We start from the raw sequence: 72089 nt of genomic DNA, 5'->3' as shown, positions 1-72089 counted from the left end.
TAACCCATAAAAAATCAGACATCTCGTTCCCCTTAATGATTGATTGATTGATTGATTGATTGCCTTGCATTATATTGCTTTCCCACCTTTTTCTCCAGGGAGTTCAAATTGGCTTACATTTCAACCTCAAACCTTTATTGGCACACAGACAAAATTCCAAAAGGTTCTGTACAATAAAATCACTCAGCAAAATCTGCATCTAACAATTAAAATACTGTTGTATAACATTCACAGATCCTCACTGCATGTTGCACAAACCTGGCTACTATCTCCATCTTATCCCCATCCCGGGGAAATGTCAGGAAGGCTTGCGCAGTGGCGTAGCGTGGGGGGTGCCAGGGGTGCCGGCCGCACCGGGCGCAACATCTGGGGGGGCGCGAGTCCAGAGGGAAGGGACAAGTTCCTTCCTCCGCCGGGCTCCCCGCCGCCACCGCCAGCCTTGTGCCCTAGCGCGCGCGTCCCCCGCCGTCGCTGTGGCTGCGCTCCGCTCACTGCTCGCAGGAGGAGCAGCCGTTGCAGCAGCGCCGACGCCGCCACCGACGCCTGGCCGGGCACGGGCAGCCTCTGCACCCTGCTGCCGCCGCCATCCCCTCGGCCCAGCCACAGGCGGCGGCTGCTTCTGCCTCCATCCTCCTCCGGGCAAGCAGCGTTGTTTGCGCGGCAGCGCCAGCGGCAACTCGCAGGTTAGGGGTTGGGGGGGCGCAAATTACTTGCCTTGCCCCAGGTTAGGGGGCGCAAATTACTTGCGTTGCCCCGGGTGCTGACAACTCACGCTACGCCGCTGGGCTTGCGTTTAAATTCCCACAACATCCCTGCGAAGTGGGTTAGGCTGAGAGTGAGTGACTGGCCCAAGGTTACCCAGTGAGCTTCATGGGTGAGTGATTCGAACCCTGGTCTCCCACATCTCTGTCCTGCACTGTCACTGGCTCAATGCTGGAGTGGTTTGCAACAATTATAAAAAAAACAAAGAAACACATACGATAAAAAAACATATTAAAAAAGTTAAATTCAGGAATCAACCAACTATGGGGAAATGTATTCTTAATTGCCTGCATAAGCCTGACAGCAGGCATTTAAAGGTTCGAACAGAAGATGTTTAATTTGTTCAGCTGGGGAGGCTTGTGGCCACAAGTGAGGAAGGGGGAAGTGGCAGAAGAAGAAGAAGAAGAAGAAGAAGAAGAAGAAGAAGAAGAAGAAGAAGAAGAAGAAGAAGAGTAGTAGTAGTAGTAGTAGTAGTAGTTTGGATTTGATATCCCGCTTTATCACTACCTGAAGGAGTCTCAAAGCGGCAAACAATCTCCTTTCCCTTCCTCCCCCACAACAAACACTCTGTGAGGTGAGTGGGGCTGAGAGACTTCAGAGAAGTGTGACTGGCCCAAGGTCACCCAGCAGCTGCATGTAGAGGAGCAGGGAAGTGAACCCGGTCTACCAGATTACGAGTCTACCGCTCTTAACCACTACACCACACTGGCAGAGGCGTATGGGTGGCAAAATGAGCTTGAATTTGTTTTAGCTGTAGGTCAGTGGTTTCTGGGACGTGTGAAGTGCCTTCCTCTGCATCCCACAGCAATATGGCTGCCACCTTCTCACCTGATGCCCTGGTCCCTGGCTCAGTGCAGCCCGTGCACTTCGGTTAGCGTCACCTGCTCTGCCCCAGCCATGTTTGTGAACACTGGCGGAGCAGAAATGCTCCCCACATATTCAAATAGTGCAGGAAAGTCCCCTCCATGCCTCCTCTTCCCACAAAGGGACCCTTATTTGGCCAGAGTAGTTCTACACACAGCTAAATGTGGGCAGCCCCTGTCAATCGCAGTCTGAACGCACAGATCGTGGTGGAGATGTGGTGCTGGCAGTGGGAGGCACTACTGGACATGTGTCAGTAGGTAGACACATTCAGCTAGTTCAGGTGGCCCCATGACTGACCCCCCCTCCAGTTACCAAAGCAGAGGGCCTTCTTGGTGGTGGCACCCACCCTGTGGAATGCCCTCCCATCAGATGTCAAGGAAATAAACAACTACCTGACTTTTAGAAGACATCTGAAGGCAGCTCTGTTTAGGGAAGTTTTTAATGTTTGATGTTTCGTTGTTTTTAATATTTTGTTGGGAGCCGCCCAGAGTGGCTGGGGAAACCTAGACAGATGGGCGGGGTATAAATAAGTTGTTGTTGTTGTTGTTGTTGTTGTTGTTGTTGTTGTTGTTGTACCAGAATGCCAGACTGGATGGGCCTTCTACATGATCCAGCAGGACTCTTCTTAAGCTCCCCATTAATCTTTTCAGTCTGTGGTTATATGTAGGGATGGGGCTGAAATGTGATACCACACAAACACACACACACACACACACACACACACACACACACATTTTCACAATAACTTTCAAATTAAATACATTGTTATGAAACACTAGGAAGGGTTCCCACCCTCACCTCCATAATGTTTTTGCTCAAACCTTTTCTACTGCATTATATCTTTACCTATTACAAAAAGTTTCCCTATTACAATTATTTTGTCATTTTTCTTCCACTGCTTTTGTCTCAAATCCTGCCCGCGGTTTCATTAGACTATAATGATTTTTAATAGTCAAGAAGAGGCCTCTCCATTCTTCTCTATAAATTTTCATCATTTTGATCTCTTAATTTCGCTGTCAGCTTTGGAACATCCTATTAAACCTATAAGAAAAGCTCGTGGGCTTTTGGAAACAGCCCATTTAAACATTTTCCTCATTTCATTATATATCAGAAATGTGGTAACAGTTCTCATTTCAGGGTGAACCCACTTAATCTGCATTTTCCAATAAACAATATGAGCCCTGAAACACAGCTACTCTCAAAAATTCGCGCGCCTCCAAATTTTCCAGCGCAGTTCTCCAGTCGAATAATGGGGTTCAGATATACACGTACCAGGGTAAAGTGTGCGTTAAAAACACACATATAAGTGTGTGTGGGTGGGGGGAATACAGAGATTTCTTTGGGGAAATTGCACACAAACATGGATGCATTAGGAAAAATTAGAATGAAGGACTCCATTTTTATTTAAAAACAAAAACTGCAAACGGATGCAGAAATGTGGAGAACTGAGTTTAAGATTGGGGGGAAAATGGGGAACTGAGATGAACATAAACCAAGAGATTTGACCCTCCCTCTGTACCTGCAGTGGATATTATTTTTGTCTGCTGCAGACTAGTTCTTTCTGATTTATGCATAGGTGTAGATAGATAGATAGATAGATAGATAGATAGATAGATAGATAGATAGATGATAGATAGATAGATAGATAGATGATAGATAGATAGATAGATAGATAGATAGATAGATAGATAGATAGATAGATAGATGATAGATGATAGATGATAGATAGATAGATAGATGATAGATAGATAGATAGAGATAGATAGATATAGATAGATAGATAGATGATAGATGATAGATAGATAGATAGATAGATAGATAAACTTTATTCGCATTAGCCAATGGCCATAGCAACACAAGACAAGCAATATATACAATTGAAAAGACAACAATGGGTAAAAACGGCAATCAAATGACCAAAATTATCGTTCAGATAGTGGCCCTTAATCTCATTGCACCCTCGATAAACCTAGCAATCATTTTGATCTGACAAAAGAAAGGACAATGTGGCCGCAGATGGGCGGCCTGGGATGGTAACTAAGAGTGGGGTAATGGTCTCATTCCTCAGATCTTTATAAAGGGGGCAGGATAGGAGAACATGAGCCACTGGCGCATATATATGGAAATTGCCCCTGCATGATAACTCACCTCCTGTATGAGGGAACTCCTTCACCTAATGAGTTGTCTTACCAAACCAGAGTTGGTGAAGTCAATTTGCAGGTGCCTGCGGAGAATCATGGGCCACCTCCTCTGCTGGATTGTTCGAGGAAACAATAGCCTCAGTGTTTCCACTGGGTAATGGACATGTCGGAACAGACCAGAGGGGTTAGCTCACCTTGTTTGTCTGGCAGCAACCTAGGAGCACACCTTTCCCTCTTGGCAGCACCGATGTGCTTCAGCAGCCAAGGCAGGTCTGAGTTCAAGCTGAGTGCCAGAGCGGAGACACAAAATTGTTTCTGTCATTCAGATCAGCGTTCGAGCGGCTTGCTTTCTATGCAAGCTAATTCGATCAAATTCAGCTACTCAACTCTTGCAAGCTAATTCGATCAAATTCAGCTACTCAACCCTAGCAACCGGTTTCACCTTTTAAAATCGGTCACGGCCCATATTACACTTGTACAAAACTGGAAAACATTGAAAAATATTAGTAACTCCACTTGGTGGCATAATATACGGAACATTGTCTTGCAAGAAAAAAATCATACCTGGTGCATTAGATTTTTGACTGGAAAAGCGAAGCTGGATTCCTTTTTGGCTGCTTGGTGGGACTTTGTCTCATATACTAATGATGAACGTCCCCCTTAATCTCTCTCACTGGCCTCCACAGACATTTGGAAGATATAATTCCTTTCTTGGACTCCTTCCATACAGTTCTTATGCTTGCTTTTAGTTGCACAATGGCTAAAATGCATTCTTTTATGTTATGCAGTGCAAGGTACACATGAGATAATGTCCTGCTTAATTACTTGGTCTTGCGCCTTGGTCTTGTTTATTTGCTCTTTTGTTTGCTGGGTTGTTGTTTTCTGTTATAGCTTTGTATAATTGCAGTGAAAATACTTTTTAAAACCCCCTCTAGATATCATATTCAATCTAATCAGTTTTGGCCGCTGTGAAAACCAGGTGCTGGACCATATGGGCTTTTGCTCTGAACTCCTTCTTATGCATTTGTGCTTTTGAATTTGGATTTAATGAAAACTTTTGTAAACCGTTTCCAAGCAGAAATGATGGATTTCTCTTCCCAGTTCTACATTTTTTCACCTACCACAAAAGTCTACAAACCTGAAATGATAGTGAGAATTTGGGTCTAGGATGATCAGATCGGTTTACAGAAGAATCTACAGTACATAGAGTGACCAAGTTACCTGAGATGGATAATAGCCACCCCCAACCCCACCCCAAGAGCTAAAAAAAAAAAAAAGTGTGAGAAAGGCATTGTTGCTGTGCACACTCAACTAGGGATGGATGAGAAATCTGATTTTGTTTGTATTTTAATGAGGAACTACCTAATTTGTACTTCTCAAACTAGTAAGTGAACTGAAACGCAGCTACCGTATTTTTTGCTCTATAAGACACACTTTTTCCCTCCTAAAAAGTAAGGGGAAATGTGTGTGTGTCTTTTGGAGCGAATGCAGGCTGCGCGGCTATCCCAGAAGCCAGAACAGCGAGAGGGAGCGCTGCGCAGCGATCCCTCTTGGTGTTCTGGCTTCTGGGATTCATAGTATTTTTTTTCCTTGTTTTCCTCCTCCAAAAACTAGGTGCGTCTTATGGTCTGGTGGGTCTTATAGTGCGAAAAATACGGTATATGGAAATACATTGACTTTGGCTGGATCTAGACACATCAAAAACGTGATTCAGTTAAGCGCATTGCAAACTTCATACAGGGAAATCCCATTGAGCTCCTTGGAGGATGAGGTGGTAGATATCTGGCAGGCTATTGTGAGAACAAGATGCTAGACACGAAGGCTCTTTGACCCAGCCCAGCAAAGCTCTTCTTGAGTTATTATGGGTTGTAACACCCTCGGCTGCATGTTGTAATATTCCTCTATGCATAAGATGTCCCTATACACAGACACACAGACATTTCTTCTTCTTTGGCAATCCTTGTAGCCAAGTAAGATTGTCTTCCATAAACATGGTTTTAACAGTGGGTCTGTAAGTGACTATAGAGACCAATTCTGGATCCACATATCCTTTCACAGTAGGGACATAGGTTTCCGCGCAGGAGTTGATCACGGTGAGGGTTTGCCAAGCGTGCCTTCCTCTTAGCACATTTCTTCCTTTCATCCTGAGTTCAAGCGTCTTCAAAGCCCATGACACCTTTGGTAAAGCCTGTTCTCCAACTGGAGTGCTCACAGGCTAATGTTTCCTAGTTATCGGTGTTTATGCTACATTTTTTTTAGATTTGCCCTGAGAGAGTCTTTAAACCTCTTTTGTTGACCACCAGCATTACGCTTTCCATTTTTAAGTTTGGAATAGAGTAGTTGCTTTGGGAGACAATAATCAGGCATCTGCACAACAGGACCAGTCCAGTTGGTTGCTTTGACACTGGTGATCTTTGCTTCCTCCAGTACACTGACATTAGTTCACCTGTCTGCATGTTGTAATATTCCTCTATGCATAAGATGTCCCTATACACAAACACACAGACACACACCACTCCAGTATGGGCATAGCTGGAAGGGCAGGGTTGGGAGCAGCTGCCACCCCCAAATCAAGTAAATAAATAAAAATACTTAGCTAAAAGTAGAAATAATCAACATATTTGAAATTGAAATGCTTGCTGAGGTCAGTTGGAGCATGCTGTGTGCATTCTAGCGATGCAACGGGTAACCCAACTGAGCGATAGGCATGGCTTCTGCAAACTGACCAATCATGGTGCAGGTAGCTTGGACAGAGCCAGACAGGGGATGATGACAGGTGGGTGTCCTGCCCTCCCCTAACATAAATCCTGGCTATGCCCATGCACCCTAGTATTTCAGTGGGAAGCCTTGAGCCCCTTCTTCTTCTTCTTCTTCTTCTTCTTCTTCTTCTTCTTCTTCTTCTTCTTCTTCTCATGATAATTTTGTACATTAAAGAGAGAAGCTCTTTTGGGTTGCTGGTTTTTGTTTTAGCTTCCAGACATGCAACCCCTTCCCCTCCCTGAAACTGGAAACAGGACAGATTTACGATGTGATTCTGCTGGATTGTATGTATAAGCTGCTGCCCCAAAGTGAACAGCCATCATTGGGGGGGGATTGAACATGAGCTTATGTCTTCCATGGAACTGTTCTGCTAATAGGTGTTTTCCACCCCCACCGCCCAGCTCATCCCTGTACAGACTTGTTCCCACCTGATAACAGAGCTGCTGGCTTTCTCCAAGGGCTAAATGATATTTTGAGGCCAAAGACTGCACCTGCAGATCTGTCTAAGTCTCAAGAAGTTTCGGTGCAAGGGGGGGCGGAGAGAGAGTTGGGCCCAGGCCAATTGTTAATCTCGGAGGCAAATGAGGAGAAACTTGAGGACCCGAGACAGCTTCAGCATGCAACGGCTGGTAGACGAGGGTTCTCTTTAGGAGAGTTTGGTCATGTTTCCACAAAGAACATTGGCAGGAAAGATGGCCATCCTTGGGTTGTGTCTAACTAGCTTCTGTGATCAGTAGATCCATTAAAATTAATTAATTCTCCCTCTCTCATAATACTCAAACTCATGGGTGGGTGTTGGGATGTTGAAAGAAGAAGAAGAAGAAGAGGAGGAGGAGGAGGAGGAGGAGGAGGAGGAGGAGGAGGAGGAGGAGGATGATTTGATATCCTGCTTTATCACTACCCGAAGGAATCTCAAAGTGGCTAACATTCTCCTTTCCCTTCCTCCCCCACAACAAACACTCTGTGAGGTGAGTGGGGCTGAGAGACTTCAGAGAAATGTGACTAGCCCAAGGTCACCCAGCAGCTGCATGTGGAGGAGCGGGGAAGCGAACCCGGTTCCTCAGATTACAAGTCCATCACTCTGAACCACTGCACCACACTGGCTCTGTACTGGAAGACTCAGGACGAAGAAAAAGAAAGTGCTTACTCATGCAACACATAGTTAAACTGTGGAACTCACTCCCATAGGAGGGAGTGATGGCCACCAGCCTAGATGGCTTTGAAAGAGGATGAAATAAATTCATGGAGGAGAGGGCTATCGATGGCTGCGAGCCACAGTGGCTATGTTCTGCAGACATGATTGTTAGGTAATTTGTTGTTGTTTAGTCATTTAGTCATGTCCGACTCTTCGTGACCCCGTGGACCAGAGCACGCCAGGCACTCCTGTCTTTCACTGCCTCCCGCAATTTGGTCAAATTCATGCTGGTAGCTTCGAGAACACTGTCCAACCATCTTGTCCTCTGTTGTCCCCTTCGTCTTGTGCCCTCAATCTTTCCCACCATCAGGGTCTTTTCCAGGGAGTCTTCTCTTCTCATGAGGTGGCCAAAGCCTCAGCTTCAGGATCTGTCCTTCCAGTGAGCACTCAGGGCTGATTTCCTTAAGAATGGATAGGTTGGATCTTCTTGCAGTCCATGGGACTCTCAAGAGTCTCCTCCAGCACCATAATTCAAAAGCATCAATTCTTCGGCGATCAGCCTTCTTGATGGTCCAGCTCTCACTTCCATACATCACTACTGAGAAAACCATAGCTTTAACTATATGGACCTTTGTCGGCAAGGTGATGCCTCTGCTTTTTAGGATGCTGTCTAGGTTTGTCATTGCTTTTCTCCCAAGAAGCAGGTGTCTTTTAATTTCGTGACTGCTGTCACCATCTCGTCCTCTGTCGTCCCCTTCTCCTTGTGCCCTCAAGGAGAGCCATAGTTAAAAGGAGAAGTCGGCAAATGTGTTAGGTAAGAATGCTTCTGAATACCAGTTGTTGGAAACTGCAGGAGGGGAGAGTTGTTCCTGTGCTTGAATCCTGCTTGTGGGTTTCCCATTCAGACATATAGTTGGCAACTACAAAAACAGGATGCTGGACTAGATGGGGCATCGGCCTGATCCAGCCGCGGGCTCTTCTTATGTTTGTATATTCTTAATGGACCAATGACTAGCAGGGAATGCACACCAGGGGCTGCAGCTGAGAAGGTGGGAAGCCAAGAAGCGCAACTGGAAGAAGGGAAGACTTGCGGAAGCCATTGGGTTGAGGCCAATAAATTCCTTCTTTTATTAACAATGTTTATACCCTACCTTTCTGCCTGGCAACAGGTCGCCATGGCAGCTGACAGTCAATGACAACTGAGATGCACAAAAATAAGATTATTTGAAAGGGGGTAATTTAAGGATGTGTGCTTGTGAAATATCACAATTCAGCAACCCAATTCAGACTATAATTACCAGCGGCATAAGAACTGTATCCTGAATCAGTCATTCCAAATCTCATGCAATGATGGGGCAATGGCGGTGGTAGGACTAGAATATCATTGGGGTCTCTTCCTGTTCTACGATTCTGTGATTCTATGAGAATGAGAGTGCCCACCATTGCAGGACCACCATGCTCCTTGAGTTGGAGGGCTAATCTCTGAAATGGGGAGTCTGTTCTACTTGTGTGAATGAGTGACTAAGCAAGATGCTAGCCTTTTACAGTGGGGGCACCCACTAGGAGATCTCTCTGGGTTCCCTCCTTCATGGAGTCCAGATGGCAACAAGACAGGATCACCCCAGAGGGTGTGTGGGGCTATCCTGTGGCATTCTTGCATTTCTGTCTGCTTCAGACTTTGTGGCATTTTGGTTTTCTGGGCTGTGTTTGGACACAAAACCATGGCTTAGTTCAGGGGTGGATAACATTTTTCAGGGTTCAAGGGCCACATTCCCTTCTGGGGGCCACATGACAGAGGTAAGCAGGACCAGAGTCATTACATGGAGGACACCACATTCATTTTCTGAGGGTTGCCGTATTTTGAAGAGCAAAAAAGAGGACACATTTGCCGACTTCTCCTTTTAACTCAATAAGACAACTTTCATTTTAAATACCCCAACTCTATGTAGGATATAGAAGCTGTGCTTTATTGCTTGTAGCAATGTTCTTAATTTTCAACAACAAAATATTAATAATTGTTGTGGAAAGTTAATAATGTTGCTCCCTCGCTTGCCACATGGAAGTATTTGGGCTCCTGTTCACATCTTTGTGAAATTAAGTGTGCACAGAACAATTTATTAAACTGTTTAACATGCACATATGGACACTCCTTAAGGGCAGGTGGATGTTAACTCTTGTGCTCCCAGACTTCTTCTCCAAGTTCTTATGGCTGAGCCAGCATCCTTTTAGTTCAGCCACAAGAGAAGGGATTTCTACAGTATGTAACTAGTTTCAGATGCTGTTCTGCTGGGATCCTCTGCTGCAGACTAGCTTAGCTGGGTGCCTTAGATCTGAGTTTAATGCTCCAGAAAACAATTATTGGGTTACTGTAAACAAAAACAAACAATAAATGAAATAAATGAAAGATGCTCAGTGGGCATAGAATGCTGACTGTTGCGGGGTGGAGAAAGAGAGAAATGCAAATCAGGGTGGGGGTGGAATGGTGTCCCCCCAAAAAGGGCATGACTGTGCGAGCTGGAGCCCTGAGCAGGAACACTCTGTGCTGTAACATTTTGTTGCAGATCCAACATATAGAGACGCTTAATTGGAGTCTTGGGCTTCCAGGAGTTGATAAGGCAGTTGTCTACCTGCCTTTCTGCTGCCAGATCTCCAGTGCCTTTAACAACCGCACCACAGATAAGCAAACCATCTTATGAAGCCTTTCATGGCAGGCAACATTTCCAACCTTTTTGTTAGCAGAGCTGATAAGGGCAACAGGCCCACTGCCAGGAATAAAAGTTGGCAGCCCCAGAGGGTAAAGAATGATAAAGGGATGCATTGCTTTCCCACACTTCCACATTCATGCTTTCAAGTCAATGGGGGTGGGGGTTTATCGACCCATAGAACTGTAGAGTCAGAGGGCACCCAAAGGGTGATCCGGTTCAAGCCTCTGCAATGCAGGGATTTCAATCCACATTTGGGTTCAAGAGTGCAGGATAAGGGCATGGCCACATCCACCTTCCTTGCCCACATGGCAGCACTCAGGCAGAGGACTCATGTTGCCACATCTCAAGCAGAGCTGCACTTACACACACATTCAGTGTTTAGGATAATATTTTAGTTTGCTGTTCATTATGTCCGATTGAATGTTAATTGTATTTAAATGTATACTTTATATTTGACTTTCTTCAATAAGGTTTTATTCTGGATTGTTTTATATGCTGTTTTAATGTAGATTGCAAACTGCTTTGAGATCCCCCCCAAAAAAATATAAAGCAGTATAGAAATGGAAATAATAATAATAATAATAATAATAATAATAATAATAATAATAATAATTCATGGCACTGTGAAAAGTCACACATACAGGTCGCTTGTGGGCATCTGGCTAGGAAACCTCAAGATGGCCAGTAGCTTGCAGGAAAATATCTAGGCTCCTGTAGTTTACATGGATTAAGGAACTCTGCCACCTTCGTGAAACAAACCAGCTTTTTTAAAAAAAAGAAAAGAAACCAACTTCTTGAGGTTAGGAAAGTGAAGGGCAAAAGCACTGAAAGGTGTGTATTGAAGGAATGATTACTGGGAAGCAAATCATTTCACACACAAAAAAGCAGAAGGATTCAATATACAGTGGTACCTCGGGTTAAGAACTTAATTCATTCTGGAGGTCTGTTCTTAACCTGAAACTGTTCTTAACCTGAAGCACCACTTTAGCTAATGGGGCCTCCCGCTGCTGCTGCACAATTTCTGTTCTCATCCTGAAGCAAAGTTCTTAACCCGATGTACTATTTCTGGGTTAGCGGAGTCTGTAACCTGAAGCGTATGTAACCTGAAGCGTATGTAACTTGAGGTACTACTGTAATCTAACCTCTGTGCAGGTTTTGCCCAAGGAAATCAGAATGCTCAGTAAATAAGTTGTCCAGAGTAACCCCTGGCCACTGTGAGAACTGGATCGTAGATTCATAGAACGGTAAAGTTAGAATGGTCCCCCAAAGGTCATCGTCCAACCCCCTGCGATGCAGGAATCACAGCTAAAGAATTCCTGATGGAGGATGGGCATCTAGCTTCTCTTTAAAAGCTCAATGAAAGAGAGTCCACCACCTTGTGAGGATCTTTCATTCTCATCCCACAAGGCTCTTCTCATGTTCCCATGACTGAGCCAGGTCCTAAACCAGCCTAAATGCAAATTTTCTGGTTGAGGGACACATCTAAGAGCTGGTGTGCTCTCTCAGGGCTTTGTTGTCCCTGGGAAGTACAGGGTCTTCGATTCCCCCACCCCCAGGCTTTTTGGCCCCGTGACAGCAAAATGCAGAGGAAGAAACCCAGTTCTCAGAACCTTGGACGAGAGAGAGAGAGGAGGGAGAGAGAGATTCCACTCAATTCCTTTATTTATATATTTTATTTTTAATTAAAAAATAAAGGTTATCTTGATACATCTCTTTGCAGCCTTTGGGCAAAAATGCACCCTCAAACAAGACTATAGGAAACACGATGCTTATCTAATCTTGGCACACGGGGCTGGAAAATAAATGCAACGCTCCTCCTGCAAAGTTTTCTTCTGAATTCCGTGCCTCACTCTCCTCCCTGCCACCCCCAGATATTTCAGTGCTCCTAGAATAAGTGCCATATAAATCTGGAGACCAATGTATCCAAATCTGCAAAAGCTCTAAAAACACTGGTGTTGCTGTAGACATCGAAAATCTCCTTGGGTTGATATAGGCTTCACAAAGGGCTCGAGTTAAGAATCAGTTCACACCTTATTTCTAGGAACTTCAGTTGGGGGAAAAAGACTGGTCTTTAAATACTGATGCTGCAACATTTAGGTCCACAAGGAGGGATGAAGGATAAATTTGGTTCAGTCTACATTTAAAGGCAGCCCTTATCAAATGCACACTTCTCAAAATGATACACGGATAAAAAGGCACTCATCCTCTGAATTCGACACTTCTCCGAATTTTGCAATCCAGTTCTCTAAATGTACATGTGTACACTAAGGTAAAGGTAAAGGGGACCCCTGACCATTAGGTCCAGTCGTGACCGACTCTAGGGTTGTGGCGCTCATCTCGCTTTATTGGCCAAGGGAGCCGGCGTACAGCTTCTGGGTCATGTGGCCAGCATGACTAAGCCATTTCTGGTGAACCACAGCAGCACATGGAAACGCCATTTACCTTCCCGCCGGAGCGGTTCCTATTTATCTACTTGCACTTTGACGTGCTTTCAAACTGCTAGGTTGGCAGGAGCAGGGACTGAGCAATGGGAGCTCACCCCATCGCCCGGATTCAAACTGCTGACCTTCTGTTCAGCAAGTCCTAGGCTCTGTGGTTTAACCCACAGCGCCACCCGCGTCCACACTAAGGTAAAGTGTGCATAAAAATGCATACGTTGGTGAAAACAGCATGCAAAGGTGCTTTCTAATAGCGGAAACTGCTGGTGTGTATTAGGCAAAACTGCATGCAGAAGCATGCATATGTTAGAAAAATCTATGCTAAGGTGCTGATGAATTTTCATAAGGACTTTTAAAAAAATAAAATAAAATTGCAAACAGATGTGAAAATGTTGAGAACTGAACGTCAGATTGGACAAGTGGGGAAGTGACGTTGATTGATTTGCCTGTCTCAAGTTGCAACCCTTTCTCATCAGCAAGTGAATCCCATTGAACTCAATGTAGTTTACTGCTGACTCAACATGTTTAGATTTTTGTGGGTGAGTCAATCAACTGACTAAATTAGTTAAATTTGGGTTGTATTCCTATACCCACCTACTGAAGAGTAAGTACCATTTACCTCAGTGGGGTTCTACTTCTAATGCAAAAACTATAGGATTGCACTTTTAAATCCTTTCCAAGCATGTCTGACCTGCCTCATTCTGCCACAGAAATAGACTGCAGATAACTGAGGAAATTAGTCTTTGCAAATTTCAATGCAAACAGATTTTATCTGCATCTCCTGGACCAAAGTGTGGATCGGAACCCAGGCCCCACCTAAACTACATGGCTTCCTCCCAAAAAAATCTTGGGGACGGTAGTTTCTTAAAGGTGCTGAGAGTTGTTAGGAGATTCCCCCTATCCCCCTTACAATTCCCAGAGTTCCCTGAGGAGAAAGGAGCAAATTGTTAAAACCACTCTGGGGAAGGGGCTGGTCTCACCCACCTCCCACATGTAAAATCTTAACAGCCATGGGTTCCCCCCAAAGAATCCTGGGATCTGTAGTTTCTTAAGGGTGCTGGGAATTATAGCTCCGTGGGTGGTGAACTACAGTTCCCAGGATTCTTTGGGCAGGGGGAAAGTATTTTAATAGTATGGTGTGCACATAGCTTGATTCTCCATTCCTGATGTAGACCAGGCTCAATGATCAAGCGTGAAATAGTGTGAATCAACCCTTAGTTATGGCAACTTAAACTCAACTTATTGCCCCACTGTCTTTAGGGAGATGCAACAGCTGCACCTACACTGAGCCCAAGACCTGCTCCAGATTCTTCCCCCAAACTTCCTGTCATCATCCTTCCAGCATTCTATCAAAGAACAGGTGGCCAGCAGACAGCCCTCCTGTAGTTCCCTGGTCACTTTCCCCTCTTTTCACTGCAGTCATATGAATCTCAATGCACAAACTCCCAGCTCCATGGCTCAGCGGTAAAGCAGCTGCCTTGCATTCAGAAGGTGCTGGGTTTGATCCTTGGTAGGTCTAGGAGAGGTCCAGGTACATCTAGAAGAGTCCTCTACCTGAAACCTTGGAGAGCCACAGCTGGCCAGCGTAAACAATACTGAGATCGACTTGCTAGTATTCTCTCTTCTGGCCCAAACCAAGCCACTGCCAAGTAGAGGAAACAGACCCTTCTTCCCTCCCTCACTGCTTTTACACTCAGAAGGCAGATGATCAGGCAGCTGAGAGCAGAAGCAACAGGCTAGGGTTTGGTTGTGGGCCTCCAGAATAGGTCCAGGCCTTGGCAGGTACCCCGAATTGCTGGTCTTTGGTAGTGGCCCTGATCTTGGTGCATGCATGCTTCCGGGGCACAGAAAACACCTCTTCATGCAGCACATAGTTAAACCACTCGCTCTGCTAGGTCTGGCGGCTGCAGGCCCAAGACGGAGAAGAACGTTCCTCAAAGACAATACAGTGGACTGGATCAGCAATGTACAGTAGTACTTCGGGTTAAGTACTTAATTTGTTCCGGAGGTCTGTTCTTAACCTGAAACTGTTCTTAACCTGAAGCACCACTTTAGCTAATGGGGCCTCCTGCTGCCGCCGCGCCGCCGGAGGACGATTTCTGTTCTCATCCTGAAGCAAAGTTCTTAACCCGAGGTCCTATTTCTGGGTTAGCAGTGTCTGTAACCTGAAGCGTATGTAACCTGAGGTACCACTGTAATACAGAAACGTATCTGTGTAGGTCTCCATTTCAAGGTATATTTGTATAAACTGGTGATCCCTGTATTTTAATGGTGTATCTCTGCATATTCTGTATAGTAGGCACAGAATACTTTTATTTCCTTTTGGGGGATAAAATGACCAAGATGGTCACAACAACAATTAAACTTTGACTTGACTACTCACTCCCACAGGAGGCAGTGATGGCCACCAACTTGGATGGCTTTAGAAGAGGGTTAACAAATTCATGGAGGAGGAGAGGGCTATTGATGGCTACTAGCCGTAATGGCTCTGCTGTTGAGAGAGTGTTATTATGGTCTGCCCCAGGTTGGCCACTGTGAGTACAGGGTGCTGGGCTAGATGGCCCACGGGCCTGATCCAGCAAGGACTCTTCTGAAGTCCTTAGATTAGGGTTGCCATACTTCTGGAATTTCCCGGACATAGCCGGGATCCGTCTGTCACAAATGGCATGCAGGCGGAATTTTCGAAAAAACGTCCAGGGAAAATCTGGGACAGCCCATATCAAGAGTGTTGGTTTTTTGGCGACGTTCCTAAAAAGTAGCTCAACAACTTGGGGCAAAAAGGAAAAAAAGAAAAGAAAAGTACAACAACTTTTCTGTCTGGATTTTCACTTTTGGAAACATGGCAAGCCGACCTTAGATATGCCTTCTCTTCTGACATCAACAAGGAACTCTTCTACTGAGAGTTCGCATATTGCTTCATTGAGATCAGGATTTCCTACGCTAACTGGCTGTGGCACTCCAGAGCTTCATGCATGGAACTTCCCAGCTCCACCTGGAGATCCTGTCAGGAACCGAACCCGGGGCCTTTTGTCTTTAAAGCAGATGCTCTACCACTGAGCTACCACTTTCCCTTCCATGTGCGCCAGAAGTTTGTATTGCCACCACTGAGCTCTGGGTGGCTACAGGCAGGCCTATCCGCTTGCCCCTGCTGCAGCCAATGGAACTTCCCCATCCACCATGAACCAAACCAATACATCCAACAACTCTTGCCTCTGCCCCAGCCTCTTGCCCACCTCCTGCCACCACTTCAGTCTTGCCCCTATGGGCCACTGGTGCTGCCAAGCCCTCCAAGTCAGAGAGTGACTTGAGGAAGTCGGGCATCTGCTCCTGCGTTTCCCTCAAAGCCCCCCCCCCCCACTTTGTGGTGCGGGAACTTAAATATCTCAAACACCCCTGTTAAAAACACCTTTGCTGTGGCCCGTTCCCAATTAAGCACTGGTTGCAGAAGAATGCTATGTTGGAACGACGACAAAGGACCTCTTGTTTTGTTTGGCAGTCACTGCTCAGAACCCATTTCACAGATGAGGATAATAAGGGGGAAGGTGAAAAGGGACAGTTTTTTTTCTGGCAGCTGTTCGCTAAGGAGCCTCTTCCTCCCAGCTCCCTGTGCATTTCCAAAGTCTCAGATTTGCAAGCATGCAGTCTCTTTGGGAGGAGAGCTCAGGCCCCACTATCTGTGGGGAGGGTGTACACACTGCATTGGAAAGAAGGAAACTGTCGCTGCTGCCTACATGGGGTCTCTTTGCTCCACAGCGACCCACCCATACTGTTCAATTTCATAAGGCACCAAGTGTGCACGCCTCCAGTTTGTACATTGTCCTTTTGGGAAGTGTGGGGAGTTTTTTTCCTCTCTCTCTCCCTCTCTCTTAACTTGATGCAGTTTCTCCCAGAGGGGTTTCAGCTGTGTTTTTAGGAGATTCCTCTGTCTCTGAAGGGGCATCCAATGGCTCTCCGGTCAACCCACACTCTTCCGTGGCCTGGCTTTCCTCCAAAGCCGGCTTGTGAGCTTGGCTGTTCATCTTCTCCTCTGCTTCGATCTCTTCGGAGCTGGGAATGGAGTTTTTCTTGGGGCGGCCTTTGGGTTTTGTGGGGGCCTCCTGCCCACCTTTCAGGACCTGGAGCAAAAAAACAACAACACGCTGAGTGTCTAATAGCTGCTTTCATGGGGTTTTTAAAGTGTTAAGTTGGACCAGCAACAAAACCTTACAGCATGGAGAGTTCCTGTGCCCTGTCCAGCCTGCCATGCCCTCTCCCAGGATATTCCATCCCATCCCCTAGTTTTCCATTCCTCCTCCCAAAAGTCAGTCAGCATTCCAAGGCCACTGAGCATGCTCAGTCCTCAATAGGGTGTTTTTAGAGTTTCCCACCATGCTGATTTCTTTCCTGTTGTTTTTAGGGGTTTCCTCCAGGCCTGAAGATACCTCACTTTTGTTTCCCCATTTTGTCTAGGATTCTATCAGCACTCTGCAACTGAATTCACTGTTAGAGGAACTGATTCATCTTTTGCTCTGCAGCACTCAACTAGAACAAAAAGCATCAAGAGATTTTTTTTCTTGCCACTTAGAACTTTTTATTTATTAAAGTTAATTTTTGAAAAGGGGGCTAGAAATGTTCTTAAGTAAATAAATCTTAAGGCACTGATAGTGGAGGCAATCCACTCTGATGCTGAAAGGCATTAATAAAAGATTATTTTATTATCCCAAGTGTCAGAGAAGCAGGAGGATTCTTGGATGAAAATCACATTTAGGGATGTCACCCAACTAAGGAAGTCTACACTTCAATCCTATGCGGGTTTACTTTGAACTGAGTCTCACTGCCTAAAGAAACTGCAACTTAACTAATTTTTTTTTTAAAAAGTAACAACTAAGTTTTACGTTAAAAATGTGATTTTAAAAAAATGAGACACAAACCTTTTGCCCCTTTTCATTTCATTTCATTTTTGCCTTGGGCATATCCTGTACTCATGCCTCTGTTTACCACAGTACCTACCATTTTCTTCCACTTCATCCTGCGATTCTGGTACCAAGTCTTCACCTGAAGTTGAGTTAAGCCCAGGGACTGAGCCAGATCCAGCCTGGAAAACAAGAGATCCAAATCAACAACAGAAAGGAAGATGCACCATCCACGGCCAAGATCTGATTAGCTCACATCCTGCGGAAAGTGAACAAGTTGTACAGACACTGGAGGGGAAAACCAAGGAACACTAACAGCCAGGGGAAGATAGTCATCATCGACTGACAACGTGCCCTGTCCAAATAAATCAACTAAAGGAAGCTAAAGAGAAGTTGTAATTCCCCCTTTGGTGTAATTAACTGCGGGGAGGTTTCTCCCCCCACCCCCACAAATAAATAATTTGTTGCAAATGACAATGCAAACATTTGAGAGGTGCAGAAACGAGCAATGACTTGTTTGTCTGATATCATACAGTCCACGACTTAAGAAAGAAAATGATGCAGAGGGGAAAAGCAGAGAGATATGTTATGAACAGGGGCGTAGAAAGGGGGTGCAGGAGTGCAGGTCACCCTGGGTGTCATCCCTGAGGGGGTGACAAAATGGCACACCGTGGGGGGCGGCACTTACCGTGGGGCCTGGCCTGCAGTGCACCCGAGGCACGCGTCTCTTCTGGGAGGGACACGGTAGCTCGGGGCCCCACGCTGCCCGAAACGGCAGTGTGGGGCTTGCATCCGCCAGGCAGACTCTGTAGGCAGCTCGCCACAGCGCCCCCCCTAGGCGGATCGCCGTAGCGCCCCCCAGTGGGTGACTCACCCCGCCCCCACCACTCTGGGTACTGGAGCAGCTATTATTCATAAACAACCCCTGTTTATGAATAATAAGATCATGATGCCACAGAAGCACAACAGAGCCATCAGTAATAAGTCCTGGAATGCAAACTTAACTGATTGTTTCAGGTTGAACAGCATCACCTGCACAGTAATTTCCTGTGGGGCTTATATAGGAGAGAGACGGAGGCAGTAATGATTGGTGCACTAAGAGCTCATCCACACTTCTGCTTGCCTTGTGCAGTTTTCTGCTTGTCTTGTGCCTTTCTAGGCTCTGGTCCAAGCAGTTTTGCCTTTGCCCCACTGCTTTCCTCAGGAAAACCCGCTCTTTAGTGCTAAATCGGAACAAATGGCAATCTGTGGGAAACCCCATCGCTGCTTGTTCCGCTAAACCACAGCTTTTGTCAGGGGGGAGTGGCTGGGCAAACAAACAGAGGTGCAAATAAGTCCTAACTTGGAAAGAAGCCCCATTGAACGCAGTGGGATTTCTCCCTGAGTCAGCATGCCTTGGACTGGGCAGTTAAATTGCTTTCATTGCTCCTTAAAGCGACGGTCCCAAGAAGAGACTTACGTAAACACCCGCAAGTTCAGGCTGGCCAATTCTGCAGACCTGTGGTCTGTCTCATGCATGTTCAAAAACAACGTTAAGGGTTTGGTGGTGCTAAAACAGAGGCCACCAACCTTTCTGACCTGGGTGTGTGTCTGAGCGTACCATGTTGCCCATGAACACTGCAGCAGAGGACCTCTTATTAGTGGTTAGCGTGTCAGACTAGGACCTGGGAGACAAGGCTTCAAATCCCCACCTTGGGCCAGTCACTGCCCCTCAGCCTAACCTACCACACAGGGCTGTTGTGGGAATTAAATGGGGGGGAACCATGCACCCCCCAGAGCTTCTTGGAGAGAGAAAACTTCTTGTGCAAAGGTGGATTTGCTACTCTGGTTTTCCACAAAGGCTGGACAGCCAGACGGAACTTGGCTTCCTAAGGATTCAGAACTCAATGGCACTCAGATCAAACTGGGTTTCACCTGAGATTTCCTTGATAAGATATGGGAAGGTCCCCTCTGCGGGCACACACAAACACACAGCCAAGCACCACTGTGTTTACGTAAGGCCCGTTGGTTAAGGACCAAGTGAAAGACTAATCTCCTCGGATGAAACTTGCTGAACAAAGAAATCTGAAAGAGACCTGCTGGCATGACATCTTCGCTGTGCCTCTGCCATGATTAGCATCAGTGAACCAGAAACACAAAAGGTGCGAGGGCAGCCTAAGCCAAGCTTGGTGCACTCGGTCACGTCTCATACACACCACCAGCTGCACGGTAGATGACTCTGAATCACCCTGAAATTTGCCAGGTCGTTTTCTCTGCGGTGGGGTTCCAATAGCTGTGTTCACATGGCAATCGTTTTACCAGTTGGTTGCAGCCCCTAAAGGCCCAGAGGACTTGGCTTAAAGAGGGACAACAGGTGACCTACTTCTTCCACTCGTTACCCGTTTCTCAATGGGCTGGAAACATAGGAGAAACCTTATAGCAAGTTGGAACATGGGGCCATCTGGTTTGGTTGTTTGGGAACCTCGTACCCTTCAACATTTCAATAATAATAATAATAATAATAATAATAATAATAATAATAATAATACATTATTTATACCCCACCCATCTGGCTGGGTTTACCCAGCCACTCTGGGTGGCTTCCAACAAAATATTAAAAATACATTAAAACATCAGTCATTAAAAACTCCCTAAACAGGGCTGCCTTCAGAAGTCTTCCAAAAGTCAGATAGTTGTTTATTTCCTTGAGATCTGATGGGAGGGCAATTCCACAGGGCAGGCACTACTACCAAGAAGGCCCTCTGCTTGGTTCCCTGTAACCTCACTTCTTGCAAGGAGGGAACCGCCAGAAGGCCCTCGGCGCTGGACCTCAGTGTCCAGGCAGAATGATGGGAGTGGAGACGCTCCTTCAGGTATACTGGGCTGAGGCCGTTTAGAGCTTTAAAGGTCAGCACCAGCACTTTGAATTGTGCTTGGAAATGTACTGGGGGCCAATGTAGGTTTTTCAAGACTGGTGTTACATGATCTTGGCGGCTGCTCCCAGTCTATCTGCCGCATTCTGGATTAGTTGTAGTTTCTGGGTCACCTTTAAAGGTAGCCTCACGTAGAGCGCATTGCAGTAGTCCAAGTGGGAGATAACCAGAGCATGCACCATTCTTGTGAGACAGTCCTCAGGTAGGTAGGGTCTCAGCCTGCGTACCAGATGAAGCTGGTGGACAGCTGCCCTGGACACAGAAAAACCACTCGCTTTGATGCTCCCTCTACAATCAGCAGCACCGACTCATTCTAATGCTTACCTGCATTACAGGGCTGTTGTAATCATCGCTGAGATCAACTCTTTACGGAGTGTTTTGAACACTCGGCTTTGCTATAGCAACACCGAGTGTTATTATCGGCAGGGCAGAGCCCATCAAGGCTGCTGCTTATCAGGCCCATCTGCCCTCTGCTGTCATTAGCGAGCCTCGTCATTCAACGGTTCTCTTTGGGCTTTCTTTAAGACCCACATCAAAGGCAGCAAGGGCAAGGGCAAAGCCGTTGGCAAGACTCCTGAACAGTGTGCTGCTGGGCACACTGGTGTGAGGAATAGGGTGACCACATGCTCCACTTCATAGTGGGCGGCCCTATGTTTGAAGGGCTTTCTGGCCAAAGTCCAATTTAAAAATAAAGAGCCCTAAGGAGGGAGTGCAAGGAGTCATGAAGTTGAATGGCCACCCGAGCAAGAACACTGCTCTCCTTGCCATATGGTCTTTCCGACAGTGGTGAGGTACATTGCATCTCCATTTCCATGAGAGCAGTGACCTCTGAACCGGTATTAAGATATATAAATTAACTTTTTTTGCAAGTTTCATGCTAATCTGTGTCTGCTTTTGTCCCCTTTTCTGATGCTGAATGATGACTTCTCTTTTTTGGCAACACATAAGCAAAGTGCAAGTAGATAACTAGGTACCACTCTGGCGGGAAGGTAAACGGTGTTTCCGTGCGCTGCTCTAGTTCGCTAGAAGCGGCTTAGTCATGCTGGCCACATGACCTGGAAGCTGTATGCCGGCTCCCTCGGCCAATAAAGAGAGATAAGCGCCGCAACCCTAGAGTCGGCCACAACTGGACCTAATGGTCAGGGGTCCCTTTACCTTTAAGTAACCACTAGTAATAATTCCAGCATTGCACAGGGTTGGACTAAAGAACTGTTGGCGTTCCTCTTCCAGATCTACCGTTCTATGATTCTAGTTTCACAAGTAGGCCATGAAAACATCTAGCATCAAACGGGATGCATTGGGGTTGCCCCAAGACCTGTTGCTACCCCAGGTGATGTTCACGATGGCATCCTTCCTTATTCCTCATCCAGAAGGAGCGACCGGCCAGGCCATCCACCAGTTTTCAAGGAGGAGGAGAGACTCTTGAGAAAAAACATGCATGCATGGCCATTTTTTGAAGCGTCAAGGGAAGGGCGTCTTGAATTTTCAACCAGGAAAGGAAAATATAGCAACGTCTGCTGCATCTTTGGGAGGTGATGCTGGGAGCCTGGCGGAGGTTTTGCCATTACTGAATCTCAATCTTCACACGGGAAAGGCGCCTGGTTGGCAGCAGGGGCCACATCGCGGCGAGATTACCTGTAACCCTTTGCAAACTGGTTGCTGCGCCTGTTTAGAAACAACAGGCACTGCCTAGGAAACCAAAGCAACAAACAAGAGGGAGGGAAGGGGCAGGAGAGCTGCGCTGGCTTATCGTGCTCAGTCACGTAGGATGCCAAGGCTTATTAGTGCCAAGAGAGTCGTGTGTGTGATTGATGGTGTTGCCCAACCAGTCATGTGAGGTTCTGAGCTGGCACCACACTAGCCACCCAAACCCTTGAATGGAATCAGGACCCCTTACAAGAATGACAAAGAAGCCCTTGGTGCTGAGCACTGTGGGCAAGAGCCCTTGGCCTACGCAGGATGGCAGTGGATCTACAGGCAGCGGTGGCTGATGCCCATGGAAGCGTCCAAAACCTCCCATTGTTCTAGGTGCATTTTGCGACAGGGAATTTCATTTGCACAAGCAGTTTCTGAGTTCTGGGCGCAGTACTGCACCTAAGATTTCAGATTAAAACTGCAGAGTGGAAGGAAAGGAGGCCCTTTTTCTGTCTCCCCACTTCCAGCTACTCTCTGAAGATTGGAGAAGAGACCCTCTTAAGAATATTAGTGGGGTAGGCAAGGGAAGGACTAGAATCATGTGGGAAATGAACATAATATTTTAGCTGCAGTTCATTCATTTCAGCTTTGCACAGTGGTACCTCGGGTTAAGAACTTAACTCGTTCTGGAGGTCTGTTCTTAACATGAAACTGTTCTTAATCTGAGGTACCACTTTAGCTAATGGGGCCTCCCGCTGCTGCCATGCCGCCGGAGCACGATTTCTGTTCTCAATCTGAAGCAAAGTTCTTAACCCGAGGTACTATTTCTGGGTTAGCAGGGTCTGTAACCTGAAGCGTCTGCCACCTGAAGTGTCTGTAACCCAAGGTACCACTGTATTCTTGTTATAAAAAAGTGCACCTATACATTCCGTTGTTGTGCCTATAACATAGCTGTCAACTTTTCCCTTTTCTTGTGAGGAATCCTATTCAGAATAAGGGAATTTCTCTTTTAAAAAGGGAAGCGTTGACAGCTATGGCCTATAACTTAGGTTTAAGGTGCCATTTAGCTCCTAGGTTTTACATTTCAGATTCTAACACTGGCCCGTGGGGGACTGGTAGGGCAGAAGCCAGGGAACCTGACAGCAGGGGGTGCCGTAACTAAGTAATTCACAGGAGTGTCCTAGAGTGGACGCACTGGGCGGGCCTTGTCCTCCAACCGAGCTGGAGAGCTTAAAAGCACTTTCGACATGGGGAAACCCCAAGTGGAGGAGGGAGCTATCAATGGCTACTACCCATGATGGCTACCTCTACAGCTAGAGGCAGGCATGCTTCTGAAAACACAGGAGGCTAGAGTGCTCTTGGGCTCATGTTCTTCTTGGTGGTTTCCCAGAGGCATCCGGTTGGCCAGTGTGAGAACAGGATGCTGGACTAGATGGCCCATTCCCTTGGTCCAGCCGGCTCCTCTAATGTTCTTAAATGGACCTGGCGTTTGAAGAGCTTTTAAGCTCCCCACATCACTCGGATTTAACGTGCGCAATTGCAACCAGAATTTTTGCCTAGCATTTCTGATCAGCAATGCAATCACTGAATACTTTTGCCGTATTTTTCTGTGTATAAGACGCCCCCGTGTATAGGACGCCCCCCTATTTTTGGGGACTCCAAAATAAGAAAATAGGGGGAAATTGCCCCATGTATAAGATGACCCCCCTTTTCTAAACATAATTTTAAAAGAAAAAAACCTTGTCTTATACACAGAAAAGTACGGCGATTAAAGTCTTCTTTACCCCAAATCTTGAATAATGTGATGAATTGGTGCAGAGGCTCCCATCTTAGACTTTTCCCTACTGGCCCACAAAAACCAGCAACTTTTCCTTTCCCTACTGATTGAACCAGCATCCCTACTCTTTCAGTGGAAACATAGGAATCAGCCTTTCAAAGGGGTACCAGGAAGGAAGGAAGAAGCCTTTTCTCTCTTCTTCATAAGTATCACTGCACATCAATTCATGATGGCATGTGTGCGTTTGAAGCATTCCCACGGCCCTGGTATGCATTTTCCACTGATACAATCTACTCATGTCTCCTTTGATTTTATCTTCTTCTTCTTTATTTAAGGCAAGGGTGCTTTGAAATCTGACCCGACCATGTGACCAAGCACTCCACTGGGAGCAAGCTCATCTCCACGTGCCCAGGCACCATGGCTGTGCTCTCAGCTCCTGAACAGCTGAGAGGAACATCACAAGCCAGCATCCTGGTGAGGCTGGGAGGAGGACTCGGCCGCCAACCCCAGCTCAAGAAACACGTTTGTCCAGAAACGGAAGGCCGCAGAGAGTTTGCTTCTGCAAATGATGCGGCGAGGCTAAAGTGTGGAGGTTTGAAGTGGGGATATTTGCAAGAATTTGAAATGGCAAAGATCTGCCTGTTGGTCCCAGTACGTTTCCAAGCACAATTCAAAGTGTTGGTGCTGACCTTTAAAGCCCTAAACGGCCTTGGTCCAGTATACCTGAAGGAGCGTCTCCACCCCATCGTTCAGCCCAGACACTGAGGTCCAGTGCTGAGGGCCTTCTGGTGGTTCCCTCACTGCGAGAAGTGAGGTTACAGGGAACCAGACAGAGGGCCTTCGCAGTAGTGGTGCCTGCCCTGTGGAACACCCTCCCTTCAGATGTGAAGGAAATAAGCAGCTATCTTATCTTTAAAAGACATCTGAAGGCAGCCCTGTTCAGGGAAGTTTTTAATATTTAATGCTGTATTGTTTTTTAACACTCGATTGGGAGCCGCCCAGAGTGGCTGGGGAAACTCAGCCAAATGGGCAGGGTATAAATAAATTTATTATTATTATTATTATTATTATTATTATTATTATTATTATTATTAGTCCTCTCTCCGGTTTGTGCAGCAGCAAATGGGTTCTTGTTTATTCTCGTGTAAATAGGAAGATGTAATTGAAAGGAGTGACACCTTCCATACAAGTCAGGCAGATTAAACACAGAATGTGTTTTGTTTTCAGATGGCCAGTGTAGAAGATTTTTTTTTAGGTTTTACAAATTATCAGCAGGACAAAAGGGCAATTCCTTTCCATTTAACTTGTTCGTTGCTAAATAAATATGGGGAAATATTTAAGATTTTCAAGTGGTCAGGCTTCCCAGATGTGTGAATGCTTTTATGTGTCTTGTCCATGTTCATTAATTTCAACAGGTCTCCTCTGAGTAATGGAGACAACCCACTGTCGGTTGCAGTTTAAATATATATATATCAGTGTTAGCTTCTGGAAATCAGAATATTACAGCACGATGAGAAGCAGTCCTGAGTTCAAAGCCCCCTCGACCAACCTGTCTGGAGTGGAGAGGTACTTCTGCTTCTGGAACTTCTTCTCCAGCCCCATGAGCTGCAACTCCGTGAAGATGGTGCGGCTGCGACGAGGCTTCTTCAAGCGGGGCGCAGACTGCTCCGCCTCCGACTCGCTGCTCCCGTGGGTCTCGCTGGCCTGGGTCTCTGAGCAAGTGCTCCCTGGCGTCGGGTGTGGCGAGAGGACGCGGGAAGTGCCGGCGGCAGGGATGAAGTGGGAGACGGCCGAGGGCTGCCTGGTGATGACAGAGATGAGAGGATAGGCCCTCAGAGAAGGGGAGCCTGGGGAACAAGCATCAGAGAAGGAGAGGGGTTACACCACAGGTTAGGGCCTCGGCAGGAGAAGTTGAATCGTCGTGGTTCAGAGCCGCCCAATCAGAACAAGGGCGATTGGGCAGGAAGAGGGGACATCCTGAAGTTGCATGCATGAGCTTTGTGCCTCCCACCCTAAGCCAGGCAGAAGCTTCACGGGTTTCGGGATGGAGGCACCAGGATTTAATACTGCAATGCTATAATTTACAGGGAACATTTAGGGGACTAGCCTAGTCTCCCATGTCCACTGGCTGACTACACACCACTGCTGATTGCCTGTGATGGCCTGGGACTCGGGCTCAGACTCGGAACCAGAGGAGTCTCAGTCTGCACCGGATCCTTTGCCTCAGGCATCACCTGAACCACGTCTGGGGCCTGATCCTGAAGAGTCCCAGTCTGCACAGGTTCCCCTGCAGCAAACACCAGCTGGGCCGAGTCAGGGGCCAGAGCCTGCCCTGGCTCCAGATGTGGGGATTACCTCGTTGCCTTCAGCTGGGCCATCACTTACAGCTGCTCCACTACCAGTTTGGTCAGGGGAGGCTGAGGCAGCCTCTGGGCCTAGTAACCCACTGATGTCTCCCGAGCTGCAGAGACTCAGGTCTGAGAGAAGGAGAGACCTCAGTATTCGCAGGAGGAGTGCTCGCCTTTGGGCAAAACAGGGAGGTGAGTTGCTGGGGGATCAGGACCAGCCATTCCCCGACAAAGTTAAAAGGCTGTCGGGCCCCAACCCAGGTTGTGGGAGCAACATTGTTGTATGCCAGAGATCCTGTAACTGTCCTTGCCTGGTTTCCTGCCTTGTGTCCTGCCTTGGCCCTGTTGGACTGACTCCTAGCATTCTGGACCGGCCCTGGACCACGTTTCATGGGTTACCCCCGGGCCCAGCACATTGCCCTATGCCTGTTTGGTTGAAAATAACTATGTTCAGCAGGACTTGCTACCATATTGGCATGAACAGCCTTGAGACTATTTGGCCCGTCAACCAGGCCAGCGTTTGACAGCTTTGCACAAACATCTTTAGCCCTCACCACTGTGTTTACTCATGGATTTGTGAGCTCCTTGCTTTGCTCAAATGTCCCCGAAAAGAAGTTCTATAAAAAGCGCCGCCACCAGAACGCGTGAAAATTGGACGCATTATGCCAAGTCTCTCGAGCCAAGACTGAAGTGGCTGTCGCTCTGCCACCCTTCTTTGTGTGAATAAGGAGACAGACATCTGCTCCTGACATGCTCCTGTGCTGCTTCCGAAATTGGTGGGAGATCGTGTCAAGGTAAAGGGCCAGCTGGCCACGTCCTCCTGACCAGCCTGAGAACATCCCATTTCAGTCAGCAATGGCTGTGGTTCAACAGCAATGGAGACCCAGGACAAGTCTCCTTCCACTTCTCTTGAAATCCCTGATGCACCCATGAATGGAAATCAGAAAGAAATATCAATATATCTGCACCAGTTCTGGTTATGTTCCTAAATGTGTACTGAATCTTTTAAAAAGACCCACATTCCCAAGCTCTAAGGCTAGGACAACATTTCTGTGCTGGAGTCTCCTGCTTAGTTTGCTTGTGTGTTAATTAAGACACTTTGCCATACCTTATCTTTCATATTGCATTGCTATTTAAATTCTAATAATTATTTCTGAATTCACATCGCTACATATAAACCAGCATATGCAAATGTTATATGTCCCTTCATTTGTCCTATTTTGGGGCCAAGCATTTTCTTTTTTAAGCTGTGCTTAAAGTGGCCATCCTATTCCAAAGAGGCTAAGAAAGCTGCTTCCATGTTAGGTTTTCAAAAGGGTTGCAAAGACTTTCTGTTTTTATTTTATTTATTCCATTGCATTTCTATCCCACCTTATTCTCCAAGGAGCTCAAGGCAGAATACGTAGTTCTCACGCTCCTCACTTAATCCCCACAACAACTCTGTGAGGTAAGTTAGGCTGAGAGGTGGCAACTGGCCCAAGGTCACCCAAGTGAGTTTCATGGCCAAGTGGGGGATTTGAACCTGGGTCTCTCAGGTCCTAATCTGACACTCTAACCACTACACCACACTGATGTAGTGCAAGCCAGGACAGGCATTTGGCTGAGCTAGGTCATCTTCTGTGATTGTGGCTTAATTTGCAGTTTTTATTTGGACACATTTATACTGTGATTTTTTTAATTGCATTTTTTAAAAAAAGAATATTGTGAATTGCTTTGAGCTGATGGCTCAGCTGGTAGAGAGGAGGGCTGCAAGCTCCTGGCTCAGTTCTGGCTTAGCTTTGTTTAGGGAAAGAGTTGTGGCTGCACACAGTGAGCCTAAGCTTTGCAGGTTCAAGTCCTGGCATCTCCAGACAGGACTTGGAAAGAGACCCTAACCTTGGAGGTCCACTGGTAAGGGAAGACTGACCCAGGTGGACCACTGGTCTGACTGCGCAGAGCAGCTTCCTATTATTGTAAGCAGTTTGAATGGATAAATAGAAAATGAAACCGTTCCACCCCTGAACGCTGCAAGCTCACACAAGCTTCCCACATTAAAAACAATCTTAAAAACGAAGACAAAACTCAAAAACTAAACAATCAGCAGAGCCCAGCGGATAAGAGGTTGGCCACAAACTCAAATAACACAAGTTCTATTCTGAGTTCTGACTCACTCCATGACCTTTCACAAGTCACTTTACGTCTCCATCTCCATTTCATTTACTGACACCCCAATCTCTAAGAACAGTTATTTAGAAGGGAGCCCCATTGACTCTGAAAGCACTTTCCCTATGTGTCCCAGATATGGCGTTCTCAGCAGTGGCAACAACAACAACAACAACAACAATCCTTTAAGGTCGGCTTGCTCTACATTTCAGGGGGGAGAGGATGTCTTGCCAAAGGCTGCCTAGTGAGTCCATGGCTGGGTGAGATTTAAAGTGAGGGGTTCTTGACTTGCAAATCGTTTATTTAATGCTGTTGGTGGTTGGAGCACTGGGCTGGGACATGATTTAGACCCCCACCCAGCCCTGAAGCACAGTGGGTGATCCTGGGCCAGTCATGAGCTTTAAGAGAATGGGGCCCAGTTTAGCCCAGCATCTTGTTTCCGTGGGAAGCCCACAAGCAGAACAACACTCTCCTCTCTTGTGCTCCCCAACAACTGATATGTCAGAGGCATACTGTGTCCGACAGAGGATGCAATACCTAGCCAACATGGCTAGTAGCCATTGATGGCCTTCCATGAATTTCTCTAATCCCCTTTTAAAGCCATTCAAGATGGTGGCCATTGCTACAAGTTGTGGCAATGACTCCAAGTGTTTAAGTATGGGCCTCATGGAAGAAGAAAAAAAGGTCCTCCTGTGTGAAAAAGCCTGTCCAGACATCTTTATGATCTAAAGAATTCCTTACCTGGATGCAGCAAGGATCTCTAAAGCTCAGAAACGGAAGACAAGACAAGACCTGGACATTTTTTAGCGATACAAAACTATGCGGACTCTGGCTAGGGCAGGGAAAATAACTTGCAAATTCTGTGTTTCTAAAGGCAAAGAAGAGGCAAAACTTTTCCACTGTTTGGCAGGACTTTATTTCTTACACGTCAAACTCAGACATGCAAAACTCTCCCCATGCCAAATCGCAATGTGCTTTTCTTTTTTAATATGTTATTTATTTATGTATAAAATTATACACCGCTTATTGGTTAAAAAAGAAAGAAAAACCCTCAAAGTGGTTTACAAAAAAGAAAAAAGAGAACAATAAAATTATGAGTGAGGTGAATTACCAGTAATTTGAGACTTTCCAAAAGTTAAAATAACAATAAACTAAAAACTCATATCCTATACCACCTGATCTCTACTAATTTGCATGAACAATCTCTGCACTGCTCCTGCATTTTGTGGTTTTGTTTATGTTCTTTCACATCTGTATCTTTGACCCTACATTAATTTAAAAGAATTCTTGCAAAACAAGAGAAAAAGCCTGTCCTGAAACTTCCGATACTCAGTTTCATTGGATGACCCTGGTGTCCTAGGTTGATGAGCGAATGAGAAAAACATCTCTCTATCCACTTTCTCCATGGCATGCATAATATTATATACTTCTATTGCATATGCACACTTCTTTTCTAAACTAAAAGACCCTGTGATCATTTTGACTGCCCTTTGCGGAACCTTTTCAGACTCCAAAGCAGGGGTCAGCAATCTTTTTCAGCCATGGGCCGATCCAGACCATGTGGTGGGCTGGACTATATTTTGAAAAAAAAAATAATAAACGAATTTCCATGCCCCACAAATAACCCAGAGATGCATTTTAAATAAAAGGACACATTCTACTCATGTAAAAATGTGCTGATTTCCGGACTGTCCGTGGGCCAGATTGAGAAGGCAATTGGGCTGCATCTGGTCCCTGGGCGTTAGGTTGCCTACCCCTGCTCTACTGTATCCTTGTGATAGCCCTAACCCACCAAAATGAGGTGGGTGGGTAGCCATGCAAAGCCCCTTGAGTCCCTTGGAAGATGGCCCAGTCCAGAATTTCAGAGAGAGACTCTCGTTTTCTAGGCAGAAATGGTAAAAAAAGACTTTCAAGCAGTGGCGTAGCGTGGGTTGTCAGCACCCGGGGCAAGGCAAGTAATTTCCGCCCCCTAACCCATGGATTTGCGCCCCCTAACCCATGGATTTGCGCCCCCTAACCCTACCCCCCAGATGTTGCGCCCGGTGCGGCCAGCCCCCCTGCACCCCCCACGCTACACCACTGCTTTCAAGTCTTTTGGAAAGCTCCCAAACCCCGCATGCTTCCCATCACACGAGGCTAAAGTCAGCCAAAAACATCTGTTGGGAAGCTCTGACTGAACTCCTCAAGCCCGCTGGACGTGACACAATTATCTATACGTGGCCTTCAAACAAGATCCCATTTCAAAAGTTTCAATTAAGATCCAATGCCTCAAAGGAATCCCTTTTTCTCCACGCCTGCCCGATCCCCGCGACATGGATCCACACGGCAGATGTTGTAATGGGGAGACAGAGACGAGCAGGAAAATGAAGCTTTAATTAATTGCGCTGTCTGAACCCCCGCAATGGCAAGACACTTTTTCCTCCCAGGCAAAAACAAAGACAAAAAACACACCACACCTCCCTCCAAAACCTCAGCTAAATCTCTTAATGGAATAAAAGGGGGAAGGAAGGAAAGATTTATGGATCAGCTCCTTCTTGGCATGCCAGGCTCTGCTCCGAGGCAGAAATGTGATCTTTGCTGAAAACACCGTGTGGCGCAGAAAGGTAAATAAGAGGAGAAAATGAATGAACTTGAGACAGGAGGACTGTAAATCTGCCGGCTGGGGAGCGTCAAAACAGTGGGGGAAACTGAAGAGAGCTCCGTCTGCTTCTGGCTTGGCCTATGGCAGTGCTGGAGAGCAAAGGCCTGCGGAACTGACTGCCTCTGACCATTCAGAACACATCCTGCTGCTGCTGCTGCTGCTGCTGCTACCTTTGGCGCATGTGCATTCCTGGACCCCCAACTAGTCCAAGGAAGGAGCTGATAAAGGAAAGGGTTTGTGGGGAGAAAATACGTTTTGATTAAGGATAGGGAAGCTTGTGCAATCCGAGGGCCACATACCCTTAAGGGTAATGTTATGGGGGCCACATGGCAGTGGTGGGCAGGGCCACAGGCGAAAGTGGGCAGGGCAACAAATGCATCAATTACCTTGGTACAGTAGCCTAGTTTCTGCACGCGCACATCCATGCACAACCATCTCCATCCACAGCTCAAGAAGACATTCCAGCCGGGGAAAACACTCAAGAAAGGAATAGAATCATAGAATCTTAGAGTTGGAAGGGACCCGAGGGTCATCTAGTCCAACCCCCTGTATTGCAGGAATCTTTTTGCCCAGTCTTTTTTCCCTATCTCAGCAAAAGCATCCATGGCAGATGGCCATCCAACCTCTGCTTAGAAACCTCCAAGGAAGGAGAGTCCGTCACCTCCTGAGGGCGTCCGTTTCACTGTCAAAGGGCTCAAAATGTCAGAAAGTTTTTCTGAATGTTCAGTCGCAGTCTCCTTTCTTGTAACTTAAAGCCGTTCGTTCTACCCTCCAGAGCATGAGAAAACAAGCTTGCTCCCTTCTCCACATGACAGCCCTTAAGGCAGGGATAGGCAACCTAAGGCCCGTGGGCTGGATGCAGCCCAATCGCCTTACTAATCCGGCCCATGGACGGTCCAGGAATCAGCGTATTTTTCCATGAGTAGAATGTGTCCTTTTATTTAAAATGCATCTCTGGGTTATAGGTATTCGTTCATTTCTGTTTTCAAAATACAGTCATACCTCATGTTACATTTGCTTCATGTTACGTTCTTTCAGGTTACGTCCTGTGGCGACCCAGAAGTACCAGAAAGGGTTACTTCTGGGTTTCGCCGCTCGCACGTGTGCAGAAGCACAAAATGATGTCATGCGCAGAAGCAGCGAATCGCAACCCGGGCGTGTACAGACGCACCACTGCAGGTTGCGCTCTTTCCATGTTGCGAACGGGCCTCTGGAATGGATCCCATCCGCAACCAGAGGTACCATTGTATAGTCCAGCCCACCACATGGTCTGAGGGATGGTGAACTGGCCCCCGGCTGGAAAAGGTTGCTGACCCCTGCCTTAAGATATTTGAAGATTGCTATCATATCTCCTCTCAGTCCCCACTTTTCCAGGGTAAACATACTCAGCTCCTTCAACTGTCCGTTTGTGACACACTGCGCCTGTGGACAAGCTGAACAAATGGAGCCCTGGCTTGCCCCAGAAGATGCCTTTGCACCCATCCTTGGAAGAGAAACTGCAAATCAGAGGAGAGGGCAGAAACTACCGTATTTTTCACTCTATAGGACGCACCTGACCATAGGATGCACCTTGTTTTAGAGGGGGAGAACAAGAAAAAAAAATCTCCCCCTCTCTGCGCAGCGCCCCTTCAGCGAAGCGGCAGGAGAAACGGAGCCCCTTCCATTTCTCCTTCTGCTTAGCTGAAGGGGCGCTGCGCCTTAGCTGAAGGGGCACCTACCCTTCAGCGAAAGGAACCCGAAGCCTCCGGAGTGCGGCAGGAGCTCCCACCACGCTCCGGAGGCTTCAGGCGGCTATCTGGAGAGCCTTATGGAGCGAATGCAGGCTCCTTGGCTTCAGTGAAGGCAACCCGAAGCCTCCGGAACGCGGCGGGAGCGCTCCCACTGGGCTTCGGAGGCTTCGCATTGCTATCGCTGAAGCCAAGGAGCCTGCATTCGCTCCATAAGACGCACACACATTTCCCCTTAATTTTTGGAGGTGAAAATGTGCGTCTTAAAGAGCGAAAAATACAGTATTTTGGGCCACTCCTTTGTGCTTCCAGCCTGCTGACGGCACAACTTTAAATTGCTCAGCTAAGCTGTCCGAATTATCATAATTATCATAATTTCACTTGACAATTATAGAACCCCTTTAAAATAAATCAGAATAATTGATAAAGTGCTAATAATTAAGGGTGGGAGAAGCTAGTTCTGAGCGCATTTTTCCACCTCCAGGGTGCATTTTCAGCTTCTAGATATGGAACTGGTCACTGTGGCTTCTAAGTCAACTATCCAAGGGAAGAAGTGCAAGGCAAGAGTTGCCCGGTCCATCTGGCCTACAAATTTTCACCAGGATCTGCTCTTAGATCTGTTCAGTGTGAAGAATGCTTTCTCTTCATCGACAGAAAACCTCCGTGGCATCGATGAGGAGCTCCGCCTCCTCCTCCTAACTGCATCATAAGAACTGTAACTAAGAACTTATTAATTTGATTTACTTCACAAAATTTATAAGCTGCTTGACTGTAAAAAACCCCCCAAACGAACCTAAAAGCTGTTTACAAAAAAAGATAAAACAATAAAGCTATCACTAAGAAAAATTAACAATCATAATGTAAAGCCTCTGAAAAATTAAAATAACAATAGACCAAAAATAATAAAAAACAGATTAAAACTTTCATCAACTTTCTAAATGTCTGGGTAGACTTGTTTAAACAATGATGTTTTCAGTAAGTGCCAAAATGAGTAGTACAGGCTGAGATTGAGCTTGCTTTGTCTTCCTTTTCCTCCTTCCTTTTCCCCTGCGTGTCTTTTTGGGTTGCAAGTCTTTGGTAAACAGCTTGGAGAGCCTTTTTGGCTAAAGGGTGAAACAGAAATGCCCTCCATGTTCCCTGTTCTTCTAATTCTATGATTCCCATTAATCTAAAACTTTCTCCCTCTGTTTCGTTCCTCTGCGATGAGTGGTATCGGAGCCCTCTCTTATTAGCCACCTCTCAACGCGGCAGTATAATTCAGACATAATCACAGTAATTAATAAATTTGACGGAATTCAAAGCTCCCATGCCCGAAGGCCCTGGGAAGTTTTAGTAAAAACTAATCAGGGGGATAATTAACACTTTATGATGATGACACTTCTCCGCACTGCTGTTTACAACTTCAAGATAAATGCCCTGACAGTAACTAATTAGCTCCAAAAATATGTGACGACCTGCAAGCTTTGGAAATGCAAAAGGGTTTAATAAAGGCAACCCTGGAGACCTGCCCATAATCCTTTATGCAAAAGCAATTTATAACCCCAGTTTAACAAGTCCCCATCCAAACTCCACCCACAGCATGTAGGGTTCGTGCATCAGCCCTGGTCAGGGGCTCATCCTGCACAGATCCAAAGGCTCAGTGCAGCGCTCCAGGACTGCATCCTTGTTGCAATGCTCAGCTGGCTTAATGTGCCTCCACCATTAGACCCTCACCAGCTTTGGTGACAAGCAAACTGGAACCATCAACAGCAAAGGCAGGCAGGTTGGTATTTGGATTCAATTTTGAGATGTAAAATAGGAACCCAGGAAGCCTCGTTATCACACAATCACACCATCCTCCCATTTAGCTCAGTACTGTCTACTCGGACTGGCAGCAGCTCTCCAGGGTGTGGGGTAAGAGTCTAACAGCCCTGTGCAGAGATGCAGGGCATTGAACCTGGGACCTCCTGCACAAAAGTAGATGTTCTGTCGATGAGCTTCTCGGCAGCAACTCCACAAACTCTCCAGGAAAAAGGAGGCACCGGCTACGAGTTCAAATTCTACGCACACTTAATGAATTTCCAAGTAAACATGTGTGAGATCAGACTCTCCAACCCATCTCTGCATTCCAAGAGGCGCTTTATTAACGCTGTGTGTTTGTGTGAACGCACACCTAAATATAAATCAATCAATCAGTCGTTGGCTTCCTGCTCTGTTAATTATCGCAACATCCATAAGCAAACATGAATTCCGGGCGGCTGACTCAGAGCTTACACAAAGGGCGCTTCAGGTTTCACAAGCCCACCCTTGTGGCCAGTGCCAAGAAAACGTTCGCTGCAAATGCCACTGCCTTTTTCCTGCTTCCAACGTGTAAAAACCATTTGATGAGTGACACAGAAGGATGGAGAGTGAAATTAATTGTTTGCAAACCAAGAACTGCTGTCCCTCTGAGATCGCCGACTTTCAGGAAATGAATTTGTCTTACAAGGAGATACACTTTCTCAGAGAAGTGTCATGCAGGAAGCAAGCATGGATTGGGAGAGGGGGGAGAAGACTGATTCAGTTCACAGCTGAAGGCAAACCTGCTCAATTCACACTTTAAAAAAAAAAGTGGATTGAAACAATTCAAACTTCTCTGAATTTTGCAATGCAATTCTCCAGAAAATCAGGGTGTGCAAAATTGCACAGACTAGGACAAAGGCTCACAATGCCTGTATTAGTGACAATAACAAGCAAAACGCATTGCATTGGGAGAAATGCTTTGCAAAATTGAGTATATTAGACAACAATTGCATAGAAACATGTCAGGGATTGAACCTGGGACCTTCTGCGTGCAAAGCAGTTGTTCTACCACGGAGGTACCTTCCCAAAATACTATAAAAGAAAGGAAATGGGGTATGAGGGGAGAACTGAAAACAAACTGTTAAATATAGTGGCCATGTGTCCTGCTTTACAGAGGACAGTTCTCTGCTTGAAGGACTGCACAGTCCAGGTCCAGTTTAAAGACTAATAATAATAATTTATTATTTATACCCCGCCCATCTGGCTGGGTTTCCCCAGCCACTCTGGGCAGCTTCCAACAAATTATTAAAATACAGTGGTCTGTTAAACATTAAAAGCTTCCCTAAACAGGGCTGCCTTCAGATGTCTTCTAAAAGTCTAGTAGTTGTTCTTCTCTTTGACATCTGGTGGGAGGGTGTTCCACAGGGTGGGTGCCACAACCAAGAAGGCCCTCTGCCTGGTTCCCTGTAACTTGACTTCTCGCAGTGAGGGAACTGCCAGAAGGCCCTTGGCGCTGGACCCCAGTGTCCAGGCAGAACGATGGGGATGGAAACGCTCCTTCAGGTATACTGGACCGAGGCCATCTAGGGCTTTATAGGTCAGCACCAACACTTTGAATTGTGCTCGGAAATGTACTGGGAGCCAATGTAGATCTTTCAAGACTGGTGTTACGTGGTTTCGGTGGCCGCACCCAGTCACCAGTCTAGTTGCCGCATCTTAAAAGAACATAAGCAGGAAAGCAGTTTACTATCCAATCCCTCCTCCCAGGGAACTCTGGACATTGCAACTCTGCAAGTTGGAATAAGGAGGTCTTCCGACAACTCTCAGCACCTTTGACAAACTAGGGTTCCCAGGATTCTTTGGTGAAGCCATGGCCCAGTCCTGGGATGGCTCATTTGGTAGAGCATGAGACTCTTACACTCAGAGTCATGGGTTTGAACCCTACGTGGGGCAAAAGATTCCTGCATTGCAGGGAGTTGGACTAGAAGACCCTTACAGACCCTTCCAACTCTGCAATACTATTATACTGCTTATCTGTATAGTGAAGATGGGAGCATTAAGAGAATTCATAGCAAATAACACTTTCCCCCAGTCGTGTTCATTTCTCTTACGTTTGATTTAAAACATTTTGTTTAGGAATCTAGAATTAGAAAACATTCAAACACAAGCTTTCCAAGCATAGTAAGAAAACTCTGCAGAGAATTCCAGTTTTGTTGGGACATTCAACCAGCCTATCCATGAGAGCCACAGTTAGAAGCCTCGAAAAGTCAGCCATTAAATTAGTTCACTTAGGAAGTTCAGGAGCCTAAAAATGCTACCCTACCTACTGCAAGGTTGCCATCAAAATGTCAGCCTGTATTCCCACTCCTATTTAATTCAGATTCACCCTTTCTGGGGCAAACCCACTAAGTAAAAAGATCTTGTTGCCCATGATCTGCTGGCGATATCTCCACAGCCCAATGCAAAGTGATTCCCCACCTCGAAGCACCCTTGAATGTCCCGAGCTGCGTTATTTTAATTCTTTGATCTCAGACCTGCCACAATAGGAAGAAGACCCTTCTCTTCCCTCCGCACCCAGCTCTGGGGGACAAAAATAAACCCAGTGGCCCGTTTTGCAGAACAGCTGCGCAAACAATGCAATTTAGAAGGATGCATAATGACACATGATGGAATTTTGGCCGACCGGCCAAACCTTTGTTTTTGTCAATTAGCTCAGTCAAATCTCTCACAGCTGGGTAATGAGGAGGGAACGGTACACACACCACCCCAATAAAATAAAAAGCATTGCTAACTGCTGAGCTTGCCAAGGCAGCCGGGACAGGGACCCGGAATCAGAATCAGAACTTTATTAGCAAAGCCAACAGGCCATAGCTATACAAGAATTAGAAATAAAATAAAATAAACATAAAGAGGGGATAAAAACAAACAAAAGGAGGTCCGTCAGGTGAACACGTCTGTCACTCAGATGGTGGCCCTTAATTTCACAGCTCTCTCGATGTATCTTGCGACCTTCTCTGTTGTCTGACTGTCCGTATCAGATAAGAGAAAGAACAGTATAATGTCTTGTGGACGGCCGGGGTTGGGGAGAATGAGTGGAGTAATAATCTCATTCCTTAGGTCTTTATAAAGGGGGCAGGATAGAAGGACGTGGGACACTGTTTCCGTGTTACCGTCTCTGCATGGGCAGAGTCGTTTTTCAAATGGAGTCTTTTGGTAGCGACCTTCGAGTACGGCAGGGACCCGGAGATGGCATCAAAGGGGCACACACCCTGCTCCTAACTAAGCCACAAGTTGGAGAGCTTGACCTCCTGTCAAACTGTTTGCCTCTCGCTTCGGCACTTATCCTACCACTCCTCTCGCAGTGGGACTTAAATTAGAGTCAATAATTTTTGGCTTGATTAACCAGTTGACTTTTAGCTTGATTCATCTGTAGCTTAAGGCAGGGGTGCAGGAGCCTCAGACCAGTATGGCAATGCGGCCCTCTAAACCCCTAAATCTGGCCCCCAGTACTCTCCCCAGACCATACCCCCTCGCTGGTTTAGCTTCACACCCCAACCAGTTTTGTCGAGACAGGATACGCCCTTGAACTCTGATTGCGACTCCTAGAATGGAGGGTCAGGAAGGCGGTGTGAGTGAGATTAGAACCTAGCCTGCTGTACAAGGGTAAAATCTGCATGTATTGCTCCTCCCACTTTTGCCTCTGGACCCACACACCGCTGGCATATGGCCCTCAGAAGGTTGCCCAGGAGGGAATCGGCCCTTGAGAAGATTCCTTGCCCCACCTAGCTTTTGAAGACATTCCCATGATCTCTTGACCCGAGTCTCTTGTTTTAATTACTGTACTACTTTAACAGGGCTGTTTTGTTACTACAGCATTTTAATTGTGTGTGTGTGTAATAATCTTATTTATTGATTTTCACAACAAAAACTTAACAAATTTTAACACAGACCGTAAATTATTTTATTGACTTCCCATCCTCCCCTTCCATGGTTTCCATATTTACCTTTAAATGCTGCGTATTTCACCATTCAATACATCCATTTAAACCCATTTATCTTGATAATTAATGCAGTGGCTCATATTTCAAGTCTTGCTGGTGTTTACATCTTGCTACAGTATTTCTTTAAATATCCAATAAAAGGCCTCCAGTCCTCAAAGAATCTTTTTGTCATTTTGGTCTCTAATATTTGCTGTTTATCTTGCCAGTTCAGGATCATTTTCAAAAGCCATTCTTCCTTTGTTGGAACCTCACCTTTTTTCCATGGATGTTTATATTTTATTCTTTGCGCCATTCGTTTTTTATGACTGTAACCCACTTAGAAGCCTATCCTGTCATGAAGAGGACTATAAACCGAATAATAGAAACTCATAATAAATAAATAAGAATCCTGGCTAGAGAGGGTGCTCTGGGTTAACAGAGTTAGGCGTAGGATGTTTGGATCTCCCCAGTCAAGCACCAGACTGGTTTCAGAATGGTCCAGTGCATAGCTGACAATTTCTGGCTCTTCCACCTGCTAAAATAATATAAAGTCCTCAAGAGATCTAGGGCACGACGTGACTCAGTCGCAGAGGCAGCTGCCTCGAATCCCTTTCTGACTGGAGGAAGATTCAGAAATGCCAGCCAGCAAGTCCTAGAGAAGGTGTTATTCCAGGAAATATATTCCTCCTTCCCGTCAGTGCTCTGCTTTCATTTCAGGTTTGGCTGGACACTTCCCATGCACACCTCCCTAGTTTATTTATTTATTGAGTTTGTATATCCAGAGATAAGGGTGGAGATCAGGCCCAATCAGGTCAGGGGTAGTGGAGCACAGTGGTTCAAGCAATGCTTTAAATCTCTGTACAGTGGTACCTTGGGTTAAGTACTTAATTCGTTCCGGAGGTCCGTTCTTAACCTGAAACTGTTCTTAACCCGAAGCACCACTTTAGCTAATGGGGCCTGCTGCTGACGCCGCACCGCTGGAGCACGATTTCTGTTTTCATCCTGAAGCAAAGTTCTTAACCCGAGGTACTATTTCTGGGTTAGCGGAGTCTGTAACCTGAAGCGTATGTAACCTGAAGCATGTGTAACCTGAGGTACCACTGTACTTATGCCACTTGCCAGCTAAAATCTTGTTGGCAGGCATTGGTGTTGGCCTTTAAAACCCTACGTCCAGGTGAGGTGAGCATCCCAGGCACTGGCAGTCAAGACATCTAATGGGCCTTGCTCCAAGAGTCATCATTTCCAGGAACCAAGTGGCCCTCAACCTGACGCCAGGCTTTAACTGTAATAACCCCAGTGCTCTCCTATGCTTTCTCACCTGGTCCTTATCTATTGCCACCTGTTTAGAAGTCTATCTTGGCCTTAGCTGAACTGCATTAATAATTGAATCCAATGGCACTTACTTTTGAGTAGGCATGGCTATGACAGCTCCTCCAAGTGTCCCTATTTTCCAGGGACAGTCCCAGATTTACAGAAACCATCCTGGTTTCTGATTTGATCCCAGAACATCCTGCTGTTCCTTAGGAGAAATGTTGGAGGGTATGGAGTTATGCGACCCCTCCAAGCCCAGGAGATAAATAACTATATAACCTTTAGACGACATCAGAAGGCAGCCCTGTACAGTGTTACCTTGGGTTACATACGCTTCAGGTTACATACGCTTCAGGTTACACACTCCACTAAGCCAGAAATAGTGCTTCAGGTTAAGAGCTTTGCTTCAGGATGAGAACAGAAATCGTGCTCTGGCAGCGCGGCGGCAGCAGGAGGCCCCATTAGCTACAGTGGTGCTTCAGGTTAAGAACAGTTTCAGGTTAAGTACGGACCTCCAGAACAAATTAAGTACTTAACCCGAGGTAGCACTGTAGAGGGAATTTTTTTTAATGTTTAATGTGTTATTATGGTTTTATATATGTTGGAAGCCATCCAGAGTGGCTGGGGCAACCCAGTTATATGGGCTGGTATAAATAATTATAATTATAATGGAACAGGAAGTCGCTATTTTCATTGGAGAAATGTTGGAGGGTATGCCATGATGGCAGCCGACTGAATAACTGATACAGGCCTACAGCCTACAACATGCCTCAGAGTCATTCCCAGTGAGCTCAGTGGGGTTTACCTGTAAGTAGTCATGCACAGAATCACACTGTAATAGGTCTTCTGCTGGCTGACAATCCTAATGATTATATCTTATGAACTGCCAGGCGGGCAAGGCATCCTTGATCCAAAAGATACGATAGAAGTGGGTTAGGTAAATCATCACCAAGGTATTTGTTGTAACAGAGGAGAGGCAGTTCCACCCACTGTGGTGCAGTGGTTAGGAAGTCAGACTAGGACCTGGGAGAGAACAAGGTTCAAATCTCCCACTCGGCCATAAAACAGCTCACTGGGTGGTAGGGGGACAGTCCCTGCCTCTCAGCCTAACCCACCTCTCAGGGTTGTCATGGGGATTGAATGAGACGTAAATGTGAATACTGCCCTTTAGCCATGTATCTCAGGGCAGTTCGCAACATAAACATACAATACAGAAGGAATTCATTGAATTCATGTTTATAAATATCATATTAGACTAAGGTCTGCTTAATGACAATAACAAGTCCCCCCTTTTTTTGTAATGCACCCAGTTTTTTTCTGATTTGTTTTCTACATGCGTACTATTTCTTGTTTCTTCATCTTTCTTGTGTCTTATCTTACCCTGTGCACTTGTAATTTTGAACTTCTTTATTTTTCAACAAAGGTTATAAAATAGAAAAAGAAACCATACAATATACGTAGAAGCAACATAATATACACTGCTTTGAACCAGTATAGGTTTGTTTTTTCCTTTTTGGAAACACTTGCCCTCCCAGCCGTGTTTATCCTTTCCAGGGTGTGCCCTACCATTAGGCAGGGTGAGGCAACTGCCTCAGATGGCAGGTGCTGCGTTGGCCGACAGCAGCAAGGGGTTGAAGGGCAGGGCTGTGGGATACCTGTCCTGCCCTGCGGCTCTAACTCGCCTGCTGCCCTCAGGTGTGGTGGAGAATGCTGTCCTGCCGCCAGTGCTGAAGCAAGAGTCAACAGCCAAGTAGACCAATTGGCTCCAGTGCATGGAACAAGGAGTGTGTGTTTGTGTGTTTGTATAATAATAATTTATAATAATAATTTATTATTTATACCCCGCCCATCGGGCTAAGTTTCCCCAGCCACTCTGGGCGGCTCCCAATCAAGTGTTAAAAACAGTACAGCGTTAAATATTGTACGTGTGTGTGTGTGTGTGTGGAGGGGTGGGGTGGGGTGGGGTGACTTGCCTACCTCAAGCAACAATGTGATCTTGGGTTTTTAATGCTCATAAAAGCAGACATCCTTAAAGTGCTGTGATAAGTGTGTGTGTGGAGAAGGGGACTGAGAAGCGCAGCAGCAAGCCCTGCCTCTGAAACCCGTGCATTAGATTCCTCTTTCTGAACATAGACATGGGCTTTCCTGAGAGAATGCAATGGAAGTCATGCATCCATGTTGCAAGGAACATCAATGTAGCATGCAAAGCAACATCAGTGCCTACTGGAGATGTTCCCATTTCAGCAAGCCTTCTCAATGGAGATCTTTGTCCTGGGTGCTTTATACTGTTTTTGCATTAGTAGTAGTAGAATTGCCTTTACATATGCAACTGCACTAACTTTTTATATATGCAACTGTTTTATATTTGTTTTTATTATACTGAAAATCACTTTGGAATGCCTCATCAAAAATGATTCATAGATGAAATAATAATAATAATAGTGATGGTGCATGACTTGCAACTGTAATTCCAGCTGTGTCTTCATGAATGTGTTGCCGTGTCCTAATAATGTCTGAAACTGAATACAGCTCTCATGACCACAAAGAGGCAGGAGGGGGTTTGGGGGGGGGGTCTAGTATTTTGAGTTTTTCGAAGTCTTACTCCCCATTCTGTGCTTTTGAAACGAGTGAACAGACTAGTGCTCCTTCCCGCCTGCCTCCACATATTGATTTACGTACTTTACGGGTGCTTGAACAAAAGAGTTTGCAGTTGCTTCAGCCCCTGTGCAGATCCTCTTCAGCTAAATAATTTAATCAGGAGCTAAACAGCTTGTGGAGACAACGGCATGTCATTTCTAGGACTGCCCTGATGAGTTACTGAAATAGAAATGGTTTCTACACCGATCGATTACATCATCCTATGTGCACATGTCAAATGCTTTCATTAATCATAAGCACAACCTTCTTTATTACAGGTTTTCAAACAGAGGATTTGGAGGCACTTATAACACAGAGGCCCTTTTCTTAATCCCCCCCCACACACAAACCTCCTTGTCTCTCCTATTGCTCCAAGGATGCAATAGGTACAGCAAAACGGGTTTTTCCTAATTCTTGGTCAATTTCACAAGTTCAAAAGTTTTACATGAAATCAGCCATCGCTTACTAAGTATCGGAGGAGGAAGGTGGGAATTAAGGCACCAGAGGAAGAGAAACATAATTACTTGTACATCTATTAATACTGCAGTTTTGATATCTGACTGTTGAGGGCAGTCGGTGTTATTGTTCCACATTCGGTAACAATATTGGTTGACTGTTGGCATGCAGTGGTAATTAGTATTTGGGAGCTGGCAAGATGCGGTAATTGCTATTTGATGCTTTTGATACCTGACGTTGAGTGCCGTTCAGTATTTAATGAAACGTCGGCATCAGGTTATGCCGGCACTCAGAAAGCACCTGAAATTCAGGCTTTGGGCAGTAACAATTTCACGAAGGAAAGTTTTCATTATGCATGCAAAACAGGTGCTCTACCACTGAGCGATGACCCTTCCCCGATACAAATTATGAACACTCTTACTGTGGACTTCACATGCCTCCTACATACAGCTCCTGCACTTCAGGTGAAGACCCTATAAAGATGAATTCAAAACAAACGCTTGTCATACCAAGCTAAGAATGGGTCATCGTAGACACACAATTGATCTCCCTCACTCTCACATGCTGATTCCTCTAGAACAGTGATGGCCAAACTTGGCCCTCCAGCTGTTTTGGGACAACAATTCCCATCATCCCTGACCACTAGTCCTGTTAGCTAGGGATGATGGGAGTTGTAGTCCCAAAACAGCTGGAGGTCCAAGTTTGGCCATCACTGCTCTATACTGTCTAACCACACAGCCCATATCCAGACTCAGCCACATGATACAAAAACTGGTTACTCGTCTCCAGATGCTACATGGGATCTTGGCAGTTTAAACATTTTGTCATGATTTTAAGGAAAATTCCATAGACAACACGGCCATCCATGTACTGAGTTGTGGAGCATTTCAAGAGAGTTTAGAAGGTTCATTAACCAAACACCCTTCCTCAAAGACCTCTTCCACAGTATTCTGAGCATAATGTGCAGTGCTGGCATGCCCAGGATGTAACAGTTCGTTTCTATAGATATTGTTGTACAGCCTCCCCTTTAATAATCTAAAACACCAATAAAACTTTGAAGGAGATTGTCAGCAAAAAATGAAGCCTAACATTACTGAGCATCCACCTTGATTTGCTTGCACAAAGCATTTGTGGAGATGAGATTGTATCTGGTCTTTGCTGTGCATGTATTCTGATTTATTTGCAGGATATACAACAAAATGCATCCATCCCTAGTTGCTTGCAGGATGTTTCGACGTCCAGTAACATCCCTTCATTCCACACTTTCCCTGTCACTTTCCAAACCACAAAAGCACATTTCTTTTTTTAAAGTGGATTTGTTGCTGAAGGGTGGCAGAGTGTTAACTGCACAAACCTAAATTTCCTGTATGCCCTTGAATCTCTCCATCAAAATACTGAGGGTCTGCAGGCACCCTTATTTGAAAGCTGTTTTTATAAAAAAAAAAAATCAGTACAAACTGGCCACATTAATCACAACATACACAAACACACAGGGAGAGAGAGAGAGAGAGAGAGAGAGAGAGAGAGATTGAATCCTAACTTGGGTGATGTTAACTTCTAGACATGCATCCGATAATCCCATCCCAACCATGTTATTTTTAATAAGGTGCACACCTTATTAAATTGGGATACACCTGCAAATTCTGTCCCAACTGGTTATATGTCCTTGGAAGATTAAGGGGAACGTCTTTCATGGACCCTTTTCCTGAACCAGCAGCTTTCATGCCCCAAGTGATACAGTACCACTCTGAACAAAAGGGAGTCAAGAGTACAGTACAGATTTTTGTTAAGGCCTATAGGTATGATCCCCACTGAACACTCCCAAGTCCCACTGATTGCCATAGACAAGATAAATCTCTCATTGAATAAGTTTGTTTGCTGGGAGATTAGACAATGTTGACTACGTATTGAACATTCATTCTGACATGTTTAGATGATGTTGTGTCAAGCATGTATAAGCCCACATGTTCAAGCACATTTTCCTTATCGCAAGATGTGCAATCTTTTGGGGAAGCAGGTTTGCTGCACAATCAGCTATCACTGAGTTTGCTGGTGTGTGATTCAATCCCACCCCAAAATAATGACCACCTGGGAGCACCCCTCACCAAAGAAACGACAGGAAAGAAACGCTGGCAAACTTTCAAGAGGAGATGTTGAAGAAATAATCAACTACAAACCGATGCAGGCAGGTGTCAAAGTGAACTCAAGAGGGGAGAAACGAGGGACAGAGAAAGTGAAATTAACAGATCTCGGCATCCTGGCATCCTTCCTCACCTTTGCTAAAGAAGGAAGTCCAGGTGAGCTATGTGGATTTCCAAGTAAACAAGCATAGGGAAGGATTTGGTTGAAACATCATTTAGGATCCGAGAGTGGGGAAATTATTTCTAATACTGCATGGGATGGGATCTGACAGCACCAAGTTATCAGCACCTTTTAAAATAGACTTTTAAATGACTCACTCGTACGGTTTTTCTTTCACTACAATTGTTCTAGTGTTTTCTGAAAGGGAAGAACCTAGTCACACTTAACATCCGCTTGCGAGATTCCCTTACCCTCTATGAGCCCATTCAACAGCTTTGATCAGTGGAACAGGCAACGGTTACAGATGCCACTCAACACTCACTCCATACCTGTAAGAAATCTTTTTTTTTTTAAAGCACAACAACTTTGGAACTAACTGCCACTTGACATCAGGCAGCCATCTTCACTACACTCTTTTTTGGTGTCTACTTTAAACATTTTTGTTTAGGCAAAGGCCATCCAGACATGTATTTCAATCTGTTTTTTTTAAGCTTATTGTTATTTTTCTGAACATTTTAAAGGGTTGTTTTAAAGTGTTGGGTTTTTTTACTGAAAATTTTATTGTTTTGTTATTTTTGTAAACAACCTTGAGGTCATATGACATTTAATTGAAATAAAATAAATCTGTGCTTGTTCCCCTGCCACAGTATAAATAAGGAAATGGTTGCATGGCTCCCACACAATGCTTAATCATCCTAAACCGCAGCTGTATACATTTTTATCCTTCTCTTGATTCCTTTGTGCTGAAAACCCATAATCCTCATAACTGATGAGTCTTTTACCTTTGTGAAGAACGGTAAATAATAGGCAGGCATGTGCAAGATCAGATTAGCAACAAAACTGGAGAAGATTATAAGCCCTGATAAAAGGTGGAGGAGGAAGACGGGACAATTGCAGGGAGGGGACGAGATGCAAAACACCCATTCAGGCAACTTCGGGGAGTTATCTATTCAGGGTCACTGCACTGAGACTGGTGCATACTTATTAAGGTGCTAAATTTAGCACCAGAAAACCAGGAACGGGAGTGGAAAATAGGACAGGGTGTACAACAGCGAGCTGAGCTGCAGAAGCCGCTCCGTTGCATTTGTCAGAGGAGACGGCGAGAAAAACCAAGCAGTCCTGTCAGGTTATAGAAACAGAATATCACTCCCAGTCCATGCCTGGATGGCAAGACTTTTGGCTTTAAGGATCATGGTGTCTTGGAGGACTGCTGTGGCCCTCCTGTTGCAAAGCAGAAATTTCTTGATGTGCTCCTCTGCCTGGGGTCACAACCACGCCACATGTTCAGAGCACATTTAAAACTTCCCCTAAAGAATCCAAGAAATGGAGTTCACTAAGGGTGACAGGAATTCCCTATGTGGGGGAGGAAAACTATAGATATTATTATTAATAATAATAATACCCCGCCTTTCCCCTTACAAAAAGATTAAGAAATGCAAAAGGTAATCGTTCAAAAATAATTTAATAGAATTAAAACCGCATGAAAAAGAAATCTATTAAAATTCAGGTCATGAAAAAGCACAGAACTATTAAAAAAACAAAAAAAAGCCACCTATTGTTTCCCAAAGGCCTGATGGAATGAGAGTCTTCACCTGCCAACAGAAGGAGGGAGCCAGCCTAGCTTCTCTAGGGAGGAAGTTCCAAAACCTGGGAGCAGCTACTGAGGAGGTCCAGAATTCTTTGAGGAAAGCCGTGTCAATTTAAATGTGCATTAAATGTATGGCATGGGTAGGACCAGCATCTTATTTTGCGGGTGAGCAGCAACTTAGGGTGGAAAGGCAAATGACGCAGGGTTGTTAAGGAAACATGTCTCCTTTGGCTTCTCTCCCCTTAATGCCTGGGTATAATAATCCATATGGTGTGCAGTTATCTCACTGGGAACTTCTTCTTCCCATATGTGGCAATCAGTTGGGTGAGGGAGAGGCAGTATGATGGCATCACATCATAAACTGAGTCTCCCCCCCCCCTCTCATATGGACATCCAATGAGGTTTTCAAACAGAGGTTGGATGGCCATTTGTTGGGGAGTCTTCAGCTGTGATTGCAGGGGGTTGGAGTAGATTACCCTTTGGGTCCCTTCCTCTATGATCCTATGAATCCCCACACCTGAATATTCACCACAGCAGACATTGAATTGGGTCAAAATATGCCTGAGAACCCTCATGGGTGCTCAGTTTCATCTGTTCCGATGACATCAATATATTACATCTGCTTGAATGTAAGGTAGCCTTTCAGATGTTTAACCTGGATGGGGATAAGATGGAGATAGTAGCCAGGTCCTTCAACACACAATGGGGATCCGTGAATGTTATGCAGCAGTATTTCAATTGTTAGATGCATATTTTGCAGAGTGATTTTATTGTACAGAACCTTTCGGAATTTTGTCTGCATGACAATAAAGGTTTGGGATTGAACTGATATTATTACATCTGCCAAAGTTGCAATCCACGGAAAGAGAAATCTGATTTGTCCTTCTAGCTGTTTGTTATCGGACACATGATGGAGCTCCGGGGAGCAAATGTCTCTGTAGTTGGCCACCCAATCCTGGCTGAATGCATGACTGACAGGATGCGACCTCGCTGGACTCAGGTGTAAATGAGCCTGATAAAAGGTATTAGCCACAACATTGTGTTTGCTTTATTTAACAGGATTAATACAGCTGTTACGCTTCAGATAATAGTAAGCTCTAGGTGGAAGGGGATCTCATGCTCCTCCACACTCTGATACAAGCACACTGTATCCATTCCTCTCTCCCTCCTTTCCCACAGTTCCGCGCAGTCCCTCAGGAATGCCGTAACAGTATCCGTTCAATTAAAAGGGGAAAGGGGTCCGGCTAAATATTTCCCAGCAGAAACGGTTTCCACCCAGATTCTGAAGAGCGTCCCAGATCAAATTTAAAACCCAGCCAGATCTACCACGCTGGGACTCGGTTGACCTTGTCCACATGGAATCCCACATGGTGCTTGTGGGGTCATCCGTATAGCAACTGGGTGGTTTTATAATGCACCATAAATCTGCTTCCTCTCTGCATTTGACCCAGAGGTGACAAGCCTGGATGAGGCTCAGAAAAAAAGCACCACTCGTGCTGTTATTGTACAACCTAAGAACCTTTTCTAGGTTTCTACATTCTCCCACCTCTCGTAGATGATGCTGCCTGATACACAGAACATTAACTATGTTGACTACCCCTGGGGCCTCTTTAAATTAGAGGCATAAAAAGGAGCCATCTACCTGCAGGACTGAACCTGACCTACTTAGCAGCTGATTCTATGGGGCGCTCACTCGGAAGCAAGGTCAAGCTGAATATAAATAAGATTCCAGACTGATAGTCCATAAACCCCAAGAGGCATGACTTCTGCCAAATGCAGTAATTCCATGGAGACGCACCTTGTCATCCAGATCTAGGAAAGCATAGACATTTGCAGCCAACAGCAAGGTGGACAGTGGTACGTCTGATGGTCCTGCTACTTAGATTCTGCAGACAGTCACAGCTCTGAGGCAACTGCTCATTTACACCAACAATTTGCTTGCTTGCTGATTCTGAGCTAGCACACACGGTGGCCAAGGGGGGCTCTAGAGCAGAGATGAGGAACCTGTGGTCCCCCAGATGTGACTGGTGTGCAGTTTCCATCATCCCTGCTTATTGACCATGATGGCTGGAGCTGATGGAAGACGGAGTATGACAACATTCAGAATAGCTATGGGGCTCCCTTTGGGCAACTTCATTGTATTGCTTAATTATATTCACAAAACCAAAACAAATCATCTCATACTTCAGATATCCCTAATAACCATCCCACCAGTGTTCTTTTGATTTCAATACAAGATAAATGGCAACCAGTTATTTTGAAAGATCTGTGTTGCCTGAGTTCTTCTTCTTCATAATTATAAGTTATGATTCGATACAATGCCACAATGTCCCAGGCCTTCCTTAGCCAATAGTCAATAGACAGGGCCTTTGTGTTTCTCCAAGGTTTTGCAATCATGTTCTGATCACTTATTAAAATTTCTCTCCTCCTAACCTGTTGCTTCACATGTCATAGGAGCAGCTGTTTAGATCATTTGAACTCACACCCAGTCCTAAACCACAGGCAATCAGGCTGAATAAATTTGATTGGTCTGAAGGGCATAAATCCATGGATTTTGCCATCACAAGCTAGTGAACCTGGTACCCTCCAGGTGTTTTGGTCTAAAACAAATGAAAGCAGCCTTATACCAAGCCAGACCTTTGTTCCATCTTGCTCAATAATGTCTCTGCCGATTGGCAATAGCGCTGTAGGATTTCAAACCAGGCTCCCTCCCAGTCCTACCTGGAGATGCTGCTGGGACCTTCTGCATGCAGACCACTGAACTATGGCCCTTCCCCTTCTCCAGGTGCTAGAGTGCTACCAGCCATGACCACAAACGCCCACTTCACACCAGGTTGTGGCACATTTGGTACACATAAGGGCAAGACTTTGAGGGCAAGGGCCCAAGGCCCCATTCCACAAAATGAGCTAGATGACCCCCCATATTCAAGGCTGGCTGGCTGGCTGACCACATCTTGAAGGATACACATTATCATCTAAAGAGCCACCACACCATTGAATTGAATTACTGAACAGCGTAAGTGATTACGCAAAGGATGTGTTGGAAACATTTGGACTCTTTGCACACAGGGTAAGAGAATGGTGTTTACTCTCTGATGGTGAAGTTACTACCACACGCCCTTGAAAGTCAGCCCCAGTGGACACAATGGGACTTAGTGCTCAGAGTAAACCTGCCTAAGGTTGCTCTCTTGGAAGACTATGCTGTTGCTGTTGATCAAGGGCTGTGGAAAGAATTTCTGCAAAACACAGAAGTTTTCATCAGACATCAGACCCATTCAAGAAGTTCGAGATCAAACTCTCCCTCTTTTATTGTTGTCGTTCAATTTGAACCAGATACAGTACATTGAAATTGCAGTGTGCGTTCCCATAAATACGAAAAACAAACAACAAACTCCCCACCTGTCTCCTAATAAAACTGAATCATCGTCAGTCAATTTGCTCATTGCTGCAGTTTCTAAGGCTTTGATCAGCTATTCTATCGTGGCTGTAACTCTTGGAAATTTTCCCTGCCTAGGGAAAACAACTCTTGCCACTAATAAGAGATTTGAAAGCAGGCTTCAAAGAAAGGTTATTAGCATTACTAAGTGAAATGGCCATAGGATCCATCAGGAGATTGACCCCTGAGGTCTGACCAATGACCTCTAGAGTTTGTTCCTAGTGTTTCTGAATCATATTACAACTTCACCAAAGATACATAGAATCTGTGTTGACATTTTTCTCATATAATTTGATAAGAATATGGTGGTGGTGGTTGTTTTTATAAAAAAAAAAAAAACCTCTCAGATTATTAAATTCAGTGAGATTACTTCAACCCAGACCCCCCAAATCAAGTACTTTTCTTTGATTTCTGACCCTTTTGGAAATGCAAGAGACATCCTCTCATATTCTCCTATGCAGCCTAGGCTTGCTTTGGCATGTTTTGCTATTCCATGGGTCCAGAAACTTGACTGCGTTTGTGTAAATCAAGGTCAAGACACCACAGTTTAAAATTAATCTTGAAATGCCTTTGCGTTCATACCAATCTCCTGTGCGAGATCCGAGTTGGAATTGAGAGAATTGGCCGTCCAGGATCCCAGGGCTTTTAAGATTTCTACTCTTTCATAAAGGGGCTTGTGTTAGATTGCTCTGCTTCTTAGGCTTAAGTCTGCAGACATCTTATCTCATTCCAGTCTCAGTGGGACCGCCAAGAGGATTGAAGAAGACGTCTCTGACCCTCCCAACCAAGTGGCTCCAAGATGAAAAGGAGAGATGGTCGCCATGCCGGCCAACACAAATACTCGGAGATTTGACTCCCGATGTGAGAAAGGTCTGCCATGCTGCACAGCTGCAAAGATGAAGTGATTAATTATGAAGATTATTATTCCAAGCATTTTAGAAGCAGTCTTTGCTGTAATATCTGGGCAAACTTTACACGGTTTCAATTAAGGGCGGTCACGCCTGGGCAGAGTTACATGATGCCTTCTTCCTTCATCTTCTAGCTTTCAGAGACGGGAGGATATCTGAGTAAGCAGCTTAAACGCTGGAGCTGGGGAAATTATGCAGCTTTCTTTTTCTTCCCGTTGTTCTTAAATGGGAATATAATTTTTTAATTAAATAAGTCTTGCACTGCGCTAATTTTTACACTGCCATTTGGACTCTTCTCCTGCTTACGAAAACACTGGGAGCAGTGACTCAGGCCAAGGTTTAAATCAGCAACTGAGCTCTGGTTACAAAAAGTCTTATTAACATCACCCATATCTATATATCAGCCTCATCTGCAGTTTAAGGATCTTTTATCTTCGCTTTCCATGAATCAAGCATCCACTGTAAAGTTTAGTCGTGGGAAGTTTCTAATTTGACATACTGTGGTTTAGAAAAATTGATACTGCCTTTTGTGTGTGTGTGTGTCTAGAAATCTATCCTGAAAAGCTATATGGGTTCATTTCTATCTTCTGTAAAATTCACCTTTTAGCAAAATCTTAAATCACCTTCTCCCCACTTTTATTTTCCACTGCAACGACAGCCTTCTCTTCCCCTGGTTTCCCCACCATTCTCGGCCATTAAATTGCATCCCCCTTGCTGCAGAGACCTCTCTATTGTTTATGCTGTGAAGTGCCAAGTAGCATACACATTAGTGGCACAGTACGAAATAATAACACTGCTCCTAATCATAGTAGAGTTTTGGTTTTGGTTTTAACCAGCCTGGCAAAAAAAAAACCCCAACAACCCAAATTCTTAACACCACTCAAAGAATTATATACTATGGCATTCAAACAAATTGCAGGAAACAACTGAAGCTACTGGAACAATTTCTAGACTACTGATTCACTGCTTTTCAAACATGCAAAGATTTAGAATTCAGGTAAATAAGGCGTGTAAATGTTCGTAACAGAGTCATCTGTGAGCAGCCACTGAGTCACCAAAGTTTACTACATGCTCAGAAAACTACAGTGAGTAGCCCCACACCGCTCCCCAAGGCAGGATGATCATAAAAAAGTTTCATGGTAGCCCACGCAACTAATTAAAAATATGAAAATGCATCTTTTCAAATTAAATTCAACCCCAGGGGAAAGTGATAGCATTAAGCATGGATATAGTTTCCGTGGGTCTGGTTTCATACTGCTCCTGTAGAAAGTTTGTGGGAAGGATAGTTTACACAGAGTTAAATCTAGTGGCAGAAATTATTCCCCCTTTTCTAATCTCCTCTGCACAGAATGATCTTTCACATGATACAGAATTGCTCGTTTAAAAATGGTGCCTGAAGTCTAAGGATGCTTTCACAAGTTGATTTGGGATTTTTGCCTGGAAATGTAATTTCAGCAGCTTTTCTTTCTTTTTCTTTTCTTTTTCAAAAAAGGAATTTCATTTTTGCAATGATTCCCTTTCTCTCCGGGCTTTTCTATAGGAAAAAAAAAACTTGAGCCAAAACCGTAAAGGGGAAATCTTGCCTTCAGGTCTTTAATAAGTACCTATTTAATCCAAAATTCTTGGCTCGCTGCTTGTGAAAAAGGGAAAGTTCAGAGGAAATTGATATGAAAATTCGAATGACAAGATAATGCTGTACCCAGATAATCTCCAAGTAAGGGTTGCTCTGGAAAGTCGGGGGAGGGAGAGATTCGGCCTCTGGGCACTTTTCTAACGATTTAATTAATGACACAATCTGCTTATAGTATGCACTCTCTTACTCCAGACTGAGATATAAATACGTTCAAACATCTGGGCAAATGAAACTGGTTATTCCCAAATGGTGGGGATGTCATGGAAAGACAGTCTAACCCTAAACTCATTGTCTCAGAAGTCCATCTCACTGGGTTCAGCATGATTTAAGGCTGTGTACACATTACTGTCTTAAAGCACAGCTAGAGCCTTCTTTTTCTCAATTCAGACAGAAGCCGGTTTGTGGGGGGAAAGCATCAAAATGCAGTATTTCACAAGGAACAACGGGAGAGATGCTGGATGCTGAATACACAGTGGTTTATACACAGCCTAAGTCTTCTCTTTTTGTATCCCTAGGACCGAAGTCTAGGAGGCTGTCAGCACCGAACAGAGGGACACAGAGATGGATTTAAAGTAAAGCCAGAATAGACACCATCTCATAGTACCCCTGAAACAAAACAAAAGTTAATTCCACCGAACTAAATAACCCCCTTCTTTGCTTTCACAGACATGTGTTGTTGAAGTGATCCATGGTTTCTAATACAATTATTGTGCCATTTCTCTGCATTTATACCACTAATAACAGCTGTGGCACTACGGATGTGCATGACAGCTTATAGGGCACTTGTTTCTTATGTTATTGGATTTCAATGAGAATTTCTTAATTATTTCAGTTGTAAAAAGAAAAGAAAGCATAATATGACTATCAAATCTGAAACGGTGATATAGCTGCCCACTGACTTGCCTCCTTTTAACTGTTATAAAAATGATTTGTTGGACATCAAAAATCCAGTTGTTTTATCCCAAGCAGGGCAGGGGAAGTCTATGACCCTGGGAAGAAAATACACCAGCCTATTAAATTTCATCAAATGGAGCAGTGCCACAGGTGAAGCTAAGTGCCCAATACCTATGGGAGAATCCAATGAACAACAGCTTATCTCACATCACACGTTCATTGGGCAACTGTGCTTAACTTCAGCGGAAACCTAAGGTGAGTCGCAGAGGAATGGCTGTAGGTTGTGCGATAGGTATGTTTTGCTCCAAGTAAAATCTCTTCCTTCCTTCCTTTCTTTATCAAAAAATGACACAGGTGACTCAGCCAAGTTAAACTTCTCAATGCACATTTATATTTTGTGGCGAAAAAAGGGTCTGAAAGATTTTTGATCAACTCTTCTCCAGTTCCTTATGTCATATAATTCACAAATCCTGAGTGACTGAAGTATTTTCATATTCATGCATCACTAGCATGGATTTGGGTTCTGATGCCCATTGTCAACCCAGAACCGCCTGCAAGTGCAATTTTACCGTTCACTGCTTGCGCAGATAATTGATGAATTCCTATGGGGCAATCTTTAATCCAAGGAGTGCCCATTCTACTTACAAGATATTGCAAGTGGAAGCTTCCAAACCACAAGAACAGAACACGTACAGACACTTTGCAATGAACCTTCTCTACCGAAGGTCAGTGCCCAGGGGTCTCATCTGAGCCTGTTTCCTAACAAGGAAACAGACGGAAGCAATTGTCTTGTAATTAGATTACACCATGGAGGACAATGGGACTCCTCACCTCGTACATGCTTTCCCATCCTTCCTCCAAAGCTCCAGTTGAGCGTTACTTATTTTATCCTCACAACAAACAGGCAAGATAGATTTAGCATGAGAGAAAGCAACTTGCCCAAGGTTATCAGACGAGGTCCAGAATTTGAACTCAGGGCACCCTGATCTAACTCCACTCATTGCACCGTAACATATCTGCCAAGCAAGGAGAAGCAAGTGGAAAGAAATGCTTGAACTTCAATTGGAAGGCGAGGAGTATATGCAGTCCCACAGAACAGAAGTAAGCGCCTTTCTGGGCCAATACAACCCAGCAAGAGTCCTTTTCTCCAAATCACACACAAATAAAGAGTTTGGCAGGGAGAGAGATCCAGTTTCTACCAAAGAGTGTTTAAAAACCAGAAAAGAAACTGTTTAGTGGAGGGGGAGAAGCACATCTTGCCTACGCCAGAGCAAAGCCATTGGATTCTTCTGACAAACTCATCAGCTCCTCCTAGTTCAGAGTTTATCTACACCCTTATTCAGCTCCAACGGAAAGCTCCATCCGACATACACATACACAGGCATCCAGACCACTATCGTTTTATTCCCGATTAACCCAGAATCGCGGCCAGCATTCCATTTCCACACTCACAATCATCAGCATGGCTTAAAATCAACCTCATGTCACCTTTCAGCTTTAAATGAAGAAACTGGGGGGGGGGGAGGAATCCATCTCTCTCCTTCTTTTTTCTTTGCAATTTCAAAAAAACAACCAAACAACTAACTAATGCATTTTAACCAATCCTGACAATTACAAAGGACATTAATGCAAAAGTAGAACACCTGTTCCGGATGCAGAAGGTACTAGGCTCAAACACTGACATTTCCAGGAAGGACTTGGGGGGAGGGGTGTTAAAATTCCTGCCTGAAAAACCTGAGAGCCACTGCCTGTCAGTGTAGACAATACTGATCTAGATGGAGCAGTGATCTGGCTGGGTTTAAGGTAGCTCTCTGCATGTTCCTACGAGCACTGGAGCAGATTATCACTCTCTTTTTTCCTGCTTGCAATGTCCACCTGCTCCCCAAAATTAATACCATCATTTCTGACATTGCTAGACCAAGAGGATAGCTGTGTGCTAAGGGGAGGCAGAACGGGAGGTTTAGACCCTTACTGTTGGTGGTGACAGTGGCACCACCACACACACTGTAACGAAACCCTTTTTTTCAAGGGCACCACTGGAATGAGCAGGAGGTGTCAACAGAGCAGCTCTCTGCTTTGAGGACAGAAGCTCAAACTGGAATTGAATGTTTGCCCACTCAGAAATCGCCTTCTCCAAAATAATTGGATTGTCATATGGCCCTGCTCTGGAAAGAATTCTATGGGACTGCATGGCTCAGTTGGTTAGAGCGTGGCGCTGATAACACCAAGGTTGCAGGTTCGAACCCCGTATGGGACACCTGCGTATTCCTGCATTGCAGGGGGTTGGACTAGATGATCCTCAGGGTCCCTTCCAACTCTACAATTCTGTGATTCTATGAAACTTTGGAGATGGTGGTGGGGCCTCGATCCTCATCTTCCATCATGAACCGCCGGTAAATCTTATTGCCCACCAGCCACTGGGCCCTCCACACACCTGGGTCACCAACAGCTTGTTGGGTCAGGGAAGTGATTGGCACTTTTTTTATAGAGGGCCAGATTCAGCCTGGGGTCTCCAGTTGCCAGTCCCTAACCGGTGGAATTATCCTAACTGCAATCTGACTGATTGTGCTGATTTTTCAAGGGTGGGGGTTGCTCATGCTTGGAAAAGTTGTGGACACAACATGTTGTTTCTTCCTCACCAGCAGGACATATCCATAGCTGTCAACGTTTCCCATTTTTAAAGGGAAATTCCCTTATTCCGAATAGGATTCCTCGCAAGAAAAGGGAAAAGTTGACAGCTATGGACATATCAAAGCAGGTTTCACTGACTTTGAACATGAATTTAATTTAATTTATTCCAAGTGTTCTTTATTCCACCTTTCCAAGGGGTTTGCATTGCTCAAAGTAGCTTCCAATTATTTATTTTCTGGCACACAGTGCTGTCCTCACCAGCACAATCCTAGCTATTGAATGCAGCGAGGCTTACTCCCAGGTGAGGAGGGGGTAAGGTAAAGGTAAAGGTACCCCTGCCCGAACGGGCCAGTCTTGACAGACTGTGGGGTTTGTGCGCCCATCTCACATTTATTGGCCGAGGGCCAGCGCTGTCCGGGGACACTTCCGGGTCACGTGGCCAGCGTGACATCGCTGCTCTGGCGAGCCAGAGCCGCACACGGAACGCCGTTTACCTTCCCGCTGGTAAGCGGTACCTATTTATCTACTTGCACCCGGGGGTGCTTTCGAACTGCTAGGTGGGCAGGCGCTGGGACCGAACAGCGGGAGCGCACCCCGCCGCGGGGATTCGAACCGCCGACCTTTCGATCGGCAAGCCCTAGGCGTTGAGGCTTTAGCCCACAGCGCCACCCGCGTGAGGAGGGGGTAGGTCAACTTTAATTCTTAGTTATTGTTATTTATTAACTTTATATACCACTCGTTCATCCAGAGATCACGGGGCTGTTTGCAACATATATCTATCACTTCATGTCTTGATAAGTTTGCTTCTCCTTTTAAATACTTTTTTTTAAAAAAGAAAAATGTAATTTATATGTAGAAATACATATAAATATAATTTATAATATGCTAATTATATGTTGTAAAAATGGTGTAAACCCCAACGGCAACAGGAGTGATAAATGTGAGGCTCCCCAAAGAAGGCTTCCCTTTCCTCCTCAAACTTTTCTACCACTTCCTTCGCCTGGAGAGGGCAAAGCAGCAAAGGGTCCCCTTGGCGGGCGGCGAGGGCGAATCCCGGCAGCGGTTCTTACCGGAGCAGGAGTGGAGGGGTTTTGGCCGGACGATGAGCGACGCCGGGCAGACGGAGTAGAGCGAGAGCTTCTCGAAGTAATCACACGTCTCCTTGGACAGGATCTCGTCGATCATGAAAGTCTTGTAGCGCCGCCTGGCTGCTTTCAGCGGCCCCGGGGGAGTCAGCCGGGCTTCGGCTTGGCAGTGCATAGCTGGAGCGCCGAGCGAGGAGTCCCCGAGGAAAGCGCGGCGAGGAGGGCGGAGGAAAACGAAGCGCGCCGGGGAAGGGGAACGGAGTTTGGCCGGAACTGGGGGGGGGGGGTAGGCGGAGGCTGGCAGCTCTAGCCAAAAAGAGAGAGAGGAGGCTGTCCGGAGGAGATCGCCTGGCCAGGAGATCCAGCGATCCGCCTTCCTGCTGCGCCTGGCTCTGTGATTCCCTCTCACCCGCACCCAGCCAGCCTCCCTCCCGGCTTGTCTCAGTCTCTCTAGCTCTGCCTTCCCCACCTCCAGCCTCTATATAAGCCGCCGCGCCTTCGGAGGACAAGCCGGCTGTCAATCAAGTGCGCACCCCCACCCCCTTCGCAGCGCCCCATTGTTCGGGCCTGGGACGCCCGGGCAGGCAGAGCTTGCTATTTTAAGGACTGCTTCCCTCCCTTCTCCAGCTGGAAGGGCGCCAAGGCCTTGGGTTAGCTTAGGCTGGCTGGCTGGGGGGGACGGGACGGGACGGGACGGGACGGGACGGACGGACGTGAATGCCTTCCTCCTCCTCCTCCTCCTCCTCTTCCTCAAATCTGAACATCCCCAACCCTTTCAGGCGAGAAGGAGCGCTCCGTCTGCGAAGTTCGGGAAACTTTCGCAAAGCGCGTTTAGACGGGGCCAGCAGCGCGATCCGAAATGTCCTCGAGGTTATTCCGCACCGGTTCCTGCCTTGCGGGGGTTGGGTGGACTAGATGACCCTTGGTGTCCCTTCGAACTCTTATAATTTGTTTACACACGCACACACCACACAGGGTCCCAGCGATCCCCAAGGAAGCTCAGTCACCCGTCTGAAAATATCTGGGCTCTTCCCAGCTGCAAACCCTGGTCTTCCCTTCCGCGCGTTCGCTCCGATGTCAGCGGCGCTTGACTCGCTTTGCGCGGCCCCGGAGCGGGTGCTGGAGGCTGCAGACACTGATTTAAGGGGTGGGGGTGGGAACCTCTATTGCGCACACTGAGGTCTACTTTGGAGTAAGCGTGCCAGGGCTTGCTCTGTCCATCCCTCCCTCGTTAAGCCCCGGGACTTCCAACCACGGCTGCGATCCGATCGCTCCCTGCTTTGGAAAGTCGACGCAGTTTGCGTCCGGAGTTTGCGCGCGGGCTCGGGACAGGAAAACACTTCCTTGTGGCCTGGAGCGGGGTCGCTTGCAGGGTCTTCCGGAGCCCATCGAATTGTACTTGCGGTGCTGACATGATTTTGCCAAGATATAATATATCCTTTTGAGAACATTCTTAGTATATTCACGTCGGTTTTGTTAGATCTGAGTTGATACACCCAACGCTAAAAACATCACAAAGAGCCAGCAGCTGGATCTGAGATGAATCTGAGGTCCTGCTGCCCTCACCTTTGCCGTGGTGTCTGAGGGATTCAGTCTCTAAAAGAGATTTCCGCCCTCTAAGAGCAGGAAAGAACTAAGGAGCCAGTCAAGGGAGATCCAGCTTGCCGCAAGATCCGTTTCTCCCTGAAACTGCCCCCGGTCAATGAGGCTCGCTAAGGCGCAATTTATTTGGGATGGGGAGTAACCAATACCGGCAGCAAACCCGAGACGTGGCGACCCTTGCATTTTCTCCTCTCTTTCAGTTCTGCTCGCCGGTTGGCAAGAAAGAAAAAGGAAAAGAAAGGCTGTCGATTTTCATCTTCGGAATTATTGTTCTTCTTGTTATTTAAACTCCTTGGCCTCTTCTCTCCCCCCGCCCCCAGGGATTTTGTTCCTCCGGGCCTTTGACGCCTCAGTTTGATTTGTTTTAAATCCATCCACCCACCTCTGCAGATGCCACTAAAAGGAAGAAGAGTGTAGGAAAACAAAAAATAAAATTTTTATGCGCGCTGTAAAGGGTGCTGCTGTAAGTTATCTTTTGCACTTCCCGCTAATGAAAAATTATAAAAAATAAGATAAAATTGCAGACGTCGCTAGGCTTCCTTGCAACTATCGGCGGCGTAAAATAGAAAAGCAAAAAACCGCAGCCGCGGAGCCTCTGCCTTTTCCTTCTCTCTGGGTGTCCGCTTGATGTTTAGGACCTGTCATTTCTTCTTTGCCGGGGATCGCGGCCCTTGCTTTCACCATCGTGCCACGCCTCGTTCTGTGCCAAGGCGAACTGTCATTAATTACTGAACATATCATTATTATTAATTGTATTTCTTTGCGTAGTGTGACACTATTTCAAAGCGATATAACAATATAAAACACAACCAGATAAACTCAGTTCAAAATTAGAAGGGGGGAAAGCCATTAAAAAGCCAAAGATTATTAATGGCTGAAGGCCTGATTGCGGAGGAATGTTTTCTCCTGGCGCCTTATATATGTGTAGTTTTTGGTTTTTAAACACACACACACACACACACACACACACACACACACACACCCTTCTTGGGAAGAGCTATTTCTGTGAGCCGAGGTACTTTCCCGCAGGCTGCACGTTTTCAACGCAGATTTCTCCAATAGTAACGAAATAAAACCTTTCAAAAACTCGTATGCAAAGTGTCCCCCAAGAAGCGCGCATTACTCCAGCAACCTCGGCCCGGATCTGCCTTCCCCGCGGGGCTCGGACAGGGCCAGGGGCGCTTCGCCCGAGTTTTTCGCAGTCTTTCGGGCCCGCGAAGCTCTTCGTCTCTTGCGAACCTTTCTTTGGAGCTGCGGTCTGCGCTGCGTCAGGCCCTTCAGTGCTGGCGGGAGTGTGTGTGCTCGATCTCCGCCTGCAGCCGCAGACACACCTACTCGCGAGTAAACTGCGCTGAAAACAGCGAGGCCGGCTCCTCCCGAACGGGTACGCTCAGGATACCTGCCCTGTACAATTTAGGCATTTGACAATATTTGGATCCTGCCTTCCTGTGTAAAACTTTCCAAGGCAAGGAGCGAATAAAACGGCTTAAGCAAAGTGAACAAGCAAAGAAACAAATGGCACCCAAATAAAATATCGGGGATGTTATCGCTCGTCTCTGCTTTGTTGGTGGGGAAGGAATGGGATCGACTGAGCCCCCAGATCACTTTTCACTTGGATGCCTCAGAAAGGGACCTTTTGACTCGTTTGGTCTCCCCCCCCCCCCCAAGTCCTTTAGGCTGCAATCCCAGACGCAGTTCCCTGGGACACAGCTGTCAACGTTTCCCTTTTTTTAAAAGGGAAATTCCCTTATTCCGAACAGGATTCCTCGCAAGAAAGGGGAAAAGTTGACAGCTATGCCCTGGGAGGAAGCTCCACTGAACCCAGAGGGACTTACTTCGGAGTAGACACGTTTAGGATTGCAGCACTGCTTCTTAAGATATGTTAATGTGCAACTGGAAGTGAGCCCCCTTATATCCGGGGGGCGGGGGTTAGACCCAGGAAAGCGAGCAGAGTCTTCGGCTACGAATGTAATGGGAGTTGGGGGCATAGATATAGGTTTGGGGGGGCTGCTTTAAAGCTCTCTGAGCCCCCGGGAGACAGGAAGTTATTCATGTTCGCCTAAATGCAATGAATATATCCCAGAGGACTACGTTGCTAATTTTTAAATTTCCTTTCTCCTAAAGTTATGCTGACCGCACAATAGCAACCCAAACATTTCAGTGTCTGCAAAAGTGAGGAATAACGTGGTTCGTAATATATCCGTTGTAATATCACCATCGATCTATAGATCTATGCCTCCATCGCAATTTTTCTTTTGCAGGTGAATCAAACTCTCTTTGTCTTCCGTGGGTTTCCATGCGTAAAATAGTACTCAGAGACCTATAAATTCACAGCAACAATTTCGAGCTCTTCTCATAAATAGGTAGCTTTGGGTCCTCTACTATAATATAACAAATTTCCTAACGCTATGGATTATTTTTTCCTATAAATCAATAATGTCCTCTTCGACTGTGAAGTTTTGCGCTCATATATTTTTTTCTCTGTGAATTCCGCTCCCCTTTTCTGAATCTACCTTCATATTTTTTAATGGCCCCACTGGGCTCTCCAGGAGCGTCAAAACATCATGCTCCGCGACAAATGCAAAACTATCACATGGAAATCAGCAAAGTCCCGTTCTGTTGCATCGAAACAGCTCGGGACAGGGCTGGGATTCAGCGACATGGAACTGGAAAAGGAACCATAGTCACCACTGCTGGTTTATAATGGCTCCTTGCAATGAAAAAAATGGGGGGTTAATAATAATAATAATAATAATAATAATAATAATAATAGATGCATATGGATTTAAAATGCACCACATCCAAATTATTTTAAAAAGCAAAACAAAAGCTTCATAAAAAAATCAAACCCTGTCGTGTAATAAAGCGAGATCCCGTGATATGCTGATGATCCCTGTTGCGAGGACTGGCAAGGACCTGGGCGGGTTGGGGGTCACCCAGCAGAAGTCAACCACCACCTCCGGTAGGAAGGGAAGGGGACAGGTGAAACCCAACTCTTACTTCTGAGAAAAGTACCACTGTCTTCAGCGGGCTTACTCCCAGGGAGGTGTGTGCCATGCATAGCTGGCATCCCCAGGACACAGAACGCCCCACTGGATCCCAATGGGATCTGGTCCTGACTCCCTTGTCTCGCGCCCGCACAAACCAAAGCCAGCGGGTGACAGACAGCCAAGGAAGTTTTTACTCAGAGATCGGACCCGTTGAAATTGAGTGGAACCTTAATGTTAAATTACTGCCCAGTCATTTCCATGGGTCTCCTCTGAGTCGGACTGACGTTGGCTAGTAGCACCCGACGTGTCGCATCTAACATCACAGAGCACAACAACCACAAAAGGCCACCGAGATCACAGGGAAAGTACGTGAGGAGAGGCGAATTTACGCGCCCAGATCGTACTGGCCCGAAAAGTTCCTTCTTCTCATCCCAAGCGTGTTCCCTGAGAAGCTTTACTTAGGTGCAGACCCATTGAGAATTGCTTTGTTCTCTCCCCAAGCGTGCTTCCTTGGAGGGCTGCTTTCTGGACATCCGTGTCACTTTGTAAGTCGAGGATCGGGGCCCGGGGCTGAAAAGCATCCTCTCCTGCAACTCTCCCTCCCCAGAGTCCAGACTTGTTCGTTAGTCTTCTATTTTTTCCTTTGCTCACCAAAAACTTTCATTAAAGAAGAGGGAAAATAGCACTTCGGTTCCGCGCAGCCTCCCCGTCCCCCGCCGAATTAAGCCGGATGAGATCCTGACACGTAGCCTGCCTTTATATTAGTTAATCTATTCTTTATTTCTTTTGTTCTTTTAAATGAGGGTGACCTTCATAAAACCGGTTTTGGCGTTCAACCAAAGAGAACCGCGAAGGTAGGATTGCATCTAAGGGCAAGTTAGTCGTCCTAGATGGAAAACTTCTGCAAATATTAATTAGTGTTCGCGCAAAAAATGTTCATTGAAATACTTTGGAGCTCTGACCAGGTTTTTAAACATGAACAAACCCGGGCTGCAGTCCTCCCACAAGCTTGATTTCCAGGAATAAAAAATTGGGACCGGAAATGTCCTAGCATCCAGACAAAACCTGAAATTTGGACCAAGTAGGACAAATGAGGAATTCATTCCAGAGGTGTCTGCGCAAGAGAAGTTCCCTTTCCTGGGTCTGCTGCCCAAGGACACTCGCCTGTCTGGGCAATGCGAATCCAGCGTAGTGAAAACACAGGCGCGCGCATATTCCCATTTACACTGGCGTAGTCCTATTGACTCCCAGGACGCAAAGGGAGCCATCAGCAAATACAAGGAATTTTAGGGAAGTGGGGACCTAATAAAAGGCCAAGCGATACCTCCACGTGTCTCCCCAGATGTTTAGGAAGTCGATGCGAGTTTTAATCTATTGTTAACCTATTGTTCTTTTAACTTTCCGAAAGTTTTAAATTGTTGCTAATTTTTCCTTAGTGTTTATTTTATTGCTTTATATCTCTCTCGCTCTCTCTTTGTAAACCACTTGGAAGTTGTTGTTGTTGGTTTACAATCAAGCGGTGTGTAGAATGAATAATAATGAATAAAATAAACCGGTCAGTTTTCGAGAGATGATTTAGACTTTTGTTTTTAATTTCGCGACGGGGGGGGCGTTCGCACGCCCAGCGACAAGTTTATTTTTTAAAAAATGTTGTGGTTGTAGTAAAATATTAATAGCTGTTGTTGCTGCCCTGATTTTAAGAATGAAACAGAAACAGCTGAGCTGCGAGAAGACGAAGCGTCTTTGGCGCTTCTCAACGGAGACGGAATAACAAGAGTTGTGGAAACATTTCTGCGCGCGTTCCCGCTGTGCGCGGGGATCCCCCTCTGAGCTGAGGTCAGTTTCTTGCGCGTGAAATCGACAAGCCGCGACTCCGTTTGTCAGTTACAAGCGAAGGGCCAATTCAGAAGAGGATTTCAGCCCTGCCTGCACATCCGTTTTAGCAAAGGCGGCGGCAGCAGGCGAAGAGTCCGGTGGAGTCTTAAGGCTGGAGGATTTTAGGCTGTCGCGTCGAAGGAGCGGAGGTTGCTGCTCCCTCAGAGGCTTAAGGGGCGAAGCCCGGCTGGTCCTCAAGCTGATAGCTGGACTCTGGCTCAGCCCATGAGAGGCTGGGCACAGGGTTCCTCTTCAATTTTATTCTTAAGGGTCCTTTCGGGTCTTCAAAGTGCCTTTTGTTTCAAGGCAGGGATGGGGGGGTGACATGCGCTTGCAAAAGTATGACTGACCAGAATGCTCAGCGGCAATAGAAATGCCCCAATAACTGATGTCGAGGACCCGGGTTCAAATGTCGCCTCTAAGGTGAATAAAATAGAACTTAGGGAGTCTTAGGCAAGGCACCTCATTCGGCCTTTCTCAGCTGAAAGGAGCAGAGGGGGGCTGGGGTAGGGATTTGGCATGGAGTGGGGTTAAGAGGGTTTGGTGAGCCACAGAAGCAGGGGTGGCAGGCCCTAGTAGTAGTGCTAAACCCATTTACATTAATTAACCCAAGGGAATCATGGCCATTAATTTCAAATGGACTGCTCTGAGCTTTGGAGACAACCCTAAATGCTCATATGTGCAAGTTGGGTTGCCATATTTTGAAAAGCAAAATAGAGGACGCATTCACCAACTTCTACTTTTAACTATGGATGACGACTCTACCCAAGAGAAAGAGAACGCGTCCTGGAAAAAGAGGACATATGGCAAGCTTTCGACTTCACCTTTCACACTGGAGACTTCAGTTGGACTTTGAACAGAATGGCAAAACTTGCTCTGAATGAGAGATGTGCCTTTCAGTTGTCGTCCCCCCCCCATTCCCTCCAGTCTTAGCAGGGGTGCCAACTTGAATAAAATATTGGGGAGGGGCAGGTAAGCCCCGCCCCACATAATCGATCAAAATATGTGGCATACACGCACCATTTGAATGGCTATGCTCATCAACCTGGGGGGAGGCACCCCCTCAAATATTTTATTGGGGGCAAAGGGACCTTGGCCTCTAGGAATTGGCTCCTAGGAGCCTTGGCAACACCTAAACACCACACCAAAAGCAAGAGGGAATCTGAGGTGAGCAAGGGCTGGAATTACGGAGGAGGAGGAGGGTTACCTTCTGTGGTATCCCTGAGCTGCTGTTTTGAGAAGGATAAAGAGCAGGGCACAAATTTCCTAGAAATGAAAAGCCTTGGGGAATGAGGACTGTGAATTGCATTAAGTGCCTCACCCCCACCTCCCCACCCCCAATACTTTGAGCACTGAAACGTGCTTCTTAGTGGAGCATGGTCCTTAATCTCAAGATCATGGGTTCAAGTCTAACCTTGGGCAAATGATTCCTTCATCGCAAGGGGCTGGACTAAATGACCCTTGTGGTCCCTTCCAGCTCTGCAATTTGATGATGTCTTGTGGGGAAACGCTGGCATGAGCTAGGAGTCAGGTGATCCCTGGGTCATGGCTCACCTTGGCCACAAAATCCCTAGCTAGCAAGCCCTTTGGATGTTGTTAGACTGCAGCTGTTTTAGCACCAGCCGGCATGGTCAGTGGTCAAGGTGGTTGGGAGCTGAAATCCAACAACATCTGGAGGGCATCGCATTGGCAACTGCTGCACTATGCTCTCAGTTTCACATCTGCAGGAACTGCACTGCCTTATCTTACAGACCTTCTGCAATATTGTGTTTGTGAAGTGATTTGAACCCTTTGTGCCATTATTTACTTCTGGGGTTTAGGTCTGAACCCTGCCATTAATGCTGTTGCCAAGCCATGGGATCTGAGAAGGAACAATAAAGGAGAGAGGTGGTTGCCCGGCGTTACTGCAGCAGGCTCTTGCACATCTGGCATAAGGCTAACCAAGAGGAGACCTTGGCTTCAACAAATCATTGAGACATTCTTTGTGAAAGTGCCCTGGGTCCAGGTCTGGAGCAAACATTTATTTTAATATTCAGTCCCAGAGCTTCCTACCATCAGCTTGGAGTCTGCTTTGGCTGCCCAGAACTGGGAGAATAAACTGGTCAAGAACACGCCACAGCCTCATGCAAAACTCACAGACGTGATCAGAGTTCTCTGAAAGGGTCCAGGAAAATGTTTCAATAATGATATATATATATTTTTAAGAAGCCTGTGTAATAATATGGTTTATGTCGCATGAAACACACGCCGGCTGTCAGTCAAGAACAGCCAGGAAGAATTGGGGGGGAGGGGGGATGAAGCAGCTTGAATGGCAAACATCTGCCATGTGGGCTCAGTCCCCCTTACAGCTGTTGGAATCACCCAAAGGCCTCCTTGTCTGGCGAAAAGCAGCCCCAGCATTTCATCAGGAATATGTGGAGAGAGGGAAGGGGGTAGAGAAGTCTGCTCTGAAAGAAGGAAGGAAGGAAGGAAGGAAGGAAGGAAGGAGAGGTGAATATCCCAATGAGGTTGTTAGTCCTGGTTCAGTCACATGCTACCAATAAATCAATAATCCCTGCACTTAGTAAACTAGCAAGTCTGTTATCCTAGCCATTTCCCTGACCTGCTAGTTGCTATATATGCACATTTCATGTGTGTGTTTTGAAGCATTTGCTCATCCTGTCCTGCACACTAAAGTGGTACAGTCCTGGCATACGTTGACTCCTTCAAAGAATCATGGAGGACACTATGTTGTTATTTGAATGCCTCAGTAAACAGAGGTGCCTCAGCCAAAATGCAAACAGAATCACAGAATGGTAGAGTTGAAAGGGACCCTGAGGGCAGTGCCAGATTTAGGGCGGTTCAGGTGGTGCCCACACCCAGGGCACTAAGCCGAAAGGGTGCAGAATTAAGAAGATCCACCATTGAGAAGATTCATTTGGGGTGCCAAATTTTGGCCTCACTCAGGGTGCCATACCAGTGCTCCCCCCCCTAAAAATGTTTAGGGGCACTCTCATTTTCCTACTCATATTGAAATACTGCCCCTCAATGAGGCCAAACTTATATTCACAAAATGTTTAGGGGTATGTGCACCTCTGCATCCCCCCAGAAAAAAATCACTGCCAAAGATTATCCATCAAGGGTCATCTAGTTCAACCTCCCACAATGCTGGAATCTCAACCATCCAATTTGAAACTATACTCGACTCCGCTTAGCTTAGCATATGCTAGCAGTTTTATTGTTATATTCCAACTCATAGAATGTTTGTGAACTACTGGCCTGCTGGACTAGTTGATCTTATTGCATATGAACTTGCAAGGCCAATTCATGTGTCTGACCAAATGGATTCTGAGCCATGAAAGTCAGGGATGGTAGGGATGTTGTTGTCCAACAACGTCTGGAGGACCACAGTTTCCCTCCCCCAGCTATAAAGCAATGTCCATGAGGCTAAGCCTGTCCAGGTCAGGTTGCCAGGATGGAAAGCTGCAGGAGAACCCTACACACACTATCCATGATGGACACAAGATGGGGGAGAAACAAAGAAGTGGGTAGTGTGCATGAAACAGAGAAGAGCATGACCAATGGGTGATTCAGTAACCAGCTTAGCAAAATCTGCTCGTAAGTACGTTTCCGAGCACAATTCAAAGTGTTGGTGCTGACCATTAAAGCCCTAAACGGTCTCGGTCCTGTATACCTGAAGGAACATCTCCACCCCCATCGTTCTGCCCAGACACTGAGGTCCAGTGCCGAGGGCTTTCTGTCAGTTCCCTCGCGAGAAGTGAGGTTACAGGGAACCAGGCAGAGGGCCTTCTCGGTAGTGGCGCTTGCCCTGTGGAACGCCCTCCCAGCAGATGTCAAGGCAATAAACAACTATTTTACTTTTAAAAGACAATTGAAGGTGGCCCTGTTTAGGGAAGTTTTTAATGTCTGATGCTGTATTGTTTTTAATATTCAGTTGGAAGCTGCCCAGAGTGGCTGGGGTATAAATTATTATTATTATTATTATTATTATTATTATTATTATTATTATTAAATACAAGCAGCAAAGTCAGGTGAATACCTTTAGACCTATGGAGGTCTAAAGGTTGAAGGTAGCGATGGCTGACCTGCGGTCCTCCAGATTTTCTTGGGCTATAGCTCCCTTCATCCCTGCTGGCTGGGCTTGATGGAAGCTGGAGCTCAACAGCCCCACTCCTGGCCAAAGACTGTGGACATGGCTGGGCTTGGTAGCCTCCAGGGTTCTGATTGTTGCAGAATCAACAGCTCTATTTGCTCCACACCTTAAGCAAGATGTTGAGAGCCAGTGGGAAAGGGAAACAAAGAGCAATCTGTGCTATCTTACGTTAAGTTGTTCATGAAAATACCTTTCTTAGCCAATACTGTTCACACTTAGGACTGATGTGGCAGTCACGTTTATCCTTGACAACAGATCCTCTTTGTACAGCCTAATTTCCAAATCTCTATGAAAGCATTTGCGTTCTTGTTTGTTTTTCTTGCTGTAACTCCTTACCTCTTTCACAGTGCGAGGGGGAAAAAAAATCTAATTTGCACCTGCCAAAAAGGAAACTGCCCTTTCTTGGCGCCTAGTCAGGAATATGCAGCAGCTCCCCTGCAACACCCTTTGGAAAATGTGCACCACCCTGTAAACACCTCTCTAAATAGGTCCAGGTTTGTCAGTGTTTACAGTTCTAGCATGTCCAATTTCGTGCAGTTTTTTGGCACCCTAAGTAATATCTAGGCAGGATTCAGAGGTGGAAGCCCACAGTGGCCAACAAAATGCCTTTGGGAAGCCCACAAGCAGGATAGGAGTGCAGGATCTCTCTCCATCTGTTGTGTCCCAGCAACCCATGGTGGCTGGTGCTCATGAGGAATGGTGGGGTGTAATGCAGGAGGTCAGCAGTAGGTGGCAGAAGAGCCAATGGCAGGCAGAGCCAACTAATTCTAGGTTTGTCCCCATCCTGGTCCCTGCTGAGTTCTACAAGGGGCCGCACTGAAATTGCAAAGGAGAAAAAAGCTTGCAAAGGGGATTAGGTCACATTCACATCACACCTTCAAAGCATGAAAGAATCCTGGGAACTGTAGTTTGCTCAGGATGCTGGGAATCATACGTAGTTTTGACCAATGTGCACATTTTTGCAAGGATTTTCCCCTAATATAATGAATTCTTACATATTGTTTCCACCCATATATTCCTTTGAATGCATATTTCACACTAATATATGCATTTTCACAAACAGTGCTAAGCTGGAGAACTCCATTGCAAAGTTCAGGTAAGTGCAAATATTGAAGGGCGGCTCAGCTCTCATGCTGTTACTGAAAGTGTGAATTTGATGGATTCAGCTTTTAATGTGAATGGAATTGAATTCCTCCCCCATCCCTACCTCAGAGTAAGTCCTGCAGGGTTCAGATAGGATGAATTCTGAGTAGACACTGCGTTGCTCACACATTAATATTGAGCCACCCTGAGAGTGTGGCCAGCAAGTGGCATGCAAATGCCAAGCATTAATTGATTGACTAATTAAATATAATGACGTAGTGCTAATGATCTGGTAGGGCAGGGTGATGTCTTGGATTCTAGAAAGGCCTCGGTAGCAGAACACAGGTTGTTAATGCAGAAATTTCCAGGGAGAGTCACTGATATCCCCAGACATGCCTGGGAAAGTTTCATAGGTTTCCATACAGGCCATTATTTCAAGAGCAGGAGAGTTACCCTTTCAAAATGTATTTATGTTTATGTTTGCAGTAGGTTGTGGATGTTGGTAAAAGGTAAAGCGACCCCTGACTATTAGGTCCAGTCGCGGACAACTATGGGGTTGCGGCGCTCATCTCGCTTTATTGGCCGAGGGAGCCAGCGTTTGTCTGCAGACAGCTTCTGGGTCATGTGGCCAGCATGACTAAGCCACTTCTGGCGAACCAGAGCAGTGCACGGAAATGCCGTTTACCTTCCCGCCGGAGTGGTACCTATTTAGCTACTTGCACATTGATGTGCTTTTGAACTGCTAGGTTGGCAGGAGCAGGGACCGAGCAATGGGAGCTCACCCCGTCGCAGGGATTCAAACCGCCGACCTAGCCCTAGGCTCTGTGGTTCAACCCACAGCACCACCCGTGTCCCTCCTGTGGATGTTGGTAACAAACAAATTATTATTATTATTATTATTATTATTATTATTATTATTATTATTACTACTACGCATCTCAGGCAAGAGCAAAGCTTGATTCTACCAAACAAGAAATTTCCAGAGTCTCCCATAATGAACCTGATCTTGCACCAGAAACAGGACTCCCAACCCCACCTGTTCTGAAGACAGAGGATGAGGATCAGTTTATATGAGTAGCAGAATGAGTACACAGAGAGAAGAGCAATAGCTTTGCATGTAAAAGGTCTGTGGTTCAATCCCTTGCATCTTCAGGCTTGTTTATTGTTAGGTAGCAGATCTTGAAGGGACGTGGGTGGCACTGTGGGTTAAACCACAGAGCCTAGGGCTTGCTGATCAGAAGGTAGAGGAAGGATGGGAAACCATAGACTCACAGGGTTGAAAAGGACCCCAAGGACCCCAAGGATCATGAAGTATAACCCTCTACAATGCAGGAATCTCAGCTCAAGAACCGCTGACAGGTGGCCATCCAACGTCTGTTTAAAAACCTCCAACGAAGGAGAGTCCACCATCTTCCAAGAGTCCACCATCTTCACACTGCACCTTCCATGCATTGAATCAAAATGATTGAAAGGAGAGTGTGTGTGTTAACTTCAATAGGATGACTTCAGCTACTTCCTTAACTTTCTCCTTGCCATCAATGGATGGGCCTTGAAGGAGCTTCCACTGGGCTGGGCTCTGCAGTAGAAAACTGGCAACCCATTCTGAAAGCACCTCATTGACACTGCTTGGATTTTGCCCGCTCTGCCTGCGTAATAGGACTAAGTCTGACTTCTTGTGGTTTTTAAACTTGAGGTGAGTGAGATCCAAATCGAGCCACCTGCTTGCTATGCAGGTTTTTAGTCCTTATCGCATCAGAAAATGGAAAACTGAGCAGCACATCCCACAAATCAGCATTCATTAGGGAAATCTAATTACACTAATTGACACCTTGAAAAACTGCATGACTGACGGTGAGTCAGAAAGAACGTAACTCTTGCTCTGGAGTCAGGGAATTAATTAAGCCTTTCATTGGAAGACGTGGAGATTGGCGTTATCAGGCTCAGTTTGTGGCTCACTAAACGGAGTCATGAAACACACTGCCCCAAATTAATGGTGTAGAAGGGAAACCAAACTGGAGTTTGTTTCTCCAAACTGGAGACTGAGCTTGACTTATAGACTCAACACCCTGATGCAGAAGTGGGAAACTTCTTGCTTGGTGTCATCAAATGGGCAGTAGGCAGGCTTAAATCCTTTGCTGGTTGTGGGTTCTCTCTTTCCAAGGAATTCTGGGAATTGCAGCTCTGGGAAATGAATGGTGCCTCAAAACAACTCTCAGCACCCTTAAGAAACTACAGCTCCCAGAATTCTTTGGGAAAAGCTGTGACTGTTTAAAGTGGTATTGCAGTGCTTTAAATGTGTGGTGTCAATGTAGCCCTAGTCCAGGCATGGCCAAGCTTGGCTCTCCAGTTGTTTTGGGACTACAATTCCCATCATCCCTCACCACTGCTCCTGTTAGCTAGGGATGATGGGAGTTGTAGTCCCAAAACAGCTGGAAAGCCAAGTTTGGCCATGCCTGCGCCTGCCTAGTCAGTTTCTTTTTTACAATGGATTTGTTGTCCTGGGGTGGCAGGGCATTTTAATCCACTTGGGTTGTGCAAACCTATGTTTCCTGGTACGGGCTGGAGGCACCCTCGAAGGGAAAGGCAGACCCTTTTCTCCCCAAAAAGGCTGGGTTGCTCATAATGGTGAAGCTAGGGATGTGCGCAGTCACTAGAAGGTATGTGGGAACGTGTACTGCACCCAGCATTGCACCCAGCACAGGGCATCTAGATCTCCCAGAGCAAGACATGGGGGGCTGCTGTTCTCATTGCACTATCAGCCCAAAGACTTCATTTGCTTTGTAATGGCTCGTTCTGCAGGCTCCAGGGATCAGCGTCTAGGTCTCTAATATCCGCCGAGACACCTGCCCGGCACTAGCTTTCCACAAGGCGTCTATTCATAGAGTG

General features: G+C 45.9%; 1 protein-coding gene across 1 annotated transcript; it reads right to left on the bottom strand.

The window, feature by feature from the left end:
* Positions 1 to 12011: 12011 nt before the first annotated feature.
* BARX2 (BARX homeobox 2) lies at positions 12012 to 57974 on the bottom strand. Its single transcript, XM_082200861.1, has 4 exons — positions 57486 to 57974; positions 25571 to 25868; positions 17795 to 17879; positions 12012 to 16920 (listed from the first exon to the last, which is right to left on the bottom strand). Exons 1-4 carry the CDS (start codon positions 57673 to 57675, stop codon positions 16672 to 16674), a joined length of 822 nt encoding a protein of 273 aa, XP_082056987.1. The 5' UTR covers positions 57676 to 57974; the 3' UTR covers positions 12012 to 16671.
* Between the last annotated feature and the right edge of the window lie 14115 nt (positions 57975 to 72089).

Source organism: Podarcis vaucheri (assembly GCF_965113315.1).
Source record: "Podarcis vaucheri genome assembly, chromosome: 15".
Taxonomy (NCBI): Eukaryota; Metazoa; Chordata; class Lepidosauria; order Squamata; family Lacertidae; genus Podarcis; species Podarcis vaucheri.
Note: the sequence above shows the minus strand (reverse complement) of the source record. Positions and strands in the feature narration are given on the sequence as shown.

Excerpts from the sequence above, each read along its gene's own strand:
- BARX2 (XM_082200861.1), bottom strand. The coding sequence starts at position 57,675 with ATGCACTGCCAAGCCGAAGCCCGGCTGACTCCCCCGGGGCCGCTGAAA. Across the intron at positions 17,880-25,570 it reads TACCTCTCCACTCCAGACAG|GCTGGATCTGGCTCAGTCCC; the intron begins GTTGGTCGAGGG and ends CTTGTTTTCCAG. Across the intron at positions 16,921-17,794 it reads GGATGAAGTGGAAGAAAATG|GTCCTGAAAGGTGGGCAGGA; the intron begins GTAGGTACTGTG and ends TTTTTGCTCCAG.